General features: G+C 49.2%; 3 protein-coding genes and 1 long non-coding RNA gene across 4 annotated transcripts; 1 reads left to right on the forward strand and 3 right to left on the reverse strand.

Annotated features, from left to right (window-relative positions):
• Positions 1-15313: 15313 nt before the first annotated feature.
• LOC103636521 (protein CANDIDATE G-PROTEIN COUPLED RECEPTOR 7) lies at positions 15314-17130 on the forward strand. The gene has a single exon (XM_008658864.4). It carries the CDS (start codon positions 15450-15452, stop codon positions 16794-16796), a length of 1347 nt encoding a protein of 448 aa, XP_008657086.1. The 5' UTR covers positions 15314-15449; the 3' UTR covers positions 16797-17130.
• Positions 17131-25146: 8016 nt separating this feature from the next.
• Positions 25147-28068, reverse strand: LOC103636522 (ABC transporter G family member 16). The gene has a single exon (XM_008658865.2). The coding sequence runs from the start codon at positions 27750-27752 to the stop codon at positions 25521-25523; it is 2232 nt and encodes a 743-aa protein (XP_008657087.1). The 5' UTR covers positions 27753-28068; the 3' UTR covers positions 25147-25520.
• A 2784-nt stretch (positions 28069-30852) lies between these two features.
• Positions 30853-34767, reverse strand: LOC109941449 (uncharacterized). Its single transcript, XR_002264087.2, has 4 exons — positions 34131-34767; positions 32135-33971; positions 31623-31896; positions 30853-31543 (listed from the first exon to the last, which is right to left on the reverse strand). It is a non-coding gene; the product is annotated as an uncharacterized lncRNA (long non-coding RNA).
• Positions 34768-35581: 814 nt separating this feature from the next.
• LOC103636523 (histone H4) lies at positions 35582-36207 on the reverse strand. The gene has a single exon (XM_008658866.3). It carries the CDS (start codon positions 36129-36131, stop codon positions 35820-35822), a length of 312 nt encoding a protein of 103 aa, XP_008657088.1. The 5' UTR covers positions 36132-36207; the 3' UTR covers positions 35582-35819.
• Positions 36208-72089: the final 35882 nt, after the last annotated feature.

Consider the following 72089-nt stretch of genomic DNA (forward strand, 5'->3'; position numbering starts at 1 on the left):
GGAACCGACCGAGCTCCCCCTCGATCGTTTCCCGCTTGGTGATCTTGGTGAGCTCATCTCCTTTGTGCGCGATTTTGAGTACATCCCAAATCTCCTTAGCGCTCTTCAACCCTTGTACTTTGTTATACTCCTCTCTACTTAGAGAGGCGAGGAGTATTGTTGTTGCTTGAGAGTTGAAGTGCTTGATTTGGGCCACCTCATCCTCATCATAGTTCTCATCCCCTACCGACGGTACCTGTGCACCAAACTCGACAACATCCCATATACTTTTGTGGAGCGAGGTTAGATGAAATTGCATTAAATCGCTCCACCTAGCGTAATCTTCACCATCAAAAGTTGGTGGTTTGCCTAATGGGACGGAAAGTAAAGGTGTATGTTTGGAAATGCGAGGGTAGCGTAGGGGGATCTTACTATACTTCTTGCGCTCTTGGCGCTTAGAAGTGACGGAGGGCGCATCGGAGTCGGAGGTCGATGTTGATGAAGTGTCGGTCTCGTAGTAGACCACTTTCCTCATCCTCTTGTGCTTGTCGCCTTTCCGATGCGGCTTGTGGGAAGAAGATTTTTCCTTCTTCTCTTTGTGGTGAGAAGAAGATTTCTTCTCCTTCCCTTTGTTGGAGGAGCTCTTCTTCTTCTCCCTCCTTTTGGTGTGGGACTCTTCCGATGAAGTGCTCCCTTGGCTTGTAGTGGGCTTTTCGCCGGTCTCCATCTCCTTCTTGGCGTGATCTCCCGACATCACTTCGAGCGGTTAGGCTCTAATGAAGCACCGGGCTCTGATACCAATTGAAAGTCGCCTAGAGGGGGGGGTGAATGGGGCGAAACTGAAATTTACAAATATAAACACAACTACAAACCGGGTTAGCGTTAGTAATAAAGAAACGAGTCCGCGAGAGAGAGCGCAAAACAAATCCCAAGCGAATAAGCAATTGAGACACGGAGATTTGTTTTACCGAGGTTCGGTTCTTGCAAACCTACTCCCCGTTGAGGAGGCCACAAAGGCCGAGTCTCTTTCAACCCTTCCCTCTCTCAAACGGTCCCTCGGACCGAGTGAGCTTTTCTTCTTCTCAATCAAACGGGAACAAAACTTCCCGCAAGGGCCACCACACAATTGGTGCCTCTTGCCTTGGTTACAATTGAGTTTTGATCACAAGAACAAGTGGGAAAGAAAGAAAGCGATCCAAGCGCAAGAGCTCAAAAGAACACAAGCAAATCACTCTCTCTAGTCACTATGGCGTTGTGTGGAATTTGGAGAGGATTTGATCTATTTGGTGTGTCTAGAATTGAATGCTAGAGCTCTTGTAGTAGTTGAGAAGTGGAAAACTTGGATACAATGAATGGTGGGGTGGTTGGGGTATTTATAGCCCCAACCACCAAATGTGGCTGTTGGGAATCCTGTCTGTTCGATGGCGCACCGGACAGTCCGGTGCACACCGGACAGTCCGGTGCTCCCTGCCACGTCATCACTGCCGTTGGATTCTGACCGTTGGAGCTTCTGACTTGTGGGCCCGCCTGGATGTCCGGTGCACACCGGACATGTACTGTTTGGTGTCCGGTGTGCCAGCATGGGCGATTCTGACTTCTGCGCGCGCAGAGCGCGCATTAAATGCGCGGCAGAGAGCCGTTGGCGCGGAGACGACCGTTGCTTCGGAGTCGCACCGGACAGTCCGGTGTACACCGGACAGTCCGGTGAATTATAGCGGATTAGCCGTTGGTGTTTCCCGAAGCTGGCGAGTTCCAGAGGCCGACCTCCCTTGGCGCACCGGACACTGTCCGGTGTACACCGGACAGTCCGGTGAATTATAGCCGAGTCGCCCTGGAAATTCCCGAAGGTGGCGAGTTTGAGTCGGAGTCCCCTGGTGCACCGGACAGGTACTGTTCACTGTCCGGTGGCACACCGGACAGTCCGGTGCGCCATACCAGGGGTGCCTTCGGTTGCCCCTTTGCTCCTTTATTGAATCCAAAACTTGGTCTTTTATTGGCTGATTGGTGAACCTTTTACACCTGTATAATCTACACACTTGGGCAAACTAGTTAGTCCAATTATTTGTGTTGAGCAATTCAACCACCAAAATTATATAGGAACTAGGTGTAAGCCTAATTCCCTTTCAACCCTGCTAAACTCTTCACAAGACTTTTGGTTAGTAGAACCAAATATTATGTCATCGACATAAATTTGGCACACAAACAAGTCACCATCACATGTCTTTGTAAAAAGAGTTGGATCGGCTTTCCCAACCTTGAAAGCATTAACAATTAGAAAGTCTCTAAGGCATTCATACCATGCTCTTGGGGCTTGCTTAAGTCCATAGAGCGCCTTAGAGAGCTTACATACGTGGTCGGGGTACCGTTCATCCTCGAAGCCAGGGGGTTGCTCCACGTACACCTCCTCCTTGATCGGCCCATTGAGGAAAGCGCTCTTCACATCCATTTGGTACAACCTGAAAGAATGGTGAGCGGCATATGCTAGCAAGATACGAATTGATTCTAGTCTAGCCACAGGAGCAAAGGTCTCCTCAAAGTCCAAACCTGCGACTTGGGCATAACCTTTTGCCACAAGTCGAGCCTTGTTCCTTGTCACCACCCCGTGCTCGTCCTGTTTGTTGCGGAACACCCACTTGGTTCCCACAACATTTTGCTTGGGACGAGGCACCAGTGTCCAAACTTCATTGCGCTTGAAGTTGTTGAGTTCCTCCTGCATGGCCAATACCCAATCCGGATCTAGCAAGGCCTCCTCTACCCTGAAAGGCTCAATAGAAGAGACAAAGGAGTAATGTTCACAAAAATTAACTAGTCGAGATCGAGTGGTTACTCCCTTGCTAATGTCACCCAAAATTTGGTCGACGGGATGATCCCTTTGAATCATCGCTCGAACTTGGGTAGGAGGTGTCGGTTCCGCTTCTTCCTCCATAACATGATCATCTTGTGCTCCCCCTTGATCAAGCGCCTCCACTTGAGGTACCTGTTCATCATCTTCGGTTGGGGGATGCACCATAGTTGAGGAAGAAGGTTGATCTCGTTCATCTTGTTCCTGTGGCCGCACTTCTCCAATCGCCATGGTTCGTATAGCGGCCGTCGGAACATCTTCTTCATCTACATCATCACAATCAACAACTTGCTCTCTTGGAGAGCCATTAGTCTCATCAAATACAACGTCGCTAGAGACTTCAACCAAACCCGATGATTTGTTGAAGACTCTATACGCCTTTGTATTTGAGTCATAACCTAACAAAAACCCTTCTACAGCTTTGGGAGCAAACTTAGAATTTCTACCCTTCTTCACTAGAATGTAGCACTTGCTCCCAAATACACGAAAGTAAGATACATTGGGTTTGTTACCGGTTAGTAGCTCATACGAAGTCTTCTTGAGGAGGCGATGAAGGTAGACCCTGTTGATGGCGTGGCAAGCCGTGTTCACGGCTTCCGACCAAAAACACTCGGGGGTCTTGAATTCTCCAAGCATTGTCCTCGCCATATCGATTAGCGTCCTGTTCTTCCTCTCTACCACACCATTTTGTTGTGGTGTGTAGGGAGCGGAGAACTCGTGCTTGATCCCTTCCTCCTCAAGGAACTCCTCCACTTGAAGGTTCTTGAACTCGGACCCATTGTCGCTCCTTATCTTCTTCACCTTGAGCTCAAACTCATTTTGAGCTCTCCTGAGGAAGCGCTTGAGGGTTCCTTGGGTTTCAGACTTATCCTGCAAAAAGAACACCCAAGTGAAGCGGGAAAAGTCATCAACAATAACTAAACCATACTTACTCCCTCCTATGCTCAGATAGGCGACAGGTCCGAAGAGGTCCATATGCAGCAGCTCCAGGGGTCTTGAAGTGGTCATCACATTCTTGCCGTGATGCGCTCCTCCCACTTGTTTACCTGCTTGACAAGCTGCACAAGGTCTATCTTTTTCGAATTGCACGTTAGTTAAACCTATCACATGTTCTCCCTTTAGAAGCTTGTGAAGGTTCTTCATCCCCACATGTGCTAAGCGGCGATGCCACAGCCAGCCCATGCTAGTCTTAGCTATTAAGCATGCATCTAGACCGGCCTCTTCTTTTGCAAAATCAACTAAATAAAGTTTGCCGTCTAATACACCCTTAAAAGCTAGTGAACCATCACTTCTTCTAAAGACAGACACATCTACATTTGTAAATAGACAGTTATATCCCATATGACATAATTGACTAACAGATAGCAGATTATATCCAAGACTCTCCACTAAAAATACATTAGAGATGGAATGCTCATTAGAAATTGCAATTTTACCTAACCCTTTTACCTTGCCTTGATTCCCATCACCGAATATAATTGAATCTTGGGAATCCTTATTCTTGACGTAGGAAGTGAACATCTTCTTCTCCCCCGTCATATGGTTTGTGCATCCGCTGTCGATAATCCAGCTTGAACCCCCGGATGCATAAACCTGCAAGGCAAATTTAGGCTTGGGACTTAGGTACCCAACTCTTGTTGGGTCCTACAAGGTTAGTGCAAATTTCCTTAGGGACCCAAATGCAAGTTTTGTCTCCCTTGCATTTTGCCCCTAACTTCCTAGCAACAATTTTCTTATCCTTTCTACAAATGGCAAAAGAAGCATTTAAAGCACAATAAATTGTAGAAGGTCCATTTACTACTTTCCTAGGAGCATTATGAACTACATTTCTCCTAGGCATTTGATGTATATTTTTCCTAGGCATATTTCTACTATGCACATAAGAAGAACTAGAAGCAACCATGACATGAGCATCAAAATCATCATAAGCATTATAACCCCTATAAGCACTTCTAGTTTGTCTTCTATCATGATACAAAAAAGCATGGTTCTTTTTAGTGCTACTAGCCATAGGAGCCTTCCCTTTCTCCTTGGCGAAGATAGGAGCCTTATGGCTTGTCAAGTTCTTGACTTCTCTTTTGAAGCCAAGCCCATCCTTAATTGAGGGGTGTCTACCAACTGTGTAGGCATCCCTAGCAAATTTTAGTTTATCAAAATTACTCTTGCTAGTCTTAAGTTGATCATTAAGACTAGCTAATTCATCATTCAATTTTGAAATAGAAACTAAGTGTTCGCTACAAGCATTAATATCAATATCCTTACACCTAGTGCAAATTTCAACATATTCAACACAAGAGTTGGATTTATTTGCTTCTACTAGTTTAGCATTTAAATCATCGTTTATGCTCTTTAAGTTAGAAATAGAATCATGGCATGTTGACACTTCACAAGCAAGCATTTCATTCCTCTTAATTTCTAATGCAAGGGATTTTTGAGCCTCTACAAACTTATCATGTTCTTCATACAACAAATCCTCTTGCTTTTCTAAAAGTATATTCTTTTCATTCAAGGCATCAATTAATTCATTAATTTTGTCTATCTTAGATCTATCTAAGCCCTTGAACAAACATGAATAATCTACTTCATCCTCATCACTAGATTCGTCCTCACTTGAAGAAGCATAGGTAGAGTTGCGAGTACATACCTTCTTCTCCCTTGCCATAAGGCATGTGTGACGCTCGTTGGGGAAGAGGGTTGATTTGTTGAAGGCGGTGGCGGCGAGTCCTTCATTGTCGGAGTCGGAAGAGGAGCAATCCGAGTCCCACTCCTTGCCTAGATGTGCCTCGCCCTTTGCCTTCTTGTAATGCTTCTTCTTTTCCCTCTTTTCCCCTTTTTCCTGGTCACTTTCATTATCGGGACAGTTAGCAATGAAATGACCAATCTTACCACATTTGAAGCATGAGCGCTTCTCCTTTGTCTTGGTCTTGCTCGGCTGTCCCTTGTGACCTTTAAGCGCCGTCTTGAAGCGCTTAATGATGAGGGCCATCTCCTCATTATTTAGCCCGGCCGCCTCAACTTGCGCCACCTTGCTTGGCAGCATCTCCTTGCTCCTTGTTGCCTTGAGAGCAATGGGTTGAGGTTCATGGATAGGACCGTTCAACGCGTCGTCCACGTATCTTGCCTCCTTGATCATCATTCGCCCGCTTACGAACTTCCCAAGAACTTCTTCGGGCGACATTTTGGTGTACCTGGGATTCTCACGAATATTATTCACCAAATGAGGATCAAGAACGGTAAAGGACCTTAGCATTAGGCGGACGACGTCGTGGTCCGTCCATCGCGTGCTTCCATAGCTTCTTATCTTGTTGACAAGGGCTTTGAGCCGGTTGTATGTTTGGGTTGGCTCCTCCTCCCTTATCATAGCGAATCTCCCAAGTTCGCCCTCCACCAACTCCATTTTGGTGAGCAAGGTAGCGTCATTTCCCTCATGAGAGATCTTGAGGGTATCCCAGATTTGCTTGGCGTTATCCAAGCCACTCACTTTGTTATATTCATCCCTGCACAATGAAGCTAGAAGAACAGTAGTAGCTTGTGCATTCTTATGGATTTGCTCATTAATGAATATAGGACTATCCGAACTATTAAAGTGCATTCCACTATCTACAATCTCCCATATACTAGGATGGAGAGAGAATAGGTGACTACGCATTTTGTGGCTCCAAAATCCGTAGTCCTCCCCATCAAAGTGTGGGGGCTTGCCGAGTGGAATGGAAAGCAAATGTGAATTTGAACTTTGCGGAATACGAGAGTAGTCAAAGGAAAAGTTAGAATTAACCGGTTTCCTTTGCTCGTAGTCGTTGTGGTCGTCGTCCTTTTGGGAAGAAGAGGATTCGTCGCTGTCGTAGTAGACGATCTCCTTGATGCGCCTTGTCTTCTTCTTCTTCCCATCTTTACGTCTGTGGCCCGAGCCAGAGTCGTTGGATTTGTCATCTTTTGGCTCGTTGACGAAGGACTCCTTTTCCTTGTCGTTGATCACGATTCCCTTCCCCTTAGGATCCATCTCTTCGGGCGGTTAGTCCCTTTCTTGAAGAGAACGGCTCTGATACCAATTGAGAGCACCTAGAGGGGGGGTGAATAGGTGATCCTGTAAAAGCTTAAACTTATAGCCACAAAACTTAGATTAAGCGTTAGCAAAGTTTATGCCAAGTGGCTAGAGAGGAGTCAAAAACACAATAACCACAAGAATTCAATCGCAGAGATGACACGGTGGTTATCCCGTGGTTCGGCCAAGTACAAAACTTGCCTACTCCACGTTGTGGCGTCCCAACGGACGAGAGTTGCACTCAACTCCTCTCAAGTGATCCAATGATCAACTTGAATACCACGGTGTTCTTGCTTTTCTTTTCTCAATCCCGTTTGCGAGGAATCTCCACAGCTTGGAGCCTCTCGCCCTTACAAAAGATGTTCACAGAGAATCACGGAGCAAGGGAGGGAATGAGCAACGCACACAAGACTTCAAGAGATCAGAGCAACACGCACACAAGCAGCAATAAGAGCTCGCAACACAACTCAAAGAGTACACCACTCCACAAGAGCTCTATATGCTATCACAATGAATCGAATGCGCTAGATCAATGTCTTGGTGCTTAGAAAGGTTGTAGGAATGCTTGGTGTTGTCCTCCATGCGCCTAGGGGTCCCTTTTATAGCCCCAAGGCAGCTAGGAGCCGTTGAGAACAAATCTGGAAGGCCATCCTTGCCTTCTGTCGTCGGGCGCACCGGACAGTCCGGTGCACACCGGACACTGTCCGGTGCCCGATTTCTTTCCTTAACAGGCGCATCCGACCGTTGCCGATCGTTGCAGATCTGGCGCACCGGACAGTCCGGTGCACACCGGACAGTCCGGTGCTTCCTTTCCGACCGTTGGCCAGACCACGTGTCGCGCGCGGATTCCGCGGCCGACCGTTGGCTCTGCCGACCGTTGGCTCACCAGACAGTCCGGTGCACACCGGACAGTCCGGTGAATTTTAGCCGTACGCCGTCAGCAAATTCCCGAGAGCGGCCTCTTCGGCCGAGGCAGCCTGGCGCACCGGACACTGTCCGGTGCACCACCGGACAGTCCGGTGCCCCAGACCGAAACAGCCTCTTGGCTATACACAGCCAAGTCTTCTCTTCTCTTCTTCTTTCTGTTTCTAACACTTAGATAAGTATATTAGTACACAAAACCAATGTACTAAGGTTTAGAAACATACCTTTGCTCTAGATTTGCACTTTGTTCATCCATGGGTATTGATTCACATTTAAGCACTTGTGTTGACACTCAATCACCAAAATACTTAGAAATGGCCCAAGGGCACATTTCCCTTTCACCAACCCCAGGGTTATGAAGGCTGGGGAGCACCGGGAGGATAAGGAGGGGGAATGTTTTGTCCGGTTTGGACATGGCGGTGGCCTGACTCCTTCCGGTATAACCGTTAAGGTTAGGACGTGCGAGGAAAGAAAGAGATTCAGATTCGGATCTCATTGATCATGAGATCGCAGAGCCGGACTAGTGGGTAAAGTGTACACCTCTGCGCAGAGTTTGAAAACCTATTCGAATAGTCTGTGTCCACAGGAATGGACGAGTCTGGTATGGTATGGCAATTAATGTTTTGTTTTCAAAAAAGGGTGCGTTTGAGAAAAATGGTTTTTAAAAGGACCGGCGGTTGAGCCGTGAGCTATGGTGGACGAGAAGTCCAGTAGCTGTTTTTGGAAATGAAAACCAGTGGGAAACTGCTGAGATACCTGGATGGTTTAGTCCAGGGGATTTTGTTATAATACTGAAAAACTTCTTGCTCCTTTTGGAGAGGATGCGCTTTGCAAAATACAAAATGTTTTTCAAAACAACCTTGCATAAAATATTGTTGTTTCTGCAAATATCTTTAGCTCTACATATTCCATGCATTATATCTGATTTCCCCATTCCGCGGGTGAAGGTGGGCTGCTGAGTACGTTTGTACTCACCCTTGCTTATTTGTTGTTTTTCAGAAAAAGGAGATCGGGTAAGAGTTACGACTGTTCCCAACCTTGCCTGTGGCTGTTGGACCGCTGAATTGCTTCACTGCGTATATCGGGCTGCTTCAGCCCCACTCTGATGATATGTCTCGAGTTGTGGACCAACTCTTAAAGTTGTTCGCCACCTTTGTAGGTTTGTCTCATTTAAGCAGATTTGGTATCATCTGATGTATAAATGTGTTTACTAGCCTCCTGGGACTAGTAATTGTATCACATTTGAGTCCCAGAGGATTGGGGACGCTTCAAACGGGGAGTAGGTTTGAGAGAACCGAACCTCGGTAAAACAAATCCGTGTGTCTCACTTCATTATTCGTTTGCGATTTGTTTTGCACCCTCTCTCGCGGACTCTATTATATTTCTAACGCTAACCCGGCTTGTAGTTGTGATTATTTTTGAGAATTTCAGTTTCGCCCTATTCACCCCCCTCTAGGCGACTTTCAGTTTGTTTTTTAACTAGTCGTGTGCACTGGTTAATTCAGTTCATGTCGTTATGATTATCTTCACTCTGTTAGCCGATTAATAATGCTTAGTATGTTTTCTTATCATGACATGTTTATACATTGTTGCTTCCTCGTTTATGCAATTTTTCAAAGGAGATGCTGTCGAAATTTTATATGAGACTGTTAGAAGTGTAGTTTTAGTAGCACATCAGGGTGTTTGTGGACCTTAGGGTGTTACATCTTGTCTCATTTAAAACTTTATCAGTCAAAAATTCTCCACTAGAGAAAACCACATAAAGAAAAAAATATAATATAAGGTGAACTTGCTTATGTACTATTGAGAGATACCCCGTGAATCTTACAAATCTCCAAGGTCTATTTGGTTGCAGAGCCATGAGCGAAGTGGAGTGGTTCATCTTACTAATTCTAGATTCTAAGAGCGGAGTGCGTTCCGGCCCACCACAAAAAGAGAGCGAGAAGTGCAACAATGGGATTTTAGAGTTTTTTAGAGCGAGATCATTCTAAATCTGATGGAAATATTACTAATTTAGATCCGCTATGCTTCCATCGCTTCATTCGCTCACTAACCAAACGCATAATAGAGCGGCTTCATCCCACCTCGCTTCCAATCAAACAGATTCTTAAGACTTTTCATACATATACCTTCACATATTTTGAAAATGAGGAGTAAAGGAGGAACTTAGTGAATAAGTCAACAAATTTATCGCATGGTTTTATTTGCAATATGTTTATCTCCCCATCCTTTTGTAATTAATGAGGAGAAAACAATTTTAGAGCTATATGCTTGGTGATATTGAATTTAATATAACAAGTCTACATCTAGGCAACACAAGATGCATTGTCTTTATAGATAACTAGAAAAAAACAGCGCCCTATCGGGCGCTCAACAGTCACGTAGACAATTTCTTGAATGTGATCTTTGTATTTTTTTTCTTTTTATTTTTCAGTGTGCACCCTAATACTTAGAACAACTCCACTATTATAGAGATAAACGATGAAACTTTACCAACATGGCCATTCTACCGCTGCCCAAACAGTGGAATGAACATATGTTCACAATTCATATGACGACAGAAATAGATCAGGGACCAAATAATCTTATCAAGATGGCCATTTTACATCTGTCTAAAGGACAAAATGGGCACATTTTCAGTTCATATAATGGCAGCAATAAATCAGGGCGAAAATAATCCTTACCAACAGGCAACATCAGCCACATATTTGTAATAGTTTTTTTATTAATATCCACCTTAAAACCCACCTGTAGCATAAATGCCACCGCAAGTACTGTTATGAAGAGAGTTGTTGTCTCAAACAACTGAAAATACAAGTTCATCTTTTGTCCCATAATCCAACCAATAACAATACAAAATGGAGTCTGTGTCGGACCCAGGATTTCTGCAAACCTCTTATCAATGTCCTCCTATACAAGCAGGATATTCAGATGTTCAATACAACTAAAAACAACTGAAACGAATCAGGTAGTTTGTATAGATAATTGCTTTGTATGTTTATCGCCTTAGCATCACCCATGTTTGTCTCTTCTTAACTTGTACACATAGCATACCAACTCAATAGACAAACTAAATCATTTTTATAATGAATAGACTAAACTTTTAACACACCGCCAAATTTAAATAGCAAGAAAGCCAATTATGTAGAGCATAACACAAAGATACAGAAACAAATAGGTCTTGCATGAATGTAAACCAAAAGTCAAAATACTTAATGACAATCAGAGCCACTATCCTATCCAGTTAAGTGAAAAATTTATTCGAATAAATGCCTCAAGGTAGCATCTATACCTCTATATATTATTAATATCTCAGGAAAACCTAATGCAAATTGCTGAAATGATCTGAGTGGAGAGCACACCTCGAGACAAGGTAAAGTAAAATATTAGAGTTGATACTCCCAAATTTATCCTAGAAAGGTATTGTGTTAGCTTTGTACTTTGGAAGATTCTATCAGGAAAGAAAATCTTGCATATTGTGTTAGAGGTTCTCTTGCTATCCGCTCATTAGTGCACCAGAGCGCCATTCATTCAACTGAACTTGAACATGTCGCTTTATAAGGAAATAAAATGCACAACTAATTAGCATGCATGACTATGGTTAATCAATCACACCAACTTTTCATATATTAATATAAACGGTGCATCACCCCATATACATATAGATGAACACCAGATTTTTAATGTAGTGCAACTTTATTTTCTAGCAAGGAGATGACGAACATATACTGCAATTGTACAACATTCTAGTCAGGCATTGTCCTTCACCATGCTACCATCTCCACTGAACCAAGAAAAATAGAGTTGAACCACTCTCAAGCAAGCATCGATGCATAAAGCGATTTTGTGTTGGTCTCTTTAATATTTTCTAGTAAGCTAATCAAATGATAAATATGACATTTTTACTATTACTCTGCATCGTAAGGTGTCACAAGAACCAAGAACATCAAAGGAATGTTGGCGAGGAAGAAAAAAAATACTTCATGAGAAATATATACCTCATCATCTTCCATAAAAATAGTCGAGGATGGATCACTCTTTGACATTTTCTCCTGGCCTTCTTTAAAACCAGGGAGCATATCTACAATTCAGGTTAAGCAAAAATACATGCTTTACAAACAAAGCAATGAAGAACCATTTGTTATGAACTATGTTACTGTACACACACATGACCATGATAAAGACAAACACATATGTCCCAAAAAAATTTAGAGGTAAAAAAGAGAACAAGATAACGATCACTAATCAGGATAGAATGTGAAAGAATAATTGTAGTACTCCCTAGCTAGCACATTGACGTTCCTTCGGACCATCCTCAACTGGCATATGGCATCCTACAAAAGCTAAGAATAAGGAAACCTATTTGTTCACAAAATTCTTGTTTCAAGGTTGAAGGTGCATACCATTGAGATATCAAAAGCATTTGAGTCATCATTAATATGAGTAAATACAGTCAGAAATTGAGAATGGACCACACGAACTCTTGAAGAAGGCTGGTCACTTCAGTCAAGCTGTCGAAGAAGATGCATACCATTGCAGATGCTGCCAAATTATTAGAAGCCTTCTTTGAAAGCTTGAGCATGGACCAGGTTACTTCAGTCAATCTTTCAAAGAAAGCTTCTAATAGAAAAGGCAATCTAAACAGATACAAGCGTGTACCTCGTAATCCTTTTGACGTTGTTTTTCTGGGCAATGTCCACGACGATTGGCCAGTACTCGTGCACGCGCTTGTTGATCTCCTCACCAACCAGGTCCAACAGTTCACCAGCTATCTGCAAAGTGGGAGCACCAAATGATTACAGAAACAAAAATAAGAACAGAGGCAATTTGCAGTAGACATGGCATATTTGTTCGCTACCTTTTGGAAAGGGCTTTTTTGTGCCCTATCGGGCGCTATAGCGTTCAAACGCTAACTTTCAAAGTTAGAACAAGTATGTAACAACACCTCTACCTAGACTTAAGGTACAAAATATTGACCAAATTTTGGTAGGCAACATGCGTATGTCCATATTATAAATGCAGTAGTCCTATAGGTCATAGGAAAAAAAGACTCGGATTCTATAGCACGGGTTCATTAGAACATACACGTTTGTGGCAAGTCAATTCAAACAAAAATTTGCAGCTTTTGTGTCTATACCTAGTTACCTACTGATCATAGAATATGGTATATGAGTGATGCTCCTCTAAGCAGGAAACCAAACAAGCTATAAAAAGAAAGTTGCTGCTATTTGTAGAAGAGAGATGCGGTCTACCAATAGAAAAGGAAAATAATGATACTCTAAGTAGCTTGCTGCGACCACACAGAGCATATATTCAAAAATAATTCCAGTGTACTCAGCCTTGATAATCAACAGGCTAGTCATAGGTTTACTTTATGTTTATTTAAAGAATCAATGTGGTAAGAATCCAAGTTCTTCAGAGTGAGTTCAGACACTGTCTCTCCGCTCAACAACAGCCCCTATAAATTGTGTATAGGCTTGGCACAGCATGCAAGCATGTAAACACCCAGAAGGGAAGAGTGGGGAAGGGCAAAACATCACAGCTCTAGGCTCTAGAAAGGGAGCTCGAGGGGTTTGGAAACCTTCCATCGTCGCAGCCAGGCATGAGTTCCTAGTGAACTTCCACTCGTCATGCGACCTGTGGAGATAATAAACAAAATGAAATCGTCTGGTTTCCCTGCAGAGATTGGGCTTGGAGGGCGGTCTTGCAGAGGAGGTATGCCTAATCGGCATCGTAGCGGCCACGGAGTGTGCTTATCAGGCGTGGGAGTGGCGCGAGCATCCTGAAGTCGGATTGCAGCGCGCCGGCAGTGGGAGTTTTTAGTAAATGAGACACACCCATACAGGACACGATGGCGGGATCCGACAGAGGGACGTCGCGGCGGCCGGGAGAGCCAAATCGGGGCCGACGAAGCTGCGCGATGCGACGACGGGAGAATGAAGTGAGAGGCAAAGGGTGGAGGTGAGGCTGGTCGGGCTGATGGAGGAGAAGGCGAGCAGGGCAATGGGATCCGGAGGGAGGCGAGCAGCGTCGGAGGAAGAAGTAGGACGAGATGGAGGAGGGATCGAGAACATGGCACCAATCGCAACTCACAAGGAAGAGCTCGCGTCCGCGTTTACAGCTGGATTGGAGTAGGCACGAAGGCGTGGTCTTCGGTAGTGGTGCATGCGGCGGTCAGCGGAGAGGGCGCGGCGGCGGGGAGGAGGCATCGTGGTGGCCCCGGCCTGGCTGCGCGCGTGGCGAGCGCATTCGCGGAGGCTGCGCGACCGCAGAGGAGGTGGAGAGCGGCGGCACACATTTGTGGAGGCTGTGCTCATTCGATGAGGGGCGCGTGGGAGCCGGCGGAGGGGACGACGCGCTACCAGCAGAGCCGCGTCGGGGACGTCGGAGCTGCGCGCTGTGGCGGCGGGAGGAGGGAGGGAGAGGTAGAGGGAGGAGGCGAGGCTTATCGGGCCAGTGACGGTGGAGGCAGCGGGATTGGAGAGGAATTTCGCGGGATTGGAGAGGGATTTGGGGTCCGTGGCAAGGCGCCCATAGCTGCATTGGACAAAGATTTCGATTCCGGCTGTATACAACCACGTGTCGCGTACGCAATGGGCAGAAGCCCGCCGAGCGCGGAGAGCGCTTGAAACCACGTCAAGTTTTAATATCTCCGATGGTTCGTGATTTTAGAGAACATATACCACAATTCTGTAGTATATGATTAATCATTCTACGAAGCCATACACATTTTTTGAGGCCTCATATAAATCTGTTATTTTAGAATAATTTGTGGAAGTGGCTACTAAAGTTTGGTTGGTTTTTTTCTGCAAAAAATAGTTATTCGACTTTGTAAATACCAAAATCTTGTTTGATATTTGGTATTGTGGGATTTGAAATATAGCTAGCTTCTGTATATCCAATTAAAGTCGGGTCTCAGTTTCTTCCATAGAAAAGACCATGATCTCTTATGCCATTAAGACATCTAAAGATTTGCTTTACCCTATCTAATGACATTTAGTTGGAGCATCGATGTATCTTGCAAACAAATTCACTAGAAATACAGTATCCAACTAGACACTATTTGCTAGATACATAACCGCACCAATAGCACTAGTATGAGCAATCTAGACCAAAACTCTTCCTGGTAAGTCAGAACAAGTCCATATTAAAGATCTTACAAGTCGCAACCAAACAATATATCTAGTGAGTCAGATTGGGCACATACATATAACCAAACATGAGACATGTTTTCATGCTAGACCAGACTCTAGACTTAGAGAGTGTTTAGTTTCTAGAGACTAATTTTTATTCTTCCTATTTTATTTCATTTTATCTCCTAAATTAACAAATACAGAAACTAAAATCTCTATTTTAATTTTCATATTTATTAATTTATGGACTAAAATAGAATAAAATGGAGGGACTAATATTGCAAGCAAGAAATGAGGCTATCACGAAGTCACCAATCTTGACGCAACCACGAAGTCACCAATCATACTCCAATCCCCGGTCAAAGTCTCGCCACCAGGAAGTCACCAATCTCGAAGCAGATCCGACGGGCATTGCCCTGACTCCCAAAACCCAGAAGAAAAGGGAAAAGTCTCCACCCCGACCCCGTCCGTCCGGCTAGATCTCGACTCCGCTCCGCTTCCCCCCATCTCCCACCTAGATCTCGCCGCGATGGGCCTCGCCGCTGCCGCCCGCGCGGTCCTTCTCCTCCTCGCCGTCGCCGGGGTCCTCCTCCGTCCGGCGGCGGCGGAGATCAAGCAGGAGTCCTTCAAGGACGACTCCCGCGGTTCCATTCTCTTCGAGAAGTTCGGCTTCGGCCCCCACGGCATGGTGTCAATCTCCGTCACCGGCGCCAAGGCCTCCTCCGCGCTCGCTAAGCCCGATCCGGCACAGCTCGGCTTCTTCCTTCTCTCCGACGAGTCGCTCTTCGAGGCCATCTACGATCAGCCGGCACCCACGGATCTGAACCCCAACCCGGAGTCCTCCCCGACCTGCGTCCTCTCCAGCCCCTACGTGAAGCCGCTCTTCACCTTCGCAGAGCTCGATGACAAGGGTTTCCACAACCAGACTTTCCCCATCACCCATCCCGACGAGTACAGCCTCTTTTTCGCCAACTGCGCGCCGGAGACCAGCGTCACCATGGAGGTCCGCACCGACATGTACAACACCAACCTGGACGGCACCAAGGACTACCTCTCCGTCGGCATGGCCTCCGTCCCGGCGATCTACGCCTTCTTCGCCGTCTGCTATGTCGTGTTCCTGGCCGGTTGGCTCTACGTCACCCTCTACCGCAACCGCCTCTCCGCGCAGCGCATCCACCACCTCATGTCGGGCCTGCTCGTTGCGCGGATGCTCTACTGCATCTCGGCGGCCGAGGACCAGCACTACATCCGCACCGCCGGGACACCGCACGGGTGGGACATCATGTTCTACCTGTTCCAGCTCGTGAAGGGTGTCATCTTGTTCGCTGTGATTGCGCTGATTGGGACTGGATGGTCATTCCTGAAGCCTTTCCTGCAGGACAAGGAGAAGAAAGTGCTCATGTTGGTGATCCCTCTTCAGGTTGCAGCTAACATTGCTGCTGCTGTAGTTGGCGAGACCGGACCATTCTTGCAGGGATGGGTGACATGGAACCAGATCTTCTTGTTTGTTGATGTCGCTTGCTGTTGTGCCGTGCTCTTCCCAGTTGTGTGGTCGATGCGTTCGCTGCGGGAGTCATCCAAGACAGACGGCAAGGCGGCCAGAACCCTTGCCAAGCTCATGCTCTTCCGCCAGTTCTATGTTGTCGTGATTGGATATCTGTACTTCACCAGGATCATTGTGTATGCTCTCAGGACAATTACTAACTACAAGTACAGATGGGTGAGCGTTGCAGCCGAGGAGGTGTCCACCATGGCATTCTACATGTTCATGTTCTACATGTTCAGGCCAGCTGAGAGGAACCAGTACTTTGCACTTGACGAGGATGACGAGGAAGCCGCAGAGATGGTGCTCCGTGAGCAGGAGTTTGAGCTCTAGACGGACACATGGATGTCCAATGACGTGGGAATACAGCCATCTCCCATTCATTTTCTCCTCGATGTGCTGTTGATCATACTATACAGATTCAGGGTTTAGCTAATGTTTGTTTATGTGTTTTGGTAAATCTTCTCCAGTTCCTTTTTAGTTTCGGAAGCTGCCAATGAGATTTGTGATTAATAGATTTCTTGTGTTACAAAAGCAAGGGGGAATTCAATACCATTATGAATAGATGATTTTATTGGTGTAGGAACTGGGGATGTCATTGATAAGCATTGCGTTGCCATGTCTTGTGAAGCCTTGTCATTGCTGGAAGCAGGTTCTGAATTTCATATGGTTGTTGACACTTCTGCAGTATGGTGTGCTTGTTCATGCATCACTTTCCGGCTGCTGAGATTCATGAAGGGCTGGTTTGGTGATTCGCGATCTATGTTCACCAAATCAGCTCTAAGGACTAGTTTGGAAGCTCATATCCCCTTCGGGATTGAAGGGGATTGGAGAGGAAATTAGTTCATTTCCACCTCAACCCCCTTCAATCCCGAAGGGGATTTGAGGTTCCCAAAGTAGCCCTAAGAGTGGCTGGAAGCGAGCCACTCAGCCACAGCCACCTACAGGCAACCACAGGTTGGAGTGGAGTCACAAGCGAAAATCGGCCTGAATAAACACCTTGTCAATCACTGAGCATACTTCTTGATGTGCTCTGTATTAGCTTAATTCATCTGGGCTCGAGAAACAGGTGTATGTGGGTTCTGAACAAAGCTATCCTGGTGACCATCAAGTTCAGTCGTGTAGCTAGTGATTTCAGTTTTAGGTAGTGTTTATCCTGACCCTTGGTACGAGTAATAATTGTCTAATTCATAATCCTGGCGTTACAATAAGCAATTGTTTATCTCGGCTTTCTGAGCTTGAGCTTATCCTAGTCTTGGTATCTCAATTGATATACTGTACTACTTCGGTCTTGGTTTGGAGCCGTTGGACAGTCCATCATTGCTTTGTACTTGTCCAGAAACGGTGTAGCAAATCAGAAATTTTGTTACTATTTTGGATTAAACACCGTTTAAGTACTCCCTCTATTTTATGAATTATATAAATTATAAGGTACTCGTTCCGTTCTTTTTTATTTATCGCGGTTTAGTTCAAAAATGAACTAACGGACGACAAATATTACGAGAATGGAGGTATTAGTTTTTCTAGATATGTGCATTTAGATGTAGTCTATATCTAAGTGACTAAGTCCATAACAAAACCTACTTTTATATATTTAGAAAAAAAACTAAAATATCTTATAATATAGAATAGAGAGAATATTATTTTTCATTAAACAAAGGTACGACCCATTTTAGGGCCTCTTTGGCAGGGCTTTAGCTTTTAAAAAAATAGATTTAGCTCTAGCTTCTTCATGCGAGCAGCTTTTTTGGGAGAGCCAAAGCCATTTTCAAAAATCGTTTGGTAACACAGCTTCTGTACCGTTTTGCAAAATAAACCTTTGATAGTTTTTTAATATATTGTAGTATTGTTGCTTCGCTGATTTGCTCGTACGCAGATACACAAGTTGATAACGTACATGATCTGCATCATTATATTTTTAAAATATCTGGATGCCGTTGCCATACATAAGGAACTTTGGAAATCGTACGCAAATATAAACAAAATAGTATTATGAAGATTTCGGTTAAGTATCAAATAAATTAACATAATAGTATATAACAACGATTAATTAATGTCATCCATATATGAACTAGAAATTGTAAAATATTTAGATAAAAGTGACGATGATCCATTATATACAAATATGTATGCATACAAAATTCACGCTGATCTAGAAATAAAGACTGTCCTAACAATATCATCCTGGAATCTATCCATGGTTCGATCATTTGATTATGTTGTCGATGTATTCGATGCATTTTGCGATGGCTGAAATCTAGCATACTTTTCTGGAATTGTGGGCACATAATCAGGATTCCGATCACACTTCACAAAATCCAAATCTAAAGCATGGTTCTCTTGAATGTAGTTATGCAAACACATAGTCGCTGCCACAATCATTTTTTGAAACTTCCATTTTGTAAGACGACATTTTCAGTAGCACTCTTCACTTCATTTTCCAGACTCTAAATGCTCGCTCCACAACATTACGAATACTTGAATGCAAATGGTTAAAGTGCTCTTGCTCACCATTTGGAGCCGGTCCTCTCCTCCAGTCAGGTACATGGTACCTTTGACCTTTATATGGTGCCAAGTACCCAGGTCGATTTGGATATCCTGCGTCGACACAATAATATTTCCCTACAATTAAAACGAATAACATGATAAAAAAATTAGAGTCTTACTACAAATGTTGAAAAGTAGTATACTATTAATACATACCTGCAGGAGGGTGTGGAAAATTTTCTGTATCATTCCTCAATGCATGGAATAGGACATTTGTGTCGTGCATAGACCCAGGTTGGCCTTTAGATGCATAAGTAAATCTCATGTCAAAATCAACTACAGCCATCACATTTTGAGTTGCTTTACCAGTTCTCCCAATGTATCTAATAACATCTTCTGGCGGCGGTGTGGCATTAATATGGGTACCATCTAATGCTCCAATGCAATCTTTGAAATGGGGCATCATCCTTCTATCACCAGCAATTCTACTATGTATAGTGGAAAAATTTGGATCAATTGGTCTGATGTAGTCCTTGCACATACACACCACACACTGAAGTACTTCATGAAACTTCCTGCTAATAGTCTCCCCCGAATGTCTGAATATATTTGTTAAAGCGTTGTTTGACCAACCATGGCCACAAGTGACAAGAAAAATAGCTAGCGACTCCATAGAACTCATATGTATAGATGATTTCAGACCATACAAACTCTCTAGCAAATCATGCAAACTATAAAACAGTGAACTATTCATTCGAAACATGTTATGACTTGATCCAGGTGTTTTTAAGGTGTCCATCAGCCAACCATATCCAGTTTGCCCAGCTGTCCTAGCCTCATTTTTATCATAGTACTTGAAATAATAATTAGAAGCAAAACAAGCAGCACAAAGTAGGCTGTATTGTGCACATTGTAGCAATGGAATAACTTGCCCAATAATATTATCATCGTCAGAATCACTGTCCGTAGTACCAGAACTAGAAGTAATTTGATCATCATCCGTATCCAAAATAATTTCATTCAGGTCGACACCATCATCAACATCATCACTGCAATTGAAAGAATACAACGTTCGAACAATCATTAACGACATTATTATTATAATCACCCCTCAGAAATAGTTCGAACAAATGCTTTCATTATTACAATATCCAAATAGAAATGCAAGGCAAAATGTTTTATCTAAATAGGCAACTAATTTCTCCTAGTCGCATCATTTCTTGGCATCCATTCTTGCTTGCTCTTCAACCACAGAAACCTATCTTCAGGAGTATCCAGAGTCATGAACATCTCTCTTTCCACTCTTTTAGTAAACACTATAGAGGCGATGAAATGCTCTTTTGTTCCAACAGTGGCACCACATTCCTTTACCAATGTCATAACTTGTTTGATCGAGCATCCATATGTATCCTCCCTCCTAGCAATGGACTCACAAGTCTCTGTGGTTCTTTTTGTCATCTCAAGTATTTGATTAAAACCATCAGAAACCCAACTTCCTTTACCACTCCTTGCTCGTTTACCTTTGTTATTGGTAGGGATTCTTGGCCTCTTTCCTTTACCACTACTAGGGGTGATCTCCTTAGGCTCACTATCATCCTCATTGGTAGGTTCAAATTCCACATCAACATTTATAGGTGATTGCTCTACATTTTGTTGAGTTGGTGGAAGACCACTGGATGCACTCCAATGGTCATCACCAGTGTTGCGTAGATCTTCGAACATAGTAGCTAAGTGGTCCTCATTCTGCAGCCCTCTAGTCTTAAATCTAGTTGATCCTTTAATAGCCTGCATTTGTATCAATTAAAGAAAAATTAACCAAACTAGGTTGCAACATGATTAAAATTAAGATGGTACATACTAAAATAAGGAACTCACTTTTGCCATCTTTTTCCACCAATCTTCAGGCATGTCAATATTTTTACCACTAGCATCCCAACCTAAACCAGTTTGTCTTGTTAATTGCTTCCAAATCCCGTAATCAATTTTCAATCTGTCCCATTTGTTCTTAAATTGTTTATGGGTGTACACAACTCCTGTCCTTTCTTTGAATTTCTGAATCACATTTTGGTAACCGGCTTTGTTCAAATGAGTGCTTGAACGATTTCCGCTGAGGACTTCGTCAGCAAAAATTTCACATGCTATCCTAGTATACTCATCACACCAAGTGGCCATACTGTATACAACAAATTTGACAGATGAACATAACATCACAGACAACCAAATGACACGATAACATACAATATATCAAACTCTGTAATGTAGAAAGTAGCAAATGCGGCAATTACCTAGGATCTGTTATGTCGACGTTTCCAGCTTGTTCTTCGTTTGATATCACATCTTGTGGTACTGATTGACTATTGTCTCCCTGCAGTGGCGGACTCACCACCCAGGCACCACAGGCGGTGGCCTGGGCTGCTTTGCCTACGGCAATGGAGAGAAGCAAGCAAGCACCATACGCTTAATCCTACGGCAATGTAGAAAAGCAAGCAAGCACAGGCATAGAGGATAGCAACTTAATCTTGCCTAGGCTGTCCTCAAATCCTGGGTCCGCCACTGTCTCCCTGTCTAGTGTATCCATGGCCATGCCCGGTCATCGGTTGGTTGTGCACAGGCGTGGAGAAGCCAAGTCTGTCCACCAATGGGGTGTGGCTACGCCCAGGCAAGACAAATGCAGAGGAGACGGTGTCTGGCAGCCCTGCACAAAACGAACATGGAATTACTTGCAAGCGCCGGTCAGCAACAGATGCAAAGCAAATGGAGATCGCGTGGAACGGAAGAATCCAAACCTACCGCGCCGGTGGGAACCACACAAGCCGAGGCCGCGATGGTGGGGAATCTGGCCACGCCTGCGCCGATGGGAACTGAAGATCGCGGCGTCGTTGGATGGGAGAGACCCAGGCCGCCAAGATGGCCCGCCGCCATGCGCGTTGCTGGGAATCCGCGGCCGCCTCCAGCAATCCCAGGTCGGATGCCTCCACGGACCGCATCGTGGCCATCACCGGCCAATCCGTGGAGTTGCCCGGACGCGCCGCTACCTCCCCCAGCCATTCCGATTGCAGGCGCGCCTGCGATGTGGCCTTGCCCAGCAGCGTCGTTGCCTCCACTGGCCGTGCCGAGGGATCCTTCGGGTGCGCCATGGCCGAGTGCGGGTGCGCTATGGCCTCGCCCGGCTGCGCCGTGGCCGCCACTAGCTGCGCCGCCTCCTACGGGCGCGATTTGGCCTCGCCTGGCCGCGCCATGGCCTCCGTCGTCCGCGCCGGCGATCCCTTGCCGGGGCCGTAAGGGACTCATGTTCTTCGTGATAGGATGCGTGCAGGCGTACGAATCTTAGATAGAGACGAGATGGGACCGGTGGGAGGGGGTTTTCACAAAAAAAAAACAAGAGCCAAAGCTGGGTGAGCCACATTTTTTGGCTTCACCTATCTAGTACAAAACAGGGAAGTGCTTTCCACCTAAAGCCATCTGATAAAAGCGCGTTTGGTATGGCTTGTGGAAAAAAGCGTGAAGCTAAAGGAGAAGCCGCTGGATATAAACCCTGCCAAAGGGGCCCTTAATTTCTCCTTCAAGCTTCAAATCCTACTGTGGCAATCTGTGCTAAACGGGGCCCTACAGTCTTGGAGACTTGGACTGCTTGCCTCGCGGTCAGGGCTTTGTAATGTCCGTCTCCATTTTGGTGTCTTGTTCAGCCCAGTTCGCATGCACTTACAACAAAATGACGCCAAAACAGAGCAGCCAGCAGCTTCCGCTGATCCAAATCCATTCGATCATCTTTTGAAAGGCTGCCGGTACGGTGTTCTCTAGCAAGCCGGCGCTCACGTCGTTGCTCGTTATGGACGAGTCCGGGGTTCTTTTTTCCCCTGTTGTTCGTATCGCCTCTGCCCATTTGGCTTTGATGTTTCTGCCGGTCCTCACAGCCATGCGACCAAGCCATGCCAGTGGCAGTTGGGTTTCAAGACTATGATTCTACGAAGGTTTTGAAGAGTGCTCGAGTTCCCATCTCCATTTCTCCAGGTGCAGGGGAGTCAAATGGTACAAATAATGGCTAACAAACTGAAAGTTTCTGTGCGTCAAAGCCGAGTGGCCGAGGCAGAACAGTAGACTCCAAAGTTTCAGCAATTCTGGTTACATGGAAGACCGACTGGAATCTATACTGGTGCTGGTGGTAATTATTTCGGAAACATGGTAGACTGATATGTACACCGATCGTCACCGCTTTTGTCTCTCCAGTCTCTGCCTTCACCCCCATTCAGCACACGTTCACTTTTCGTAAAAGTTTCAGTCTACCTTGAGCTTTATGGATGGTGTATTGAGACGAAGGCACGCACACCGTCGCACGACCTCATCAGCGATGATCACCAGGTTACCCACAACATAGGAAGAAGAATTTGGAAACTGGAAGGGGGCAGAAGAAGAACAGAAAGATACGCGGAATGATTCGCTTGCCCCCCCCCCCCCCCCCCCCCCCCCCCCTCTCTCTCTCTGTGTGGTGCCAAGATTGTGCCTTTGCTTCGACAGACATCGAATAGAAAACAAAGTGAGTATTTGTTTGTGCCTATAGACTAATATTTCAGGTACACGTCTGAACTTAACTTGTCTCTGATGTTTTATCTGTGACACTGGCTGATTTAGGGGCTGTTTAGTTCGTGGCTAAATGTGTCACATTTTGCCTAAGGTTAGTCGTTCGAATTGGAGAACTAACCTTAAGCAGAAAAGTTATGCAAAGTGTGGCAAGTTAGACATCAAACCAAATAGGCCTTTACCGTCTCTGACGTACGCTTCACCTGCCCCGCCGCTGGATCGCCTACCTGCAATGCACCCTTTAACATCAGGCAGCCGTGTTTTCGTCATCCTCATCTAATCCAATCCAATCCATCAACCCCAAAACTCTTTGCAAATCACTTATATTTAGCTAAGCGACATAGTCCTGCATCCGTACAGGGAAAAAAACAAGTCTAGGTGAAATTTTCGATAGAAACCTGACTTGGATTAAGTTTGTATGTTCGCTGTCATAGGCAACTATCTACTATATATGTCCTTTAAGGGCTTGTTCGGTTACACCAATCCAGAAGGAGATTTGAGGGGTTTAAATCCTCTCCTAATCAAAATTTTTTTTGAAGGATCAGGAGGGGGAAACCCCTACTGCGCATTTTATTAGGAAGCGAAAATTAAAGGTTAGGCCCTGGTCCTAGTCAAAATTGACTAGGAGAGAATTTAAACCTCTCAAATCTCCTTCTGGATTGGTGTAACCGAATATGCCCTAATTTGTTTCATGTTGCCTTTCTTTTGTTGAACTATATATGTAAGACGGTCGGTCCGGTGCGAGTTTGTTGAGCGACGGTTGACCTGCACGGCACGTCGACTTGTCCATGCATCGCATGCGTGCATGCATTACGTCACGCCTGGTCTCAAAGAGAGATTTTTTTTATTAAGGCAAGAAGAGCACAGGAAGCAGTGTCGAGCGAGACGCAGGCAGCAGGTCTTTGCCGTCTCGGTATCAGACTCTCTGCCTCGCCGGTTTGGTTTGGTGCGGTGCAGTTCATCTAAATTCTACTTGTACAGGGCCTTGGCCGTCCACGCCGTGTGCCGCCGATCGCATACAGACAGGGTACGCGCTCTGCTTGCTTTCCATTGGAAATCCGTTTGCCCAACAAGCAACGACCTCTGCAGAGGTCCAGACCAGGAAATGCGTCGTGCGTGCATGCATGTGGCCTCCTCCGATGACGATAATAATATCGGACGACCATGTCAAGTCTCTCTGTACTGTACAGACTTGATGCTACCAGCTGCTGCCTGCGTTGCGGAAGGAACACGGATGTCACGACTCGTTAATTAATGACCCGCAAGTACCGGTATGACCCCTCTGGTCTGGATATAATGCACCTAACTGTAATCGACCATAATCCCCTAGTACTGTACTGTAGCAACAGAAAAACATTATGTTAATGATGTGCTGCTCCATGGCATCTATGAGTGTCACGTGAAGAACACCGAGACGGATGAGAAGATCGATTAGGTGCGGCTTGTCCTTCCCGTAGTTTGGATTTTAACAAGGGTTATGCTTTGTTCGTCAATGAAAAACAGTAAAACACTATGATCTTCCAAACTCTAGGAAACATGGAAGTTGGATGCTTTGCTCGTCAACTTGACCGTCTTCTTCAGAATTTAGAGAAACACTAGAACATAACAGAGTACATGGTTCTCCTCACAACTTAATACTACTGCGCGCTGAAGCAGCGGAGCTACAAAAGAACAGTCACATCTTATAAATCCTTCGTCTTTGGACACATATATAAACACGAACAAAAAGCTAGTTAGTGCACGTGCACCCAGGCGTATGTGTATACTTGCAAAACGACTTATTTCTATCATCAAATCACCAGAAAAGAAAGAAAGAAAAAGAACGTGAACAATCACCACCTAATAATTAACTACGTACGTCTTCTTTCACCCGGGCCTCCTTCGGCAACGCTTGCTTTCTCCCCATGGGCCATGTCCAGCCAGCTTCCACCTTTCAAATGTACAACGGCGCGCACACGCACGCGCAAGTCCGCAGTCCGTGCCGTGGCGCGATCACCTCCTCTTGTTCTTGCTGCCGAGCACGAGGCTGAAGTAGAAGAGGATCCGGAAGAGGAACCCCCAAGCCATGGTGACGAGCAGGCACTCCCACTTGCCGAGCTGCGTCACCGCCGCCTGCTGCAGCACGCCGCGGCCCGTGACCACGCACGTGTCGGCGCCGATCCCCACCCCGAGCGCCGAGCTGATGGACGCGAGCACCCGGGCCTTCACCGCGTCCGGCAGCCCCGCCAGCGGGGAGTTGTCGAAGATCTGCGCGCCCCGCACGAAGCACTCGCCGCCCCGGCCGAACTCGTTCTGCAGCACGCCCTCGAACGGGTACTTGATCAGCGACAGGTAGTGGAACCAGATCCAGTAGGGCGGGATCCTGTCCCGGGTGATGAAGAAGCCGCTGAAGAGCAGGAAGTAGGCGAGGATGGCGACCACCACGGTGTAGCCGATCATCACGTGCGGTATCACCCCGGAGAGGAACGTGACGAAGCCGCTGCCCGCCCAGAACGACGCCAGGATGGCCAGCGTGTAGAAGGCGAACCCGGGCACGCCGCCCGCGAGCCCGACGGCGAAGAAGGTTGTGAGGGCGAAGGCGAGGGAGAGGACCACGAGCGGCGGGAAGGAGACGAGTGCGTTGGAGAGCACGTAGGACGCGCGCCGGTACGCGCCGTAGGCCGTCTCGCGCAGGAACACGTAGCGCTCCTGGAGGAACACCGGCAGCGCGTCGGCGCAGGTGTAGTACATGGTGGACATGGCGAACGCGAAGAAGCCCAGCCGCTCCTGCGCCCCCTTGGGGGACTGGTCCAGCCGGAAGAAGACGGTGGCGAGGATCGCGCCGGTGACCACCACGGCCCCGAGGCGTATGAGGAACAGCTCGGGCATGCGCCGCGTGTTGATCGCTGACCGCTTCGTCAGCACCTTCATCTCCACCCAGAACGGGTTGGCGTAGGTGCGCACGGACGCGGCCTCCCCGGCCACGTCCGAGCCCGACACCAGCTTCCCGCGCGAAATGCTCGCGCTGATGGCCTCCTTGAGCGACATCGCCGAGCCGCCGTCCCCTTGGGCAGCCGCAGGGCTCGTCGTCCGCGCGTGCATGAGCTGCCACGTGCGCTGGAAGTCGACGAGCGGCTTGGTCCCCGTGGGCGACGACTCCAGCTCGCGGATCAGGTCGAGCGCGAACTCGGCGCGGTTCTCGTCGTCGGGCACCGGGAAGCCGAACTCGGCGAAGTAGGACGGCAGCGCGGAAGGCGGGCCGCTGAAGACCGTGCGGCCACCGGAGAGCAGGATGAGGCGGTCGAGGAGGCCGAGGATGCGCTGGCTCGGCTGGTGGATGGACGTGATGACAATGCTGCCGCTCTCGGCGATGCGGCGGAGCACCTTGACGACCATGAACGCGGAGGTGGAGTCGAGCCCCGACGTGGGCTCGTCGAGGAACAGGAGGATGGGGTCGTGGATGATGTCGGTGCCGATGGACACCCTGCGGCGCTCTCCCCCGGACACCCCGCGGTGGCCCTCGTCGCCGATGATGGTGCCGGCCGCGGCGCGGAGGCCGAGCTGGTCGATGAGCGCCTGCACGCGCGCGCGCTTCTTGGCGGGCGACAGCGCCCGCGGGAGGCGAAACTCGGCGGCGAAGGAGAGCGTCTCGGCGACGGTGAGCATGGGGAACAGCAGGTCGTCCTGCATGACGTACGCGGAGATGGACTTGAGGACGGCGCCCGTGAGGGGCTCCCCGTTGAGCGTGACGGCGCCCTTGAGCGCGTCCCGGGAGATGCGGTGCGCCAGCGCGTCGATGAGCGTGGACTTGCCGGAGCCGCTGGCGCCCATGACGGCCAGGATCTCGCCCTCCCTCGCGTCCCCGGAGACGCCGTCCAGCAGCGCCCTGGTGGTGACGCGGTCGGAGCGGCGCTGCAGGGGCAGCAGGCCGGGGCCAGGGCCGCCGCGCCCGTGCTGCTTGGCGCGGACGCTGTAGGTCAGGCTGCTGAACGCCAGGCGGAAGTGCACGGTCCGTCCGATGGCCGTCGCGCCGGCGACTCCCGCCACCGCGTCACGGTCGGGCGTGGTGGTGGCGTGCGGCAGCGGCAGCGAGAACGCGGACGCGGAGCCGTCATCGTCCGCCGGGTCGACGGTGGCGGCGCCGACGAGGCGGAGCATCTCGGCGAGGGACGGGTTCCGGCCCCTCTCCCGCGCGGGCGGGGGCGAGGCTAGGAACGGGAGGCGGTCCTGCACGGCGGGCGCCATCGCATGCGAGCACGCAGCCTCGCGATCGAAAACCCGTGGTGTACGTACGTGCTGCTGGCTGCACTTTCTCTGCCCACTCACTGGCGCAAAAGCGAGCGAGCCGAGCTTAAGTAAAGGGAGGGCGGGTGTGGTGGGTCCAGTAGGTCGTTCGGTCCAGTGTGGCTTCCAGGAGAGGACGAGAAGGTGCAGCAGACTTGGGGAGGCGTGGAGCTCAAGCTTGAAGGCCGCTTGGGGGCGTTGTCGTCAGTGGTCACGGCGGGAGAATGGTGGGAGGAGGAAACGGTCTAGGGGTCGGAGAGAGGCGTCCGCGGGGCTGATGGTGTGTGTAGGAGACGGGATGGTGGCCAACGCGCGGGCGGGGTCGTGGTGTTGCCGCTGCCGGCGGGGGAGTGCATGGTCAGCGGGGACCGGGGGGAGGGTGGGTTTGCTGGCTTCCACGTCGAATCGGTGCGATTTAGGTTGGGTGGGTGACGAGAGACGGAGGATTTAGGAAGAAAACAGCAACTTGCGTGCACTGGGCAATGCAATAGTGCATGTACATTCATTGGGGGCGTTGCAATCCACACGTTCCTGTGCTCTAAGCATGCAGAAAAAAAATGCCTTGTTTCGGTAGCTTGTCGAAAACAACACTTGATGTTTAAAATACGTAGCCTTGGCATAGCTGCACCGTACAGTTAGTTCGGCTAGATCTTCTAGACCTGCTGGTTTACGTAACATGTTGCATACGGTGGCAGTGTTCTATAGAAGCGCGTTGACAAGAAAAAGTGTAACGTTAGGTTCGACATCTGTTGACCACGTACATTTGGATGTTTAGATGTCAGAAATACGATACCGAGTTGGTAAGCAAATAACCCCAAGACGACGGTGGCAGGGTGCTAGGCTGCCATTGATTATTTGTTTTTATATAAATATTATTAAGTAGAATAAGAGTACTCATTATGATGACCTTATGGCAGCAGGTGCAGTATATATGAGGCGGACCGTGTGCCGTGATGGTAAACCAATTTGGTTACGAAGTTATAGAGCATTTCGCTGTTTCAAATGTATGCATCTCAGTCGTTACCCTATCCATATGCCGTGTAAAAAGCAGCCAAGAACTTGCTCTGACGAAGGTGCTAAAAACGAATGTTCTCTACTGCACCGCCCACATAATGAACATTGCAGCCTGCAGGGTTGGTGGTGTATAAATTTTTAGGCGGCTTCGTTGCCAGTACATGTCGCTCGGAATAAGGCGCAACAAGGTAACAAGGTAGCGATGAAAACCGTTTTCAAAAATTCTGTAACCGGAGCCCCGTAATTGTTTCATATCTGTAAAGACAACATTATTTTCGAAAATTACTGTTTTTAATTTTGAATTTCTTCAGATATCTATCAACACCGTATTTAGTCGCCGACAGGTAGATTAATTATAAAGTCAGATAAACTTCTAACCGACCGGCGATCGTTTTCGACTTCCCTACCCACATGCCAATGGCTACGCGCATATACAGAAACTAGCTACGAAGCGGTAAAGCCTATAAAAGCGCATCCGCTTATCCGCATTGGAAAGCGGAAAGCAACGCGTAACCGCGGTACAAAAGTCTCCTGCATAGTTGCGTGATCGCGTCACCTGAGGCAAACGCAACGAATGGAAAGCGAAAACCATAGACATCCATAAATCCTCATCCCACGATGCATGCCGACCAGCTTCGGGCTCGCAACGGCGATCGCATGCGCTTGCACAAGTGCACAGCCCCCACTCCCCCTCCCCCAGGCCCCAAGAGGCAGGCATGAGAATAGACGGGTCCGTCCCTACGTTCCACACAGGCAGGTCCGACCGAGTCGGTCTGTTGAAAAACTGGTTTTGGCCCCCATCCCATCCCTCCGTTCCGTTGCCTCGGGCGCAGGGTGGCGGTGCCTTTGCGCGCCTCATCTGCCGCGCCGCAGCCGCTCGGACCTGGCATCACGCGACGCCATCACTGTGCCACGCGCGGCACGGAACCAAGAACCCCCCGCCAACCTTGCCGTCCGCCTCTTCTCGGCGGCGGCGTGGTAGCCGCCCGCAGGGCACTGCTTCCCCGCACCCCTGTGGCCTGTGGGGGGTGGACTGAAACTGAAGTTAACTACCGACAGGAACAGGACACCGCCGGCCAATCAGGCGGACCACAAGCAGAACGGCCCGCCCATCAGGATCTGGCCCTGCATGGGACTGGGTGGATACGATACGCCGCGCGTGGCATCAGGCTGTGGCACGCCGCGTGAGGGGCGGTGGATACGCCGCGCCAGCGCGGTGCACCTTGCCTGACCCTGCCCGGCATTCTGGCACTGGTACGGCTTATATTTCTAACAGATGCGTACAGTAGATTATCACCTACAACCTTAACGAAATGCATTGTAATTAACGAACCTCTGCTAAAAAATAAATTTGAAGGATGGTTCTATTAACCATCTCTATGAATATAATCATCTATAGAAACGATTTCTATAACCGAACCGCCTCAAAAATATAGAAGAAGTATCAGTGATGAATATGTTATGAAACCGTGGCTGAAATTCATTAACAAATGTAGTACTCGTAGTCAAAACGGGTCCAAAAATAACCTCCCTACAAACACCCGTCTTCGTTGCGTGCAGTTGTTCATGCATGACTATAGCTGTTCATGTCATTATTGAACTTATTTGGAGGTAAGAAATTGCAAAAGAGAGAGAGAGAGAGAGAGAGAGAGAGAGCAAGAGAGAATTGTCCTTTGAACCTTTGAAGGAGTTTAGATTTGAGAGATGGATTTATGTCATTCTCATAATCCTTGACAAAACCTAACTATACATTTGTTTTACTATTTTTAAAAAAATCTAGATATTTTTTATTTTTGCTAGTAATTTTGGACTAATTTTTTGCCCACCTTACTTGATTCACATCTACTCTATTTAACTTTAGTGCCTCATCCATCATTTGGTCATCTGAGATCCAACTTCCTTGCTTTTTAAGAACACTATACCAGCTTTTGAAGGACACAAGACCAGCAGTTGTTCAAATGGCTTATTGTCGCCTTGAGGAGCTTGCCAATGCATTTTCAGTCCATTAACATTTCTTTTGTGGTCAACTGGCCTGGTGCTGTTGAAGTCATCTGTAACTTGATCCTAGAATTAACATTTTTTTTGCGTGGACTCTTTTACATAATAAAGTGGTGCTGACTGCTAACAACCTGCAGAAGAAACATTGACAGTGCAACCTAGTTTGCTGTCTTTGTAACTCAGCGTTGGAGACGGTATCTTATTTATGCAAAGATTATCCTTTCAGTAGAGAGGTGTGGGATAAAATATTGACATTGGGGAACTGTTCCTTCCTGAGAGGAATCCAGGCTTCCGTGTCGTTGTATGGTTGGTGGAGAAATATAAGAGGTCTCTGTAATAGGCAATCTAGAAGAAATTTCGATGGTCTTCTGATCTATTTTTGGTGGAGCCTATGGTTAGAGAGAAACAACAGGATCTTCAGGAACCAGCAGAAAAATGCAAAGCAGATCGCTTCTTTAGTGAAAGAGCTAGTGGGTGCTTTCTTGAGTTAGTTTGTGCCAGGTAGTTTCGGAGTTGTGATTAGGCTCAGTAGACGGTTGTTTTTGTCCTTCTTCTTTCTTTTCTCCTCCCTTTGTCTTCGAGTGCGTGTCTTGTAAGTGTATCTCCTTTCTAATATATTGGAGCGGCAAATCTTTTGCCCTCCCTTTCAAAAAAAAACTTGATCCTAGAATTTATCATTCTTCTTGCCATAGCCCATAGCCATCAATTGGGTCGGTAGAATGATTCAACCAAGCACTTGCCTAAAATATATACAAAGAAATAAACTAAGTACCATTCTAAACAGTCAATATAATTAGAGAAAGACGAGAAAATTGTTACCAATCTAACTTCATCGTGGGTGGCACTCCTGTCGACCTCGACGTCATTGTCGTCATCAATGTCATTTTTCTTAGATCCTGCTGCTGAAATCGCTGGTGGAGTCCCTTTACTAAAGGGTGCTGGTGTCGGGGAGAAAGAACCAAAGTTCTGACTGCTACCAACAAAATAGAAATCCTCTGATGATGGTTCAGGATCTTGACTCAATGGAGAAAATGGTGGTTGTAGATAACTTAGAAACCGTTGATAACTTAGAAACCCACCAAGAGAATACAACCTGAAATATCATTGACTCGGTTAATTTCATACCTTGCTAAAGTTTAGAAATTTGATACTGAGATAAATCACAAAAATCTTCAGTACATCACCTATTCCTCAAAAAAATAGCATGTACATGACTACAAGTACCATTGCACTATCATGGCACAAAACAGACAATCATTCTGAAGGGAAAAAATATAAATGTAGATATATGGTTAAGGGAAAGTTAGCATGGACTGAAGAATCAATCTCACCGAGGCTGTAGAAGGAGGAACCTGGCCGCCAACCGGACATGCCAGCAGTACCCGACTGGAAGCTAGCTGCTAGGGATGGCTGTAGCCTGTAGTTGCCCCAATCTACGGAGACAACAGCACTAGAGTTGGGCCAGTGGGTCCGCCCCCATGGCTATGAGCCTTCTTCCCCACAGCAGAGGTACACAATAGTAAACCAGGGACGGTTGCAGTTGCCCCAGTCGATGGAGATGGCGGTACTGGAGTTGAAGCAGTGGCTGCGTGCCCATGGCCACAATATATATGCTGCAAATAGAATGCCATAGATGTTTGCCTTGGTGTGGCAAAATCCAGGTTACGTGATGTTTGGTTCCCTATGGTTTTTGAGAAGTTGGATAATGCACAAAATCCAATATAGATCACGTTATCAATTTCTGTTGAGGTTGTGAGTTATGGCACAAAATCCAATACAAAATGTAGAAGCCATTTGTCATGTGGGGCCTCGTTCTGTCACCTTCTGTGTTAGATTCGTATGTGTCAAACCATTATAGAGTCAAGAATAGTTTACTTGTCGCCTTTTGCATGCAAAGGCTCCTGAACCTCCACGCAGCTTGTCCTTAGGGTTGGGGGATTGTTCTGTATGCTTCGTTTTGTTTGTCTGCGTATACTGCAACCTCACTAAGGCCCTGTTTGGTTCATACCTCATTTGTAGAATCTCATTCTGGAATCTTATTATTAGCCAAAACGAAGGGGATGTCTGGAACACAAGAGTTTCACAAGTAGTCAAGTATAATAAATTCCAGCATGAATCTGGTTACATAAGAGTATTAGGACTCGTTTGGCAGAGCTCCGCTCCATGATTCTCTAGCTCCGAGAGCCGATTCTCTAATAGAGTGATTCTAATTGATTTTCTAGCAGAAGTGAATCTATTTGACAAAAACTGTTTGGCAAATAGGCTGTGAAGTGATTCCTAAGAGGTTAGAGAGTAGAGAGCAGGTTGGAAGCGGTGGGAAGCATGTTCTTTTGCTCCCACTTTATAGTACAAAATAAATTCTCGCCATGGAGCAGTTCAGATTTTTACCATTTGGCTCTGCGGGAGTAATTCTCGCTATGAGCGGAGCTGTGGGAGATCTGCCAAACGACCCCTTAGAGTGTCCCAGACAGGCCTAACAAGGCATATGCAACAGAACATGAATCTCGAGGGTTGCACATAATCAAGGTGACAGTTGTCTGACCACTTGTTAATTGCTCTAAATATTAAAAGGAAAGGAAAGGACGCAGGACAGTAACAGATTTACCAGTGACGAAGGTGCAGCAGTGTTACCAGCATCTCTCTTCCATAATGTAGTGCCTGGTGGAGGTGGCTGGTTGCTGGTGTGTGCATAATTGGAACCAATGGTAATAGTTCTTGTATCAGGAGCAGAGCTACCAGTTACCACTACTAGTAACTGCAAGGCCACCTGAACTCTGTGCAGACTGATCATAATAGTTAGCTCATTGGCTGTACTGCTGCTGGTAGTGGGCAGAGCTTGTAGGATGTGAACGACAACTCTGAGCTACATTACTATTTGGGGTGAAACTCTGATACAACTGGTCATGATTATTCACAGAACTTCCATTACCAGGCATTGTTTTGATGATAATAGTAATTGCTTGTTGCATATCCTGGCATGGTCTGATGAGCACCAACAGTATAATATGTGTTACTTGTTGGACCAACATAAGATCCTGAATCCAGAAACGATGTAAGAAGCTGGTAAGCAGCATCTGGACCTTGATCAACTCCTCATTGAACAGAAGAATCATTTGCCACTTGTGGATAGTTATAGTAATGGTTTTGATGTTGTAGAGCACTGTAGACCTGTTGAACCGATGTCAGATAAGAGTTAGCTGACCGAATCAAATGAGATTCACTCTTTGTCACACTTTGAATATCTCCTGAAACTGATACATCCCTTTGGAGATCATAATAAACAGACTTTTGATTCATAATATCCATTAAATAGTACAAGAAACTCACAGTCAGAAAAGTCAAATGATGGCTAGGAGGTAAAGATAGGTACAGAGATGGAATGGTTTACTCCTAGCTCCTGCTCTGGTAATTAGAAAAAACAACGAGAGAAACCATTGTCGGATCAGCATTCCATACAGAACAGCATATCTGGCACTGGCAGAACAAAACGACTATGGAAAGAAATTGTGAAACCTAGGTTCATGGTGAGCATGGAAGTCACCACAAAGGCACTGATAGTGCTTGCTTACTACTTGACCATAAGGCCATCATAAGTAATACTAATCAATCAATATGAACAGCATCAGAGACTATGAAGCAAGTGCCAACAAAGATTTGTATGCAGTAATGCAGCAACGTAAGAATTTTTTCATTGCTATTATAACATGTGATCAGCCCTAAAGAAATTGTAATAGAGCTAACTAATGACAGGATATGATATTGGCTGACCCTGACTAATGATTTCATATGCAACAAGAATAGATGATTATTTTTGGTACTGCAGCCAGTGAAATCCTTCCTCCATTATCAATATAGTCTATTTAACCGTAAATCATGTAAGCCATGGCAGAATCAACTCATTTGCGATTAGCGGCAAACCCAGCCCTTATGTTTAAGGTGTGCCAGGAAAAAAATAAAAAAGAAACAAAAATCAGGGTTCAAACGGTGACTAGCTGCTTCAAAACACAACACTTAAACCACTAATTAGGTGACAGAATAGTTATTGCACACTAAAGATAATTTCTCTTTCGTTTTTTAGGGTCCGCCCCTCTTTGTGATGCCTCGTTGTTAATGTTAGGTAACAGAATAATAATTGCAGTTAAACTATACTATAGTCGGAGTACATAGCTACTAATATACTCCATTATAAATTGTAAGTCATTTTAGTTTTCTCCTAAATTAAACATCAATAACTTGAAACAAGTTTATAGAAAAATACATAAATATCAACAACATTAAACTAGATTCAATAGATACACCATATAAATATATTTTACTAGTGCATTTATTTGATACTGTAAATGTTAACATTTTGTATAAATTTGGTACAAGTTTGATTTAACAACTAAAGCAACTGACAGTTAGTAACCAATGGAGTAGAATTGAGATATTCAAAGAACAGCAGCATCACTCCATATATATAAATGCTGCATTAAGCAAGATTTGAGTTATGTTCAAGCATCAATTCTACAGCCCCTTATTTAGCCATATATTCTATAACCTTGCTTCTTTATTATCTAAGAGTGAACCATTTTTGGCAAGCTGTAAAAACAGTGACTGAAGATGTCATACGTCTAGCAACAAGCTGAAGCCAAATACTCCTAAGCGTGGCTGAAGCGTCACGGACAGAAGAAGCTGTTGCAAAGACCTCGACAAATTAGGTTTCTAAATTTATCAATCTAATAAGAAAAAAATGCTAAATACTGGGAGCAACAAATATTCAGATAGCCAGCACAAAATTAAGCGAATTAACCCGATGTCCATAAGATTATGATATATTAGAAGTTCGAAACACGGAAATGCGGTACTCATATATTACTGTTTGACAGTGGCTTAGAGTGGTCGAACCCAACAACCGCTAACAATAAGCACTAGTGATAATAATACTACGAAACTAAGCACGTCATCCAGAATACTCTCGATTTCTTGACCGCGACCCAAGACTTTTGCCACGGCCACCAGCGGCGGTAGCGCCTCTCAGCCGCCGAATCCGTAGAGGGTGCGACCCTGGCGCTTGAGGGCGTAGACGACGTCCATGGCGGTGACGGTCTTGCGGCGGGCGTGCTCCGTGTAGGTTACGGCGTCGCGGATGACGTTCTCGAGGAAGATCTTGAGCACGCCGCGGGTCTCCTCGTAGATGAGCCCCGAGATGCGCTTCACGCCGCCCCTCCTCGCCAGCCTCCGGATCGCCGGCTTCGTGATGCCCTGGATGTTGTCGCGGAGAACCTTGCGGTGACGCTTGGCGCCGCCTTTGCCCAGACCCTTCCCGCCCTTGCCACGCCCCGACATGGTCGCTCGAACTCGGAGGAATTGGGGATTTGCTGGTGGGATTTGGAAGAGATGATGTGTACCTTTGGAGTTTGGACGAAGGGGGAGGGGTTATATAGAAAGCGTGCGGTGGTGTGCGGAGGCAGTCTGCGCCGTTCGATGGGCATCAGACGGACGGGTAGGAACTAGAGTTGGTATATGCTGCGGATCGCTGACGTGGTGCGAGCGCGGATCGCTGAGTTGGCTGCGGTGGGGCTGGATTTTTCGAGTATTGGCCTGCTGGACTTCCGGATTGAATATTTGGACGACAATTAGCGATATGAGACCCTTCTGCACTGCTCTGGTCTGATGTGCCATCAGATCGATCCGGCGGTGCATTAAGCCACCGAGTTCTTCGTCAAATGCTCTCTACACACTAGGTCAGGTGTCTCATTAGACTGGTCTAGTGCGTCACAAAGACTAAACTTTGAGTTCTTTTTTATCAAAACTTCTTCACTTCGAATTGGCTGGTGCTGAGAGATTTTATGACTTAGACAAACTTAAATAGAGCATGTCTATCAAGTCTGAGTCTTAGTTTCATATCTTAAGCTCAAGTTTTCTTCTTAACATCTGTTTCTGCTTAAAACAAATCCAAAATGACACTTCTGCTAGAAACTGGGATAGAGAGCAAACTAAAGTGCCAAACATATTCTAATATGTGTATACACAACTTATTTAAAGGTTCAAACCTCACTATTTTACCCTTTTACAAAAAGTTGCACTTTCTCGTCTTATTTGAGTTTATTTGAATTTCGGTTCCTTCAATTTGCATCCAATTAAACTTGTGTTCATAGATATAGCAACTATTTAGTCCAATATGTTGGGTTTGACATTAATCACCAAAACAATATGGAAATGACTCATTTGCCCATTCCCTTTTTACAATTAAATTATGATTCTGACTCAAACTTAGCTCAAAAACACTCTATCCAAAGTCTAAACTTCTCAATCCCTCAAAGGCGCTAAAATATGAGCCTAAAGGTATTTAGAAGTTATTCAAACTCATGAACTACTCATAGTTCAACTTATCCAAGTAATGCCCTTACTATCTTTGGTTTGAGCTATTATTATATTGAACACTTCAATTTCACTCATACGAATCTACATTCATAGACTTAGCAAACTAGTTAGATCACGATGTTTTGTTGGTCATCAAGCACCAAAACCAACATAGAAATGACTAAAAGCCCATTTCCTTTTAACCTCGATATATTGGTTTCATTTTATGTCCATACAAAATGTATATTTAAGTGCATAATAAAAGCTATACATGTTCTTTGGATGGATTTTTAGCAGTGTTGTAGCTATTGCAGCTACAATTTTTTTGTGTCTCAGAGTGTAGCAGCAGTCGCAGCCGTTTGGCTGTCTTGAAGTCCAGCCGAACAGCGTAATATGTATAGAAAAGTCAAAACATCTTATAATTTGGGACAGAGGGAGTATAAACAATAGAAACACAAGTCATGATTTTTAGTTGGATGCAAAATCATGTTGCAACATCTACCCAGTGTAATGCTAACTTAAACAAGCTTGAGTTGTGGCTATCATCATAGAGTTAGGGAAAGATTAAGACCTTTCCCCTACTCAGTGGTTGTGCTCAGGTGGCAGAGCAGAGGGAAATCCACTGTGGCGGTTCATGTACTTGTGTGACTAACACTTGGTGACGGCACACACACTACTAATGTAGGCCACGAGCACGCGATTTCCCTTGGTGGAGTTGAACCCAACAAGAATATCCATTATGTTTAGGGATGTTCCTAAAACATCCGATTTGTATCACAAATCTAATATTTTAGCATAGATATACATATAATTTGAAGCTAATTTTTGCCAATGTTATGAAGAATATTATGAAGTATTTAAATAAATTTGTGTATACTTTTTTATGTACATTATTTTCTCCCTACAACAAAAAAGGTGAAAAAACATCCAAATCCGTATTCGAATAGACATCCGAATTTTATATCAATTATTTAAAAATATCTAGAATGAATTTAATGTTTATTTTTTTTGTGAAGATTAATAGCCTCAATGCTAAAAACAAGAATATAAATTTACATAGCAAATTCTATATGTTATTTGTTTACAATCGAAGAAAGAAGACCAAAAAATTGACATCCGAATAAATATCCGGATCCATCCCTAATTATGTTCATCGTCTCAAGTTCCTTCGCATTCACGTCACTGTCACCCACCACCATGGCTGCGTCTGATAGGTCCCCTCCGTTGGGTGTCGCATGAAAGTCGGTAGCCTTTGTAGCCTCCTTATGATGGTGGTCCGCGGAGGCAATGGACGCCTTGCGGCAGCGCCTATGGCGGCCGGTGTAGGGAGAGGGGGATGAATGGCCTTAGTGCAAGTGAGAGCAGATGGTGGTGGGAGTAAGGATGACAATTTCCCCTATGGGGGGCGGGTCTCGACGGGGATCTGAGCCAAATAGGGTGGGATGGGGCTAAAATTTTCCCCATGGGGATGGCGAGACAGGAACCCGAAACTTAACGAGGCGGGGGCAGGGATGAATTTGCCCATGCGAGGATCCGACGAGGACTCGAATCTCTTCCTTGCATGGCATATGTGTTTGGTACTGAAATGAGCCAGCGGACGGTCCGGCCCTGAGGCCGGACGGTCCGCGGTCCGGACAGTCCGCGCCTGTGGGCCGGACGGTTCGCGCGTGCGCAGAACAGATTAGGGTTCCGAGTTTTGTGCTACGGTTGTTATCTATATTCGCGGAATTAGCTCGGAATCAGTTGAGTAAAGGGTCTAGCCCCCCTCCTCTATAAATAGAGAGGTTTACGGCCGATTTGTAATCATCATCAATCGAATCAATACAACTTCTATCTCGCATTTTATCCTAGGAGTAGTTCTAGTCTAGTTTAGGTTTAGCCTCTCGATCCCCAAATTCTCCGCCTCTCCTCGACTCTACGTCGATTAGAGGAGTCTAGGTCGGCCTGCCCGAGCCTAGACACCACCTAGGATCTCTCCTCCCCGACGGGGTCCCTCCCGGGAGCGAGATCCAGGCGCCACCGGCGATCTTCCGCCGCCCCTGCATACGCGCGGACCGTCCGGCCCTAGGGCGCGGACCGTCCGGCCGTCAGGCAGGGAACCCGAGCTCCTGCACCAGGTCGCGGACCGTCCGGCCCTGTGCCGCGGACCGTCCGCGCCTGACCAGAGAGCATCGCCGCCTCGCGCCAGGTCGCGGACCGTCCAGCCCTGTGCCATGGACCGTCCGCGCCTGACCAGAGAGCACCGTCGCTGGTTCTTTTGAAGTGATTGGCGCCTCCAAAAAGGTGTCAACATAGTTTTTGGTGACTCCGCTGGGGACGACAAATATAGACGCATCAAATCGGCCATCAATGGCCGGTTCAAGGGATAGCTCTGATGTTTCCCCAAGCAACATCATAGAGCCGACTTGGGAAACCTTGCCGGCTGACGAACAGTTCCAGTTTGAGGAGCACAAGGAGCGTATGATCCAGGAGGCAAAAGCAAAATTCTTGGCCGACTTCAAAGTGGACAGGAACAACAAGGTCGTCCAACATCGGGCGATGGATCCGGCTTCGCTCCAACCCACACCAGATATCCCCAATGTAAGTAATACCAACGAGCTACAATCTCTTAGAAATTATGTAGAAGAGCAACGTGAACAAATGCAGAACATCATAGGGGGTATGCAAAGCGATTTTAAGAGACTAGTACGTGCATTTGATAAATCTAATATCGCAAATTTTCCTTCGCACGAGGTTGAGTTAGGGGTAACACGCGTAATACATTGGCTACAGGTTGTCACGACCAGTCACAACCCCTTTATGGGATGCCGATGGACACATACCCTGAGCAACCGCAAATCGGTAGCAAATCAGCCGATCTGCACATGCCCGGACCGTCCGCACGTGAGCGCGGACCGTCCGGGCCAGCAACAGTCGGGCCTATTTTTAATGAGTTACCTAGATATGCGTCCGAGCCACCACACACGGTACAAAATCTAAACTACCCAGTCGGACCGTCCGCATACAACGACGGACGGTCCGCGTATAATCACGGACGGTCCGGACCAATGTCCGGACAGTCCGCGCAGGACCTTTTTGAGGAGGATTGTTACCTGAATCCTCACCCGTCCCAGCAACATTTCCCATCGCGCTATGCAATGCATCAACCCATTAATTCGAGATCTAGAGCCCAGGAAAACTTTTCGGCCCCACCTAGAAGGCCGGAAAAGAACGATCAAACATATGAACCATGTAGGGCAAGTGGCAATGCACCATGTAGCTCAAACCAATGGGGGGAAAGACAACATGCTAATATCCAGCCAACCCCACCTATGTTTGATCAGAGAGCCGGTGGTCTCGCACCGGCTGCCATTGATATAGTAAGGGAAGAAATAGCCGGGGCGTTCCGAGATAAGCTCGGAGTAAGCATGGTCCCTGGGGGCAATCATATCGGTAACCTTATGACAGCCGATTTGATCACCACCCATGCCCACAGGGAACCAGGATACCCGAATTCACAAAATTTTCGGGTGATCAAGGAAAGAACACACGTGAACACATAGGCCAATTTTTAGCACAATTAGGAGAGTTGGCCGACACAGAGGCATTTCGCGTACGTTTATTTTCATTATCTTTAACAGGAACTGCGTTTGCATGGTACGCCACTTTACCTCCTAATTCCATTTCATCATGGGGGGATCTAGAACAAAATTTTCATGATCATTTTTTCTCCGGTGACTATGAGTTGGATTTGGTAGATTTAGTGTCGTTACGACAAGAAAAAGATGAATCGGTTAATGATTACATCCGGAGATTCCGAGATACAAGAAACCGATGCTTCTAAATTCATTTAGCAGAAAAACAGCTAGCAGGATTAGCCTTTAATGGTCTACGATATTATTTAAAAGAAAGATTAGAAGGCATCCAATTTTTTACACTAGCACATTTACACCAGAGAGCTTTGGCTTGTGAAAACCGAAGCAAAGAAACTGCTAAAACAGTTCGTCACAACGTACATATAGTAGAATGCGACCAAAGTAGCTCAGATGACGAATCAGCATAAGTGTATGCTGCTGAAATGGTTTGGCCAAAACAGGCCAAATCTTCAGCTTGTTCCTCCTTACAGCCGGTTCAAAAGAAACGGCAAGAGGAGGTTAAATTTATGTTTAATGTTGGTAAGTGTGATAAAATATTTGATGAATTACTCAAAAATGGCAACATTAAAATAAATCGCACTATTCCATCCGCTGACGAGCTAAAACGTCGGGCATACTGCAAGTGGCATAACTCATTTTCTCATGCCACTAATGATTGTAATGTGTTCCGTCGACAGATTCAATCGGCCATTAATGAGGGACGATTGAAATTTCAGGAAATGCAGGTAGATACAGAGCCCTTTCCGATGAACATGATCGACTTCGAGGGCAAGAAAGTCCTGGTTCGGCCAAACATAGCTGATAAAGGCAAAGGCAAAGAGACAATCATCGGCAATACTAAAGAGGCCGATGAGGGTCGTAAAGTTTCTTGCAGGAAAGTGGTGGCCAAGAAGACTCCCGATGGAGGGGAGACCCTGAAGGTGACCATCACAGCCTCTAGCACTGGGGGGCAAGCGCAGACAGGGAGACAGATGCAGGAACCCATGCTGCGCATCCCGGACGGTCCGGCACATAGGCGCGGACGGTCCGGTACCCCGCCGGACGGTCCGGAGAACTCCAGTGGACGGTCCGGCCGTGCTCAAGACTCACAACGGCCACGTACTTTCAAACCACGACGACCAGAGATAGGTACGTGGAAAACAAATACATTTAAGGCAGCTGGTCGGTTGGTCAAAGCCGACCCAACTTTTGATCAATTATTGTCTAAATACGTAAAAAAGAAGGCCGGCCCCAGTGACCGGCCAGCAAAGCGACCCCGCTCACCCATTCATGAGCAGCGTCAGGTAAGGCCGATTGGACCACCTCACCAATCGAAAGAAATGAAAGATCATATTGTACAATTGAGACCTAAAATACCAACATGGGCACCTCCACCCCCTTATCCGCCTATGCCATATCCATACACATATTTACCTCCACCATATGTCCCAAATCAAATGTGGGGCATGCCACCATATCCATTTAGGATGCCACAGTACCCCGCCTGGGGGGCACCCCAAACATCTGTTTTTGACAGGCTGACGCCACCAGTACAAGACCGATTGAGCACCGCTCAATCCGGTCACCAGGCACAGACCCAACAGGATTGCTGGACTACTCGGCCTCCAAGGCCGACCAATCCGGCAGGGGGGCATGTACCTGCAGCAACCGAAAGGACAACAAAGAAGGACGTGATCAAAATAGGTACTGCAGATGTTGTCGTACAGGAAGATAATAAAGGGCCGATAATTTTTGGTGAATCGGACAACACAACGAAAAAAGAAGATACGACTACCATCAAAACAGCCGATCCAAAATACTCCATGCCTCGATGGTGCCCAGCGGGATTGACACGGTCCCAACAGAGAAAATTACAACGCGTAAGAGCAAAAGAAAACCAGGAAAAGGAGGCAGAAAAGATATTCAATGACACACATCCACAGTACCCGCCACCGCAAAAGAAATGGAGACCAAAGGCCATTGAAGAAAAACAAACGGCCACAAAGATAGAAAATGAAACAACACTTGTACAACACCCTGCAGGTATGGAAAGTAGCCTGGCCAGCAAGACTGGACAATCTGCACCAGGCGCGGACCGTCCGCCCCTGGAGTCCGGACCGTCCGCACCACACAAGGAAGCCTCCAACGACATGCCAACATCAATGGAAGAAGACGACCTGCTGGGAGAAGACTTGGTCGACTACGAGGCTTCTCCAGAACGCCGAGGTATGGATGTAAATGTTATTACATTTTCTGCCAATTGTACTATTATCGGCGACGATGAACCTGTTGTTGCCCAGTTCGATTTTGGTCCTAAAGAAGCCACCTTTACTAAACCAAAGGAATCGGTAAATCATTTAAAGCCGCTCTTCGTGCGCGGTCACATTGATGGAATACCGATTGCTAAGATGTTGGTAGATGGAGGGGCAGCTGTGTCGGGGACCATAATTAGGGGTACCCTCAAGGCTCCTAATTCTCAGCTGGTAACCCCCATCAGCATAAAGCTGCAAAGGCCTGATGGGTGCGATTAAGTCAGGGATCGGTCCATACGAGGGACTCGATCACGCCTCACCCGAGCCTAGCCTCGGACAAGGGCAGCCGACCCCGGAGGATCTCCGTCTCGCCCGAGGCCCCCCTCCAGCGGCGAATGTGTTCCCGGCTCGCCCGAGGCCCTGTCTTCGCTAAGAAGCAACCCTGACCAAATCGCCGCACTGACCGACCAAGTCGCATGAGCATTTAATGCAAAGGTGGCCTGACACCTTTATCCTGACGCGCGCGCCCCAGAGCCAAAGTGACCGCCGTCACTTCGCCGCTCCACTGACCGGCCTGATAGAAAGACAGCACCGCCTGCGCCGCTCCGACTGCGGTGCCACTCGACAGAGTGAGGCTGACAGGTAGTCAGGCCCGGTCGAAGGCACCATAGGAAGCTCCGCTTCGCCCGACCCAGGGCTCGGACTCGGGCTAAGTCCTAGAAGACGGCGAACTCCACTCCGCCCGACCCAGGGCTCGGACTCAGGCTAAGTCCCGGAAGACGGCGAACTCCGCTCCGCCCGACCCAAGGCTCGGACTCGGGCTAAGTCCCGGAAGACGGCGAACTCTGCCCGACACAGGGCTCGGACTCGGGCTAAGTCCCGGAAGACGGCGAACTCCGCCTGACCCAGGGCTCGGACTCGGGCTAAGCCCCAGAAGACGACGAACTCCGCACCGCCCGACCCAGGGCTTGGACTCGGGCTAGGCCCCGGAAGACGGCGAACTCCGCTCCGCCCGACCCAGGGCTCGGACTCGGGCTAAGCCCCAGAAGACGACGAACTCCGCACCGCCCGACCCAGGGCTTGGACTCGGGCTAGGCCCCGGAAGACGGCGAACTCCGCTCCGCCCGACCCAGGGCTCGGACTCGGGCTAAGCCCCAGAAGACGACGAACTCCGCTCCGCCCGACCCAGGGCTCGGACTCGAGCTAAGCCCCAGAAGACGATGAACTCCGCTTCGCCCGACCCAGGGCTCGGACTCCGCCCCGGCATCAGCCGGCGATCTCCGCCTCGCCCGAACCTGGGGCTCGGACCCGACCTCGGCCACGGAAGACAGACTCGACCTCGACTTCGAAGGAGCTTCCACATCGCCCAACCTAGGGCGCAGACCAACCACGTCAACAGGAGGCGCCATCATCACCCTACCCCGAGCTGACTCGGGCCGCAGGGAACAAGACCGGCGTCCCATCTGGCTCGCTCCGCCAGATAGGCAATGATGGCGCCCTGCATACTCTGTGACGACGGCGGCTCTTAGCCCCCTTACGGAAGCAAGAGGACGTCAGCAAGGACTCAACCGCTCCGACAGCTGTCCCTCCGCCAGGCTCCATCGCTCCTCCGACGGCCACGACATCACACCAGCTGGGTGTCAAAATCTCTCTGGCTGCCACAATGGCATGTACTTAGGGCGCTAGCTCTCCTCCGCTAGACACGTAGCACTCTGCTACACCCCCCATTGTACACCTGGATCCTCTCCTTACGCCTATAAAAGGAAGGACCAGGGCCCTCTTAGAAAGGGTTGGCCGCGCGGGGACGGGGACGAGATACGCGCTCGCTTGAAGCCGCTCGCTCCCTCTCCCGCGTGGACGCTTGTAACCCCCTATTGCAAGTGCACCCGACCTGGGCGCGGGACGAACGAAGGCCGCGGGATTCCCACCTCTCTCATGCCGGTCTCCGGCCGCCTCGCTCTCCCCCCTTCGCGCTCGGCCTCGCGCTCGACCCATCTGGGCTGGGGCACGCGGCGACATTCACTCGTCGGCCTAGGGACCCCCCAGTCTCAAAACGCCGACAGTTGGCGCGCCAGGTAGGGGCCTGTTGCGTGTTGACGAACAGCTTCCCGTCAAGCTCCAGATGGGCAGTCTCCAGCAACTTCTCCAACCCAGGACGGTGCTCCGTTTCGGGAGCCTTGAGTTCATGTCCCTCGACGGCAGCTACGACATGATACTCCTTCCACCACCGTGCGATAACGACAATGGCGGTCGACAGCCCGCCCGCCGGCGGCGGAATCGACGACGTCTTCCCCGCGTGGTGGAAGAACAACATTCGAGCTCACCCCGTCCTCTCCCCCGCCGACGGAGGAGGAGGCGGGGCAACCAAGGCCAAGCAGGAGGCAGTGCCTCGTCGGCTGTCGAGCGAGTCGACGGCCCCAGCGCCCCAACGGGGGGCGCGTCGGGCATCGACCTCGCGTTTGAGGCGAAGGCGAGTGCTGTCTCCCCGCAACACCCCAATCTCGAGCAAGCGGACGACGCCAGCACGCTCGCGAAAAGCTTGTTGGACGTCACCCTCGTACCTGAGACGACGGTGCAGTCAGTCCCCGACGTGACCTCATCACCGCCCGTCGACCAAAAGGTACCGACCGATTCCCATCCTACGTCTTTCGGATTCAGCCTCAACCCGCCTAGCGGCTTCGCTTTGGTGGGTGCTCTCGTAGAGGCGAGTCCAAACCCTCTAGGGTTTCGTATGCGGTCACCTTGGGACCGGCTGACGGACGTCTCGACCTACGGGCCCTCTGGGCCCGAGGAAGACGACGAGCCCAGCATCTGTTGGGATTTATCTGGACTTGGCAACCCCAGTGCCATGCGGGACTTCATGACCGCATGCGACTACTGCCTTTCCGACTGTTCCGACGGTAGCCGTAGCCTCGGCGATGAGGACTGCGGCCCAAGTCGCGAATGCTTCCACGTCGATCTAGGGGGACCCTCCGAAGGCAACCATCTCGGCATGCCGGAGGACGGTGATCTCCCTAGGCCGGTGCCTCGCGTCGACATCCCACGGGAGCTAGCTGTGGTCCCCGTTCAAGCGGGGGGCCACGGCCCACAGCTCGAGCAAATCCGCGGGGTGCAGGCCAGGCTCGCCGAGGGAGCAGGAGCGCTTGAGCCGATCCGCCGGGACGTCGGGAAGGCATGGGCGGGCCAACCTCCGGCCGGAGAAATACGTCATCTACCCTAGGGCTTCCAGCACCGCGTCGCCGACGACGTCAGGGTCAGGCCACCACCCGCATCTAGTGGGGTCGGCCAGAACCTGGCAGCAGCAGCGATGCTTCTTCGCGCGATGCCGGAGCCATCAACCACCGAGGGGCGACGAATCCAGGGGGAGCTCAAGAATCTCCTGGAAGGCGCCGCGGTCCGACGGGCCGAGAGCTCTACCTCCCGAAGGCAGGGGTACCCTCGGAACCTCATGCCGCGACTTCCCGATTCATGCGGGAAGCCTCGGTCTACACCGGATGCACGCGCAACACAACGCCTGCGGCCCCGGGTCGCCTCGGCAACGAGCACCATCACCGCGACCGTCGGGCCCACCTCGACGAGAGGGTGCGCCGAGGCTACCACCCCAGGCGTGGGAGATGCTACGACAGCGGGAAGGATCGGAGTCCCTCGCCCGAGCCACCCGGTCCGCAGGCCTTCAGCCGAGCCATACGACGGGCGCCGTTCCCGACCCGGTTCTGACCCCCGACTACTATCACGAAGTACTCGGGGGAGACAAGACCGGAACTATGGCTCGCGGACTACCGTCTGGCCTGTCAACTGGGTGGAACGGACGATGACAACCTCATCATCCGCAACCTCCCCCTGTTCCTCTCTGACACCGCTCGCGCCTGGTTGGAGCACCTGCCTCCGGGGCAGATCTCCAACTGGGACGACCTAGTCCAAGCTTTCGCTGGCAATTTCCAGGGCACGTACGTGCGCCCCGGGAATTCCTGGGACCTCCGAAGCTGCCGGCAGCAGCTGGGAGAGTCTCTCCGGGACTACATCCGGCGATTCTCGAAGCAGCGCACCGAGCTGCCCAACATCACCGACTCGGATGTCATCGGCGCGTTCCTCGCCGGCACCACCTGCCGCGACCTGGTGAGCAAGCTGGGTCGCAAGACCCCCACCAGGGCGAGCGAGCTGATGGACATCGCCACCAAGTTCGCCTCCGGCCAGGAGGCGGTCGAGGCTATCTTCCGGAAGGACAAGCAGCCCCAGGGCCGCCCTTTGGAAGATGCCCCCGAGGCGTCAACTCAGCGCGGCGCCAAGAAGAAGGGCAAGAAGAAGTCGCAAGCGAAACGCGACGCCGCCGACGCGGACCTTGTCGCCGCCGCCGAGTACAAGAACCCTCGGAAGCCCCCCGGAGGTGCCAACCTCTTCGACAAGATGCTCAAGGAGCCGTGCCCCTATCACCAGGGGCCCGTCAAGCACACCCTTGAGAAGTGCGTCATGCTTCGGCGCCACTTCCACAGGGCCGGGCCACCCGCGGAGGGTGGCAAGGCCCGCGACGATGACAAGAAGGAAGATCACTAGGCAGGAGAGTTCCCCGAGGTCCGCGACTGCTTCATGATCTATGGTGGGCAAGCGGCGAACGCCTCGGCTCGGCACCGCAAGCAAGAGCACCGGGAGGTCTGTTCGGTGAAGGTGGCGGCGCCAGTCTACCTAGACTGGTCCGACAAGCCCATCATCTTCGACCAAGCCGACCACCCCGACCATGTGCCGAGCCCGGGGAAATACCCGCTCGTCGTCGACCCCATCATCGGCGACGTCAGGCTCACCAAGGTCCTCATGGACGGAGGTAGCAGCCTCAACATCATCTACGCCGAGACCCTCGGGCTCCTGCGTGTCGATCTGTCCTCCATCCGGGCAGGCGCTGCGCCCTTCCATGGGATCATTCCTGGGAAGCGTGTCCAGCCCCTCGGACAGCTCGACCTTCCCGTCTGCTTTGGGACACCCTCCAACTTCCGAAGGGAGACCCTGACGTTCGAGGTGGTTGGGTTCCGAGGAACCTACCACGCGGTACTGGGGAGGCCATGTTACGCGAAGTTCATGGCCGTCCCCAACTACACCTACCTGAAGCTCAAGATGCCGGGCCCCAACGGGGTCATCACCGTCGGCCCCACGTACAAACACGCGTTCGAATGCGACGTGGAGTGCGTGGAATACGCCGAGGCCCTCGCCGAGTCCGAGGCCCTCATCGCCGACCTGGAGAGCCTCTCGAAGGAGGTGCCAGACGTGAAGCGTCATGCCGGCAACTTTGAGCCAGCGGAGACGGTTAAGTCAGTCCCCCTCGACCCCAGCAATGACGCCTCTAAGCAAGTCCGGATCGACTCTAAGCTCGGTCCCAAATAGGAAGCAGTGCTCGTCGACTTTCTCCGCGCGAACGCCGACGTCTTCGCGTGGAGTCCCTCGGACATGCCCGGCATACCGAGGGATGTCGTCGAGCACTCGCTGGACATCCGAGCCGGAGCCCGACCCGTCAAGCAGCCTCTGCGCCGATTCGACGAGGAGAAGCGCAGAGCCATAGGCGAGGAGATCCACAAGCTAATGGTGGCAGGGTTCATCAAGGAGGTATTCCATCCCGAATGGCTTGCCAACCCTGTGCTTGTGAGAAAGAAAGGGGGGATATGGCGGATGTGTGTAGACTACACTGGTCTCAACAAAGCATGTCCGAAGGTTCCCTACCCTCTGCCTCGCATCGACCAAATCGTGGATTCCACTGCTGCGTGCGAAACCCTGTCTTTCCTCGATGCCTACTCGGGGTATCACCAAATCAGGATGAAAGAGTCCGACCAGCTCGCGACTTCTTTCATCACACCCTTCGGCATGTACTGCTATGTCACCATGCCGTTCGGCTTGAGGAATGCGGGCGCGACGTACCAGCGGTGCATGAACCATGTGTTCGGCGAACACATCGGCCGCACGGTCGAGGCCTACGTCGATGACATCGTAGTCAAGACGAGGAAAGCCTCCAACCTCCTTTCCGACCTTGAAGTGACATTCCGATGTCTCAAGGCAAAGGGCGTCAAGCTCAATCCCGAAAAGTGTGTTTTCGGGGTGCCCCGAGGCATGCTCTTGGGGTTCATCGTCTCCGAGCGGGGCATCGAAGCCAACCCGGAGAAGATCGCAGCCATCACCAGCATGGGGCCCATCAAGGACCTGAAAGGCGTACAGAGGGTCATGGGATGCCTCGCGGCTCTGAGCCGCTTCATCTCACGCCTCGGCGAAAGAGGTCTACTTCTGTACCGCCTCTTAAGGAAGGTCGAGTGCTTCACTTGGACCCCTGAGGCTGAGGAAGCCCTCGGGAACCTGAAGGCGCTCCTCACGAAGGTGCCTATCTTGGTACCCCCAGCTGCCGGAGAAGCCCTCTTGGTCTACGTCGCCGCGACCACTCAGGTGGTTAGCGCCGCGATTGTGGTCGAGAGGCAAGAGGAGGGGCATGCATTGCCCGTTCAGAGGCCAGTCTACTTTGTCAGCAAGGTACTGTCCGAAACCAAGATCCGCTACCCACAAGTTCAGAAGCTGCTGTACGCGGTGATCCTAACGTGGCGGAAGCTGCGACACTACTTCGAGTCTCATCCGGTAACTGTGGTGTCATCCTTCCCCCTGGGGGAGATCATCCAGTGCCGAGAGGCCTCGGGTAGGATTGCAAAGTGGGCAGTGGAAATCATGGGCGAGACAATCTCGTTCGCTCCTCGGAAGGCCATCAAGTCCCAGGTCTTGACGGACTTCATAGCTGAATGGGTCGACACTCAGCTCTCAACAGCTCCGATCCAGCCGGAGCTCTGGACCATGTTCTTCGACGGGTCGCTGATGAAGACAGGAGCCGGCGCAGGCCTACTCTTCATCTCGCCCCTCAGGAAGCACCTGCGCTACGTGCTACGCCTCCATTTCCCGGCGTCCAACAATGTGGCCGAGTATGAGGCTCTGGTCAACGGGTTGCGGATCGCCATCGAGCTAGGGGTCCGACGCCTTGACGCTCGCGGTGACTCGCAGCTCGTCATCGACCAAGTCATGAAGAACTCCCACTGCCGCGACCCGAAGATGGAGACCTACTGCGATGAGGTTCGGCGCCTGGAAGACAAGTTCTACGGGATCGAGCTCAACCACATCGCTCGACGCTACAACGAGACTGCGGATGAGCTGGCTAAAATAGCCTCGGGGCGAACGACGGTTCCCCCGGACGTCTTCTCCCGGGATCTGCATCAACCCTCCATCAAGATCGACGACACGCCTGAGCCCGAGGCACCCTCGGCCCAGCCCGAGGCACCCTCGGCCCAGTCCGAGGCACCCTCGGCTCGGCTCGAGGCATCCTCGGTTCAGCCCGAGGTACCCTCGGCCCCCGAGGGCGAGACGCTGTACGTTGGGGGGAGCGAAGTGGGGTCACGCCTGATCAAAGCTGGCAGACCGCGTACCTGCAATATCTCCACCAAGGAGAGCTACCCTCCGACCGAGCCGAAGCTCGGCGGCTTGCGCGACGCGCCAAGTCGTTCGTCTTGCTGGGAGATGAGAAGGAGCTCTACCACCGCAGCCCCTCGGGCGTCCTCCAGCGATGCATCCCCATCACCGAAGGTCAGGAACTCCTGCAAGAGATACACTCGGGGGCTTGTGGCCATCACGCAGCACCTCGAGCCCTTGTCGAGAATGCTTTCCGACAAGGCTTCTATTGGCCAACGGCGGTGGCCGACGCCACTAGAATTGTCCGCACCTGCGAAGGGTGTCAGTTCTACGCAAGGCAGACCCACCTGCCCGCTCAGGCTCTGCCGACGATACCCATCACCTGGCCTTTCGCTGTGTGGGGTCTGGATCTCGTCGGCCCCTTGCAGAAGGCACCCGGGGGCTACACGCACCTGCTGGTCGCCATCGACAAATTCTCCAAGTGGATCGAGGTCCGACCCTTGAACAGCATCTGGTCCGAGCAGGCGGTGGCGTTCTTCACCAACATCATCCATCGCTTTGGGGTCCCAAACTCCATCATCACCGACAACGGCACCCATTTCACCGGCAGAAAGTTCCTGGACTTCTGCGAGGATCATCACGTCCGGGTGGACTGGGCCGCCGTGGCTCATCCCATGTCAAATGGGCAAGTAGAGCGTGCCAACGGCATGATTCTACAAGGGCTCAAGCCTCGGATCTACAACGACCTCAAAAAGTTCGGCAAGCGATGGATAAAGGAACTCCCCTCGGTGGTCTGGAGTCTGAGGACAACACCAAGCCGAGCCACGGGCTTCACGCCGTTCTTCCTAGTCTACGGGGCCGAGGCCGTCTTGCCCATAGACCTAGAATACGGCTCCCCGAGGACGAGGGCCTACACCGACCAAAGCAACCAAGCTAGCCGAGAAGACTCGTTGGACCAGCTGGAGGAGGCTCGGGATAAGGCCTTACTGCACTCGGCGCGGTACCAGCAGTCCATGCGACGCTACCACGCCCGAGGGGTCCGGTCCCGAGACCTCCAGGTGGGCGACCTGGTGCTTCGGCTGCGACAAGACGCCTGAGGACGGCACAAGCTCATGCCCCCCTGGGAGGGGCCGTTCGTCATTGCCAAAGTTCTGAAGCCCGGAACGTACAAGCTGACCAACAGTCAAGGCAAGGTCTACAGCAACGCTTGGAACATCCAACAGCTACGTCGCTTCTACCCTTAAGATGTTTTCAAGTTGTTCGTAAACCTCGCTCCCACGCAAAGTTTAGTCATCAAGGAAGGGTCAGCCTTGCCTCGGCAAAGCCCGACCCTCCCTCGGGGGCTAAAAGGGGGGAACCCCCTCTGCGTCGAAATTTTCCTCGAAAAAAAAGATCTTTTCTGCCAGAATGTCTTTCGTGCTTTTTGACTACTTCGAAACTGGATCCTGAAAACGACGGAGTACACGTAAGCAGCTAAGGCTGACCGAGCCGAGGGACTCCTACGCCTCCGGGATACGGATACCTCACTCATCACCTTCTGCGATAAGTAACTCACGTTCGGATAAGTGATTCCGCGGACCGAACAAGTCTTCACGTCCGGAAGCTCTTCTGCCGAAGCGATTTCTTGAGCCTTCTCGACTGCGTCGGGAACAGAACCCCATGGACGGGCAAGAGTGCGCGTAAGCGGCAAGGCCGACCGAGCCGAGGGACTCCTACGCCTCCGGGATACGAATACCTCACTCATCGCCTTCCGTGAGAAGCAACTCTCGCTCGCGCAAAACAATTCTGTTACCGACAAAAAAGTCCAGATACTCGAAACAAGAGGAAAAGAGACACAGCTTTACAACACGGCGAGGGTGTGTTTAGGCCTCGGTGGCCGCAGAAAACACATGCTACAAGATAATCCGATCCTGCAGGCTCGGATCTTGACGGCTGAAGGGAGCAGCAGCACCCTCGGCATCGACGACACCTTCGGCGAGGTCCGACCTAGCCTCGGACGGCGACGCGGTCCGAGGATCTCCACTCTAAAGGACGACGTCATCGCCACGCCCGGGCAATCGCTGCTAGGGTCTTCTCCGGGAATCCGGCCCGAGCAGGCGGCTCGGCCGGTCACCCCGGGGCCTCGGCCAGCCGTCCTCCAAGGACGTTAGCCCGACCCGAGGCCTCGGCTGGTCAACTCCGGTGTCGGTCCCGCTAACGGACGACCCGACTAGGCTCCGGCCAACCAGGTTTTCTTTTCAAGCCAACTCTGCCCCTGTTCATGCTGATACCGCTACCCCTGGCCTTGGCTCATCGAAGAGCGGCCGAGGGGTTCCTTTAACTAAGCTAGAGAAGCCTCGGATAACGAGGCCGACCGAGCCGAGGGACTCCTACGCCTCCGGGATACGGATACCTCACTCGTCACCTTTACACGGGGCGACTCACGCTTGGTGAAGCGGTTCAGACAACCAACAGGCGAGTCTTAGTGCTCGAAAATGAGGAAAAAACACGGCTCCGTGCCGAAAATACATACATGTTCAAGCCTCGACAGCCACAATGAACAAAAACACTGGCATTCAAAGTGCCATTACAAACGGAACTCCGGTTCCACCTCCACAGGTACGAACAACCCCACTCGATGGGGGGGGGGCTACGGAGCGACAGAAGACCAACGAACACCGGGGGACCCGCCAGCGACCTCTGTAGCAGCAGCCATGGTCCCAGGACGGACGCGGCCGCCGGAGGGCTCTCGTTCGCGTTCCCGCTCAAGGGACGCGAACCAGCTATTAAAGCCAAAGAGCGGGCCGCTCCCAAGCGCACCGGCAGGTCCTCGCTGCCGTCCTTGCCGCGAATGCAAGGAAGAGGGCGGAATGTTGCATCCTAGCTGGGCAGCAACAGTTCGCCTTCCCCGGCATGGCTGGAGGACGTCTCCTCCGCGAGCTGGGGGGTGTTTGCCACCACCATAAGCTGGAAGAAGAGGTGGCCCGCCGGCCCGCGCGGGAGGTAGAGCTCCGGCTCGCCTCGCTCCCCGCCCCAGCGAGGATGACGAACACCCTCGAGGCTGAGGGCAGGACCAAGATCACAGCCTGGCTTGCCTCTCCCCATCCAGGGGCTGGAGGTCACCGTCTTGGGTGACCACCAGCGGAGGGCTGCAACCGGGCTGTGTGATGAAAATCCTTGAAGCCGAACGATGGCTGAAAGGTACCCACTCCCACGGAGTTGCGTCCTCCAACGACGAGGCGGAAAGACGGCGGATATCCCCCATCCGGGGGCTTGGAAGGTGGAAAGACACGATGCATAAGGGAGCGCGAAGACATGGTCGCCTTCCAAAGGGGGTCACCCCCCTTTTAAAGGCGGCTCTCCCTACTTGCGTCCCCAGCCGTCGTGGGCTGAGTCTCCTCCAACACACTCCAAGGTCCTCCCCTACGGCGCGGGGGCTGGGTCCCACACGTCATGCAAGCCGGCTCAGAGCGGAAGAAGCCAAACCGCCGTGCGCGGTGCGTACAACCGCCCAGAGATTACAAGCGACTCTCCACTTTTGCCCAGACCAACGGGCGAAAGGGGCGGGCAACCATGCAGGCGGCATGCAACCGCGCCAAGTGGGCGCGCTTCTCCGACTCCCAACACGCCTAGCATGGAGGCCCAGGCCCACGCGTCATGCAACCGGCGCACCGAATGCTTCGTGCATGCAACAGCACCGCCACTCGCGCCACTACCGTGCCTCCTCGACTGTGGAGCCAATACCGCGACTCGAGGCGACCCAGCGCATGACCCAGCAGCGCCAGCCTGGCGCGGCGGTCAATGCGGCCAAAAATGGGCCGACAGTAATGGCGGTGGCAGGCGGGCAGGAGCAGCGGCCACGTCGTCTGCCAAGCTCACGTCCCGTCCGGGGGCAGCGAGAGAACCCTCTCTCACGGCGTGAAGACAACGCGCCCGTGCTCCGTTCCTCGAACGGCTCGCGCACGCGCAACGGCCGCCTCACCAACCACTCGCCCCGTCGCATTAACTCCGCGGCGGGACAGACGGCGCCTCTGGCAGGAGAAGCGGGCGACGCTTCGCCTTCGCCATAATGACCGCGTCAAAAAAGGTACGCCGCGTCGTTCGATTTCGTATCCTTTTCCTTTTTTCCTCTTTCTCTCTCTTGCAACAGGGACCGGGAAAGGGGGATACCCCGAAAAGGATCCTTCCCCGTGAAGGAACCAGGCTCCGAGCCTCCCTACTGATCAGAGGTTCGAAGGCTGGCCCCTCGGAAGGGTTCGACAGCCGCCTCACATCGCGTGGGCCCTACACCCACTACTGGTCAGAGGTTCGAAGGCCGGCCCCTCGGAAGGGTTCAACGGCCACCTCAGGCTACTCGGGCTCCACGCCCATTACTGATCAGGGGTTCGAAGGCTGGCCCCCGAAGGGTTCACAGCCGCCTCAGACGCCGATCGAGGGATGACCATGGGTACGTTCGATACATAGCCGAGGCTCGGGCTGCGCTCCCGAGGTACCCTAGGACATTTCCGAGACCAGCGGGAACGATCTTGTAACGGAATCCCATCGGAGGGAGGCATCGAGCCCTCGGACCCCATCGCCAGGGGACCGGGTCCGGCAGATCACCCGCAGGTACTTTTGGGCGTGCCTCTGGGCCCCTAGCCGACCCCTAACGAACAGGGCACGGGCGTCCACTCGGATTACCCGCTTGCAGCTCACCGGAGACACCATGTTCGGCGCCCATCGAGGGCAACATGGCGCTTTCCCCCCCTCCTTGCGGAAAGGCGACGCAGGGGCGTATGTAAAAAAGTCGAGTCTGTCCCTGATCGTCCTCTCGCCCTATGCGGAGGCTCGGGGGCTGCTCTCGCAAACCCGGCTCTGGCCGAACCGTTGACAGCGTCAACATACCAGCCCGAGAACTTGGGACCCGACCGTACACCCGGGCTACGGCCAGCTCGCATGAGGGACGACCAGACCAGCCAAAGCATTACGCGAGGCATTAAGACCTGAGAGGAGTGAAACCACTCCTCCGAGGCCTCGGGGGCTACACCCGGCGGGTGCGCTCGCGCGCACCCACCGGAACAAACGCAACCGAGAAAGGCTGGTCCCCTTGCAAAAAAGTGTGACGAAAGCCTCCAAACGAGTGCTAACACTCCCTTTGAGGCTCGGGGGCTACTGTCGGGGACCATAATTAGGGGTACCCTCAAGGCTCCTAATTCTCAGCTGGTAACCCCCATCAGCATAAAGCTGCAAAGGCCTAATGGGTGCGATTAAGTCAGGGATCGATCCATACGAGGGACTCGATCACGCCTCGCCCGAGCCTAGCCTCGGACAAGGGCAGTCGACCCCGGAGGATCTCCGTCTCGCCCGAGGCCCCCCTCCAGCGGCGAATGTGTTCCCGGCTCGTCCGAGGCCCTGTCTTCGCTAAGAAGCAACCCTGACCAAATCGCCGCACTGACCGACCAAGTCGCAGGAGCATTTAATGCAAAGGTGGTCTGACACCTTTATCCTGACGCGCGCGCCCAGAGCCGAAGTGACCGCCGTCACTTTGCCGCTCCACTGACCGGCCTGACAGAAAGACAGCGCCGCCTGCGCCGCTCCGACTGCGGTGCCACTCGACAGAGTGAGGCTGACAGGTAGTCAAGCCCGGTCGAAGGCACCATAGGAAGCTCTGCTTCGCCCGACCCAGGGCTCGAACTCGGGCTAAGTCCCGGAAGACGGCGAACTCCGCTCCGCCCGACCCAGGGCTCGAACTCGGGCTAAGTCCCGGAAGACGGCGAACTCCGCTCCGCCCGACCCAGGGCTCGGACTCGGGCTAAGTCCCGGAAGACGGCGAACTCCGCCCGACACAGGGCTCGGACTCGGGCTAAGTCCCGGAAGACGGCGAACTTCGCCCGACCCAGGGCTCAGACTCGGGCTAAGCCCCAGAAGACGACGAACTCCGCACCGCCCGACCCAGGGCTCAGACTTGGGCTAGGCCCTAGAAGACGGCGAACTCCGCTCTGCCTGACCCAGGGCTCGGACTCGGGCTAAGCCCCAGAAGACGACGAACTCCGCTCCGCCCGACCCCGGGCTCGGACTCGGGCTAAGCCCTAGAAGACGACGAACTCTGCTTCGCCCGACCCCAGGGCTCGGACTCCGCCCCGGCATCAGCCGGCGATCTCCGCCTCGCCCGAACCTGGGGCTCAGACCCGACCTCGGCCACGGAAGACAGACTCGACCTCGGCTTCGGAGGAGCTTCCACATCACCCAACCTAGGGCGCAGACCAGCCACGTCAACAGGAGGCGCCATCATCACCCTACCCCGAGCTGACTCGGGCCGCAGGGAACAAGACCGGCGTCCCATCTGGCTCGCTCCGCCAGATAGGCAATGATGGCGCCCTGCATACTCTGTGACGACGGCGGCTCTCAACCCCCTTATGGAAGCAAGAGGACGTCAGCAAGGACTCAACCGCTCCGACAGCTGTCCCTCCGCCAGGCTCCATCGCTCCTCCGATGGCCACGACATCACACCAGCTGGGTGCCAAAATCTCTCCGGCTGCCACAATGGCATGTACTTAGGGCGCTAGCTCTCCTCCGCTAGACACGTAGCACTCTGCTACACCCCCCATTGTACACCTGGATCCTCTCCTTACGCCTATAAAAGGAAGGACCAGGGCCCTCTTAGAGAGGGTTGGCCGCGCGGGGACGAGGACGAGATACGCGCTCGCTTGAAGCCGCTCGCTCCCTCTCCCGCGTGGACGCTTGTAACCCCCTACTGCAAGCGCACCCGACCTAGGTGTGGGACGAACACGAAGGCCGCGGGATTCCCACCTCTCTCATGCCGGTCTCCGGCCGCCTCGCTCTCCCCCCTTCGCGCTCGGCCTCGCGCTCGACCCATCTGGGCTGGGGCACGCGGCGACATTCACTCGTCGGCCTAGGGACCCCCCGGTCTCGAAACGCCGACAAGCTGTAAATCTAATGCCTTATTCATTATACAGAAAATTAGGAGAACAAGATGACGAACTTGTCAATACCAACATGACCCTCAGCGGTGTTGGGGATAGTTCGATTAAAGCCAGGGGAGTCACGTCCGTTGAATTAACCATTGGGACTAAGACCCTTGCTGCTGCATTCTTCGTCGCTGATGTAGAAGGAAATTATAGTTTAATCCTAGGCAGAGATTGGATTCATGCCAATCAATGTATACCTTATACATTACATCAAATGCTAATACAATGGGTAGGCGATGATGTAGAACAAGTACATGCCGATGTATCGGCCTGCATCGCTGTGGCCGATGCCCCTATACTCTGGACTTATGAGACTGCTACATGTCTCACAGGAGTAGATTTTTCTGATTATCAGTTCATAAGTATAGATAAGAAAGGTTTCATTCCTGTAATGCTAGAGCCGATTGAGAATCGGCTAAATCCTAAATAGAGTTTAAATGATGAATACACACAAAGTTTATGAGTCTTTGGTCACGGACAGTTCGGCTCCCAAAGCCGGATGGTCTGGTCTTTCCCAAAACAGTTCGAACTTTAAGATCGAACATCTACCGCAGCGAAAAGACAGTATTACGGATGATCCGGTCCCCGAGACCGGAAAGTCCGCCATCACACAAAGACCATCTGATTCCTCTGTAGGGGACATGATAGAGGAATTCAGAGATCTTGATAAACTAGGACAGGGATTTACATCGGTCGATCCTTTGGAGGAGATTGACATAGGAGATGGTAACACTCCAAGACCGACTTTTGTAAACAAGACCCTGGAGACCGATCCTAGAAATGAGATGATCGGTCTATTGAAGGAATATTCAGATTGTTTTGCTTGGAATTACACTAAGATGCCTGGACTAAGTGAAAGTTCCCTTTGACCCGGGAACAGGATCTGGATGTCGCCTAGAGGGGGGGGGGTGAATAGGCGAATAAAACTTATTACTTTAAAACTTAAATTCTTACTCTACTCGAAGACTTAGTACGCAGTGGAGTGAGAAGACTCTTCGAGTAGGTTGCAGCGGAATAGAAGATCCTGTCTCAAAATATCCTGCACTTCAAATCAAGCTTATACCACAGATAAGTATTGAAGTGCAGATATAAAGGCGAGTAGGACAGAGAGTCAGGATACAATACAGAACAGAGCACACCGACACAAGGATTTATCCCGAGGTTCGGCCAAGCCTAAAATGCTTGCCTAGTCCTCGTTGGAGTTAGCCACACCTGGGCTTGGAGTCTATTTCAACTCCTTCCTCCGGTTGCTCAGATCTGTCAGTATGACAGATAGAGCCTTTCACTATTGAGTTTGTTACAACGAAACCGCGACTGCTTACAATCTTCTTGGCAGCACCCCGGCAGAGTAACGATACGCTCAAGACCTTGCTCTAGCTCTTAGCAGCACTTCTCCTCTCTCTAAAGGCTTATAGTTGTGCCTTCTACACAAACTAGAGAGTTACACACAAGAGGGAGAGTGAGAATTGATTTGAGTGAAGTCTACACTTGTTGGCTGCGCTTATACATTGCTTGAGGCGCCTAGGGGTCCCTTTTATAGGCACAAGGGGCCTAGGAGCCGTTGGAAGCAATCCAGGAAGGCAAATCTTGCCTTCTATCGGGTGGCACACCGGACAGTCCGGTGCCCGATTTCTTTCCTTCTATGGCGATGCCGACCGTTGGCAGTCTTGGAGCCGTTGGCGCACCGGACATGTCCGGTGCACACCGGACATGTCCGATGCACACCGGACAGTCCGGTGCCTCCATCTAGCCGTTGGCTCGGCCACGTGTCCCGCGCAGATCACGCGACCGACTGTTGGCTCACCGGACAGTCCGGTGCACACCGGACAGTCCGGTGAATTATAGCCGTACGTCGCCGGTGAATTCCCGAGAGCGGCCAGTTCGCTCGAGCCAGCCTGGCGCACCGGACACTGTCCGGTGCACCACCGGACACTGTCCGGTGCACCACCGGACACTGTCCGGTGAGCCACCGGACAGTCCGGTGCACCCAGACTGAGCAGAGTCTTGGCTGTACACAGCCAAGCCTTTTGCACCTCTTTCCTTTTCTTCTTCTTTCTGTTTCTAACACTTAGACAAGTATATTAGTCCACAAAACCAATGTACTAAGTCTAGAAACATACCTTCTCTTAATTGTTACATCTATAGCATTTCACATGCTTGAGCTTTGATGTTGGACTCATAAATCATCAAGTTGGCTTGACTTGATCTAGATTGACATTTCTTGGCTCCAACATCCTGCAAAGGTCACATAGAACATCTACAAACATAGGAACAACCCAACCAAAAGATCAAGGTGAACTTAGCTCTTTTGGGCTGCTTTCAGTTCTGGTTTTGACACTTGTTCTCCTTCTAGTGACCTTGATCTCCTTCTTAGAGCTTGATCTTGAGCCTTATGACTTACACCACATACCTATATATATTTCCTCATTGGTTGTAAGTCACGTCCTTATGTAGTGATCCTTGATGTGCCGTAGCTGTTCTCAACTCGATCACCCTTGACTTTGCAAGCCTTCTTCTTCACCCTTGGCTTTGGGTTCCTCAGTCTCCTTGACCTTCTCCCGTGCACTTGGTACCTCGAAGCTCTTCTTGCCTCCGTCCTTGGCTTGATCAGTTGTCTCCGAGCTACGCACCCGAGTCTCACTTTATGCAATGTCCATCTTACTTATGATGTCCATTATGTATCCTTAATCTAGTTCTTGGACCATCACCTTTGTTCACTTGTGTTGAACCCTGTTAGATTTACCTTAAGCACCTGTTCAACACTTAGTACACTTGTTAGTCCTTTAATTGAGTTGTCATCCAAACACCAAAACTCACAAGAGAGCTTTCAATCTCCCCCTTTTTGGTGATTGATGGCAACACAATTAAAGCTTACATAAGAGTAAGATTTGAAGCACAAATTTTGAATTCTAAGTTTATAGAATGCTCCCCCTAAATATGTGCTTACTTCAAAAACATAATTTTGGTCTCAAACGCCAAATGCACATACTTAGGCAATTCGAAGCATTTCTACACCTTAGCACTTTTAGGATGCATTGTGTCAAGAATCAAACCATGATGCTATAACACACAAATGCACATCATCAGAGTTAAACACCATTCAAATTAGTGGATATATCACAGGAATATCAACCTACCACTATTCACCATTAAGATACCAATTCAAACTAATACCAATTTAAACTAAGATACTAATTTAAAACAATCTTAAAGCACCATTAACCACATGCACCATTATCCACATGACTATCTAACCACATGCACCATTATCCACATGACTATCTATTATACTATAGAAGCCAAAAAATTCATCGCAGCGGAAACACTAGTCCATATGATGCATATAATACTGCAAGAAGCATATGAATATCACACTTGGCAAAGCTCAAACTAACACATCACCCCTTAGGATAAGCTTTCCTCTCAAGTTGAGATAAGCTTTAATGCACAACTTCTCCCCCTTTGACATCAAACACCAAAAACCATACTCAAGCAAAAACATAGGATGATGTCAAGGGACAGCAGGGTGTTAAGGAGGAAAAAACGACTATCAAAACTCCCCCTTTCTTATTGAACATATGCACTATCAATATTTAGGTAAGATACATATATGCAAAAAGATTAATACTTCCTTTTGTACCTTTACCATGTTGTAGTGTACTTCCCATCTTGAAAGTATTTAATCTCTCGAGAGCTTCTCCACACTTGTGCCTGGTTCTTTATCCTAACCTTTTCTTGTTGCTAAGACAGCAAACTTAGAACAAGTTATAGTAGTGGGCACAAGAAGAAACTTCTATTCTAATGATTACCAAAAGATGTCAATTTAAGTAAACTATCACGACTACCAATTGAAAGATACCAATTGCAAGATCATTTATTATCATAGCCTCATGATATTTAAGGATCTAGTATCACCAAATTTTATAGAGCATGAGCAATCTAAAAATATGCAAGTACTCATGACTTAAGATACCAATTCCTTGACTTACAGAGGTACCCCAGTCCTGATTGCTCCATTTCTTGCTCATCTTCTCTTTTCCACCTTGAGACTACACAAGATCGCTCAAGATATAATTAGTCTCAAAAGACGCAAGTTATGTGTGCTCCCCCTCAAGTTGTGCATCAAGTATTAGAATGGCTTGCACTTTGCACATTCTAGCTTCCTCAGAACTAGAGGGGATCACAACATACCTTGGTCAAGGCATACTCTATCACTTTCATCACATAAAGAGATATCAATTAAATACCAAATTGAAAGCTACTTAATACCAATTGAAGGTTAAATGAAAGGTTGACTAAATACAACAATGCATGCCTCAGGAGCACCTAAGTCAATTGAATACTCACAGGAAGTATAACATTTTATGAGCAACCTAGACATGCTTCATACTTGACAATCATTGCACCACATATACCAATTGAAGATCAACACAATCATGTATATAAAGCGTAATGTCTAAGGATGCCATAATTAAGAAGGTTTCTTAGGTGCACAAAAGAAACAACATTTTAAAGGCATAAATTACCTAAGCCAAGATATTACCAATTGAAAGACAAGAACATAGCTATGATCACAATGAATGGAATTTCAAGAATATTTAATGAAATTGCATAGCTCCATTTTCCATACCTTTGCCTTTATGAGAGCACTTGTTATCACCAATTCAGGGCTCCTTTTGCTCATGCACCTCATAGCTCAAAAGGTCACGACATGGATTTGAAATTCACACAATACTAAACTAGGGTAATCATGTGAACATGCACTAAACAAAATGTCATATTTGCACATAGCATGACTTACAAAAAGTTACATGTTTATCCATATACACCAAGAGAGTTAATCGTTGTGGATATAACAAATGAAAGAGCTACCCATGAATGATTCAAAAGATATATCCTATATAGCACCAGTCATGATTAAGCAAACATCATTATGATTCATTTAACACAGGCAATCATAAAGCATAACTACTCCAAAGACAGGTAGCACAACAAGCCAACTTAAGAGCAATACTAAATTGTAATTATGTACACAGGGTACCATCCTTTGGAGAGCAAGTGTAGGTTCTCATCGAAGTCCTTTACTTGATTCACCAATAATGATTCAGGACCTATACACCTTATTTCACTTGAGATGAACATGGGATTAGTGTTTCACAATAATTCAACCTTGGGTCAATAAACACCAAAACAATTAATAGCTTAAGCAAAGAGTTTTAGATAACCGTCTTAAGCTCTCCCATGGTCTCCAGTCCATCTCAAGGCACCTGCATGGTCTAGTTAGCACAGTTTGGTACCCATCTCGGGATGGGTACATAATGATCATCTAAATGTGCCTTTGGTACCCAAATAGCCTTTGTGCTAGTTCTAGGTGATCTTGCTATAGACCTAGCACAAGTGTATGATTTGGGTCTCCTACGCGAATAAGATTGACACAAATTCACTTGCTTAGGAATCTTACCTTTATAACATACCTTGGATAGATGACCCTGCTCACCACACTTGTAGCAGAAGCGTCGCTCAACCTGACATGACGCTTGCTGTTTGTCATTTTCCTTGGTGAGGGTCACCTTGGAGGATGCACATCCTTGATTCTTCATGACCGGATATGAAGTGATCGTGTGGTCCTTATTGTTGCATCCAAAACAACTCCTTGTCCCTTCATTCTTGTCTTTGTACGGACAAGACGTGATGAGGTGGCCTAACTTCTTGCACTTGAAACACCTCCTTTTTCCTTTTCCCTTTTTGTACTTAGATGACATAGAGAAAAGGTCAGTGCTAACAACATGATTAATTGAATTTTTACCTTTTTCCAAGCTCATGTTGATTTCTTCATCTTTAGGAACATTCTTCTTATTGAGCTTGACACTTGCTGCAGTTTTTCCTTTCTCAAGCTTCTTCACCACGCGCCCGTGGATATCTTGAGAGAGTTGAGCAATGTGTCTTCTCCTTAGTTATCTTTGCTTCTTGTTCCCACACAATTTCTTTTGTGACCCTGCAACTTGATGCTTATTCAAAAATTGACTTTCTTTTGAACAACAGGGGTTAGCACATGATGATAAATTATCTAAATTTGCACATGTACATGAATGAGGTTCACATGAGTTAAAACTAGTAATTACTACCTCATGAGCAATATCGAGCATGATATGATCATCAACTAGTTTACTATGAGAGTATGACAACGTATCATACTTTTCACTAAGAGCAAGCTTTTCTAAATTCATTGTTTCTACTTGACTTCTAAGCATAGAGTTTTCAGTTTTAAGTTGAGCAACATTAGATAGAGCGTCATCATTATTACTTTGCTCAATTAACATTGAATCATACCGTTGGACCAAGACATCATGAGAGCACCTTAGCTCCTCATGTTCTTTGGTCATCCTCTCCAGGTTGTTGTTTGTTTTGATTAGAGTCTCCTCTAGCCTGAGAAGCGTATCGCCTTGTTCCTTGTTCCTTCTCAACAACTTAACCAAGAGAGCTTTGTCCGCTTTGTTGAGATGGTTGTAGAAACGGCGAATCTCCTCTTCTTCCACATCATCGGTCTCATTTTCCCTGTCATTAATGTCAGTGGAAGCAATATAGGAAAATGTACCTTGTGATGATGAAGATTCATCCTCGCTATCATCCTCATATTCCTTCTCATCATGGCTTTCGTCTCCACCGTCATTGTTGGCAATAAAACATTTATCACTAGTGGAGAGCAAACCTATCGACGAGGTGGATTCATCGTTTGGGTGCCATCGTTCTTGTTCCTCTCCATTTGAATGGTTAGTGTCACAAGTAATATAGGGAGTAGGAGCATCACAGTTTGCCACAAAATATTTTTCTTTAATCCTATTCCATAAATCATGAGCATCAACAAATAGATCACTATCACTACTCATGATGGCAAAATAAGCACTTCTAGAAAGAGAGTCAACTAAGATGTTGCAAGCATGGTGATTGAGAGATAAACATCTTAGTTCTTCATTAGAAGGATTTTTACTAAAATCAGAGGGAAAAATACTTCTACTAAAGATCTGTCTCAAATCAGAATCAACATTCATGAAAGCTTTGTAAATAGAGACAGACCAAGATTTGTAATTAGAACCATCGCCTAAAAGAAGTTCTACAGTTACCTCTTGTGACGACATCGTTATCTCCGGACGGCTAAGCCCACACTGGAGAGGCATAGCTCCGATACCAATTGAAAGTTCCCTTTGACCCGGGAACAGGATCTGGATGTCGCCTAGAGGGGAGGGGGTGAATAGGCGAATAAAACTTATTACTTTAAAACTTAAATTCTTACTCTACTTGAAGACTTAGTACGCAGTGGAGTGAGAAGACTCTTCGAGTAGGTTGCAGCGGAATAGAAGATCCTGTCTCAAAATATCCTGCACTTCAAATCAAGCTTATACCACAGATAAGTATTGAAGTGCAGATATAAAGGCGAGTAGGACAGAGAGTCAGGATACAATACAGAACAGAGCACACCGACACAAGGATTTATCCCGAGGTTCGGCCAAGCCTAAAATGCTTGCCTAGTCCTCGTTGGAGTTAGCCACACCTAGGCTTGGAGTCTATTTCAACTCCTTCCTTCGGTTGCTTAGATCTGTCAGTATGACAGATAGAGCCTTTCACTATTGAGTTTGTTACAACGAAACCGCGGCTGCTTACAATCTTATTGGCAGCACCCCGGCAGAGTAACGATACGCTCAAGACCTTGCTCTAGCTCTTAGCAGCACTTCTCCTCTCTCTAAAGGCTTATAGATGTGCCTTCTACACAAACTAGAGAGTTACACACAAGAGGGAGAGTGAGAATTGATTTGAGTGAAGTCTACACTTGTTGGCTGCGCTTATACATTGCTTGAGGCGCCTAGGGGTCCCTTTTATAGGCACAAGGGGCCTAGGAGCCGTTGGAAGCAATCCAGGAAGGCAAATCTTGCCTTCTGTTGGGTGGCACACCGGACAGTCCGGTGCACACCGGACACTGTCCGGTGCCCGATTTCTTTCCTTCTATGGCGATGCCGACCGTTGGCAGTCTTGGAGCCGTTGGCGCACCGGACATGTCCGGTGCACACCGGACAGTCCGGTGCCTCCATCTAGCCGTTGGCTCGGCCACGTGTCCCGTGCAGATCGCGCGGCCGATCGTTGGCCCGGCCGACCGTTGGCTCACCGGACAGTCCGGTGCACACCGGACAGTCGGGTGAATTATAGCCGTACGTCGCCGGTGAATTACCGAGAGTGGCCAGTTCGCTCGAGCCAGCCTGGCGCACCAGACACTGTCCGGTGCACCACTGGACACTGTCCGGTGAGCCACCGGACAGTCCGGTGCACCCAGACTGAGCAGAGTCTTGGCTGTACACAGCCAAGCCTTTTGCACCTCTTTCCTTTTCTTCTTCTTTCTGTTTCTAACACTTAGACAAGTATATTAGTCCACAAAACCAATGTACTAAGTCTAGAAACATACCTTCTCTTAATTGTTACATCTATAGCATTTCACATGCTTGAGCTTTGATGTTGGACTCATAAATCATCAAATTGGCTTGACTTGATCTAGATTGACATTTCTTGGCTCCAACATCCTGCAAAGGTCACATAGAACATCTACAAACATAGGAACAACCCAACCAAAAGATCAAGGTGAACTTAGCTCTTTTGGGCTGCTTTCAGTTCTGGTTTTGACACTTGTTCTCCTTCTAGTGACCTTGATCTCCTTCTTAGAGCTTGATCTTGAGCCTTATGACTTACACCACATACCTATATATATTTCCTCATTGGTTGTAAGTCACGTCCTTATGTAGTGATCCTTGATGTGTCGTAGCTGTTCTCAACTCGATCACCCTTGACTTTGCAAGCCTTCTTCTTCACCCTTGGCTTTGGGTTCCTCAGTCTCCTTGACCTTCTCCCGTGCACTTGGTACCTCGAAGCTCTTCTTGCCTCCGTCCTTGGCTTGATCAGTTGTCTCCGAGCTACGCACCCGAGTCTCACTTTATGCAATGTCCATCTTACTTATGATGTCCATTATGTATCCTTAATCTAGTTCTTGGACCATCACCTTTGTTCACTTGTGTTGAACCCTGTTAGATTTACCTTAAGCACCTGTTCAACACTTAGTACACTTGTTAGTCCTTTAATTGAGTTGTCATCCAAACACCAAAACTCACAAGAGAGCTTTCACTAAGCCGAGAGATCGTCGAACATCAGCTGCCTATTAAGTCCGGTTTCAGACCTTTCAAGCAGAAAGCTAGAACCTTTCGTCCAGATCTTCTCCCACGAGTCAAGGACGAAATCCATCGGCTGCTAGAAGCTAATTTTATTAGACCTTGCAGATACGCAGAGTGGGTCTCTAATATTGTGCCAGTAGAGAAGGAGTCAGGTAAGCTTAGGGTATGCATTGATTTTCGCAATTTAAATAGAGCAACTCCTAAAGATGAATATCCTATGCCCATAGCCGACACATTAATCAATAATGCATCAGGGAATAGAATTATTAGCTTTCTTGATGGTAATGCCGGATATAACCAGATTTTCATGGCCGAAAAGGATGCGTCTAAAACGGCCTTTATATGTCCAGGTTTCATTGGTTTATTTGAATGGGTTGTCATGACATTCGGTCTTAAAAATGTTGGTGCTACTTATCAGAGGGCTATGAATCTGATCTTCCATGAGTTGTTAGGAAACACTGTGGAAATCTATATTGATGATATTGTAGTCAAATCGGCTGAGTTTAGTTCTCATATAGCTGATTTGCGCAAAGCCTTTGATAAAATGCGTCGGTATGGTTTGAAAATGAACCCACGTAAATGTGCTTTTGGAGTGTCGGCTGGTAAGTTTTTAGGATTTGTCATTCATGAACATGGTATAGAAATAGGCCCTAACCGAATCAAGTCTATTCGGAATGTGGGGCCTCCGACTTGTAAGGTCAAAATGCAGAAGTTTCTCGGCAAGGTGAATTATTTATGAAGATTTATTTCTAACCTAGCCGGGAAGATTGATGCCTTCACCCCTATCCTTCGGCTTAAGAATGATGCCGAATTCACTTGGGGGCAGAGCAGCAGGAAGCATTTGATCTAATTAAAAAATACTTGTCTTCGACTCCCGTGTTAAAAGCACCACAAGTAGGAGCACCATTCAGATTATACATTGCGGCTGAAGATAAGGTTATTGGGGCTGTTCTGACACAAGAAACTGAGGGGAAGGAGCATGTGGTGACATATCTAAGCCGAAGGTTGATGGATGCTGAAACAAGGTACACTTTTATTGAGAAATTATACTTATGCTTGTTTTATGCATGCACCAAATGTAGATGTTATTTACTGTCTAGTCATTGCACTATTTTTGGTCAAGCCGATGTGATCAAATACATGTTGCATAACCCAATTATGAGTGGTAGAATTGGTAAGTGGGCTTATGCACTCATAGAATATGACTTAGCCTATGAACCATTGAAATCTATGAAAGGCCAAGTCGTAGCGGATTTCATTGTAGAACATCGGATTAATGATATTCATAAACTAGACATGTCATACCTCACTATTACTCCTTGGACTTTATATTTTGATGGGTCGGTTTGCAATGAAGGGCAAGGAATTGGCATCGTACTTGTTTCACCAAGTAATGTCTCCTTCGACTTCTCTAGCCGATTGAAAACTTATTGCACTAATAATCAAGCCGAATATGAGGCCCTCCTATTCGGCTTAGAACTTTTAAATGGTATGGGAGTGAAACATGTAAAGGTATTTGGTGATTCTCAGCTGGTTGTCCAACAAGTGTTAGAAGAATATCAATGTTTTGATGGTACTCTAAATAGTTACCTTGAAAAATGTTGGGGTATAATTCATTCTTTTGACGAATTCAGTATTCGGCATATCTCTAGAGTTGAGAATCATAGAGCTAACAATTTGGCACAAGACGCATCAGGTTATCGGATAAAGCGAGGGAGATTTCACAACACTGAAAATCTGATAACCGGTGCAGGGCCAATTCCCCAGGTCGCGGACCGTCCGCGTCGAGACGCCGGACCGTCCGGGGTTACCAGAAATGTTCTCTTGATTGATTCGACGGATGATGAAGCCGATGCAAGTGATTGGAGGACACCTATACTTAATTATTTACGAAATCCCAATATCAGGACAGATAAGAACATTCGGCGAACAACTTTCAAGTATGTCTTGATGAGTGATGAACTCTACCGCCGAATAGTCAACGACGTCCTGCTTAAGTGCTTAGGCCCAGACGATGCTATATTGGCCATGGCCGAAGTACATGAAGGGATTTGTGGTACCCACCAATCGGCTCCAAAGATGAAATGGCTGTTGCGAAGGTCTGGTTTTTATTGGCCTAACATGATAGCTGATTGTTTCAAGTACTACAAGGGTTGCCATGTGTGTAAAAAATTCGGCGACCTACAATTGGTCCCTACAGCCGAATTGCATCCTATCATCAAGCCTTGGCCTTTCTGAGGATGGGGATTAGACTTTATTGGAGAAATTCATCCTTCATCATCAAAAGGGCACCGGTTCGTGTTAGTTGCCACTGACTACTTTACCAAATGGACTGAAGCCGTTGCTCTAAAGAACATGACACACAAGGAGGTAATTGAGTTCATAACTGAGCATATTATTCATAGATTCGGCATTCCCCAGACCTTGACTACAGATTAAGGGACTTCTTTTATGTCAAAGGAGGTACGTGAATTTGCTGAATTATATAGAATTAAGTTGCTTAATTCATCTCCATACTATGCTCAGGCCAATGGACAGGCCGAGTCTAGTAATATGACATTGATTAACTTGATAAAAAAGAAGATATCTGATAATCCTAAGCATTGGCATAAGATTTTGTCCGAAGCTTTATGGGCTCATAGAATATCTAAACATAGTGCTACTAAAGTGTCTTCTTTTGAGCTTGTCTATGGGCAGGAAGCAGTGTTGCCTGTGGAAATAAGTTTGAATGCTGTCAGGTTCGCCAGACAAAATGATCTAACTCTCACTGATTATTACGATGCAATGATGGATAATATTGATGAGGTGACCGACAAGAGGGTAATAGCTTTGGGAGCAATAGAAAGGGACAAGATCATGGTAGCCAGGGCCTACAATAAGAAGGTCAAAGCAAAGTCATTTCAAGTAGGGGACCCGGTGTGGAAGACCATCCTGCCCTTAAGGAATAAAAACCGGAAGTTTGGAAAATGGTCGCCAAGCTGGGAGGGTCCTTATAAAGTGAAACATGTAGTATCTGGTAACGCCTATTTACTAAAACATTACAAGGCAAGGATTTACCCAAAGCTCTGAATGGGTGTTTCCTCAAGCAGTACCATCCTAGTATGTGGCAAGATGCTTAAGAAAACCGATGTGATCACATCGAGTTAAGATGCTTTTGGTTTGCCCAGCTCCACCAAAAGGCAGGGGGGCATATGTTTGGTACTGAAATGAGCCAGCGGACGGTCCGGCCCTGAGGCCGGACGGTCCGCGGTCCGGACAGTTCGCGCCTGTGGGCCGGACGGTCCGCGCGTGCGCAGAACAGATTAGGGTTCCGAGTTTTGTGCTACGGTTGTTAGCTATATTCACGGAATTAGCTCGGAATCAGTTGAGTAAAGGGTCCAGCCCCCTCCTCTATAAATAGAGAGGTTTACGGCCAATTTGTAATCATCATCAATCGAATCAATACAACTTCTATCTCGCATTTTATCCTAGGAGTAGTTCTAGTCTAGTTTAGGTTTAGCCTCTCGATCCCCAAATTCTCCGCCTCTCCTCGACTCTACGTCGATTAGAGGAGTCTAGGTTGGCCTGCCCGAGCCTAGACACCACCTAGGATCTCTCCTCCCCGACGGGGTCCCTCCCGGGAGCGAGATCCAGGCGCCGCCGGCAATCTTTCGCCGCCCCTACGTACGTGCGGACCGTTCGGCCCTAGGGCGTGGACCGTCCGGCCGTCAGGCAGGGAACCCAAGCTCCTACACCAGGTCGCGGACCGTCCGGCCCTGTGCCGCGGACCGTCCGCGCCTCACCAAAGAGCACCGCTGCCTCGCGCTAGGTCGCGGACCGTCCGGCCCTGTGCCGCGGACCGTCCGCGCCTGACCAGAGAGCACCGCCGCTGGTTCTTTTGAAGTGATTGGCACCTCCAAAAAGGTGTCAACAATATGATAGTCAAATCCAATAAATTGCTTCAATATAACCAAGTATAAAGATGCAAAATCCTTATGCACTAACCCAAGCCCTCATTTTCTTCAATTAATTGACACTCACCCACGTGACAAGCGTGATTTATATGCTATATCATAATATTTATACTCAACAATTGATACCCACGGGTTCCCTGCAGGGATCGGGTCCTAGGCAGGGATGGGGACGAGGGAGAAATTCACCCCATTAAGCATTTTGGGGCTGGGGTGGGGTATGGGTTTTGGGGATCGAGGCGATGACGGGCATCACTCCCCTATCCCCATCCTGCCCTGTTGCCATCCCTAGGTGGGAGTGGTCCCGATCTATTGACGAGGACCGGGAGCGCTTTCGCTCGCGCTTGTGATCCCTGTCTAGGTCTCCATATTGATCGCCATCTCGATCGTGGCGACGATCGATGTCATGGTTGTGGGGCTTTTCCTTGTTATGATGGTGGTCGGACATTTCACCAACAAGCAAGGGGAGGAGATGAGATAGGGTTTAAATAGATTATCGCTCAACACGTGGTTCACTCGTCACCGGAATCGGTCGATTGGAGATCGCCGTCGGTCGCCAAATACTTCCGTCTGTTTTCAGCCTACCTTTTGTTTGCTTGTTCCTCAAGTATATGTTTTCCTTAGCTATTACACACATGGGCCTAATTGGACCACGATGGGACATAGTATTTGGCATTTTGGACGGGTTGCACAGTTGCAACGCCTAGACCGCTGCTCCACCAGAACACGCCTCGCGATCATCGTCTTCCTACTAGACGTCTTCCACAATTGTAGTGCATTAGAAACCATAGACCCACTCTTCACTTCATCATTACCTTCAAAATGACTTTACTACCGGGCGAGGGGTGACACACATTGACACCAATTCCTTGTTGTTCTAGTTGTGTTTGTGCCTTTGCGAGTTTTCTTGAGTGATAACGATAGAAGGGCGGCAAAGTGGTAAGCTGCTGCAACTATTCCCATTGCTCGCATCGTTCGTTGCAAGCTTACCTTGCCCGTGATGTCAAATTCAAGTTCAGCATTCACTATCCTCCAACGCTAGCTTGTTGTGTTCAAAAAACAGAAGGCACAACCGCACAATAGGCGACATGAGTGGTCCACAATATCTACAGTGAGGTAAGGTACCTGATAATCAGACAGGTAGATGCACTAGCACTACGACGATGAGGGTGGTGCTCCTAGCGACGAGCTCTATGAGTACGCCCCTACCAACCATCGTCGTGGTGGCGCTATAGCGATCGTCGGTGGCAAGGGGTCGTGGTTCCTCTATGTCACAAATGGGATGCGTTTGAGGGCTCAGTCGTTGTCGCTGCAGTCGCCCCAGGGAACAGCTCTAGGTGGGGCAAATCTATTTCATGCTCCCCTAGTAAAATTGCTCACTTTGCTGGATGATTAGCCGGTGAAGCGAGCGCCGGCGGGGTCGGGGCAGGCGCCGGTGGCGTCGGGGACGGGGGCAGAGGCTCCGGCGGTCGCGGGCGGCTCCGGTGTTGCTTGGGCGACGGTGGAGTTGCCGATCGACGTGGGCAGAGGATCGGGCGTGGGCTGAGCGTCGG

The sequence above is a fragment of the Zea mays genome, chromosome 8 (genome assembly GCF_902167145.1).
Source record: "Zea mays cultivar B73 chromosome 8, Zm-B73-REFERENCE-NAM-5.0, whole genome shotgun sequence".
In the NCBI taxonomy this organism is placed as follows: Eukaryota; Viridiplantae; Streptophyta; class Magnoliopsida; order Poales; family Poaceae; genus Zea; species Zea mays.

Excerpts from the sequence above, each read along its gene's own strand:
- LOC103636521 (XM_008658864.4), top strand. The coding sequence starts at position 15,450 with ATGGGCCTCGCCGCTGCCGCCCGCGCGGTCCTTCTCCTCCTCGCCGTC.
- LOC103636522 (XM_008658865.2), bottom strand. The coding sequence starts at position 27,752 with ATGGCGCCCGCCGTGCAGGACCGCCTCCCGTTCCTAGCCTCGCCCCCG.
- LOC103636523 (XM_008658866.3), bottom strand. The coding sequence starts at position 36,131 with ATGTCGGGGCGTGGCAAGGGCGGGAAGGGTCTGGGCAAAGGCGGCGCC.